The 72,089-nt window shown below is 36.0% G+C and overlaps 1 long non-coding RNA gene and 1 other non-coding gene across 2 annotated transcripts; both read right to left on the bottom strand.

The window, feature by feature from the left end:
- Positions 1 to 38,738: 38,738 nt before the first annotated feature.
- Positions 38,739 to 63,749, bottom strand: LOC112655990 (uncharacterized). The gene is made up of 4 exons (XR_003134009.3): positions 63,670 to 63,749; positions 41,920 to 42,049; positions 41,496 to 41,566; positions 38,739 to 41,398 (listed from the first exon to the last, which is right to left on the bottom strand). It is a non-coding gene; the product is annotated as an uncharacterized LOC112655990 (long non-coding RNA).
- Positions 41,476 to 41,578, bottom strand: LOC112656166 (U6 spliceosomal RNA). The gene has a single exon (XR_003134159.1). It is a non-coding gene; the product is annotated as a U6 spliceosomal RNA (small nuclear RNA).
- Positions 63,750 to 72,089: the final 8,340 nt, after the last annotated feature.

Raw genomic sequence — 72,089 nt, 5'->3', positions numbered from 1 at the left:
TTCTAACAATTTGATGTTTCTAATAAATTGTATGTTACTGTGTTCAATTGTACCCCTTCTACACCGTACTGCTGACAGATCTTTCTAAAAAGCAAATCGCATCATGTTACTCAGCTAATTAAACTCTTTATGCTGGTTCTCATTGTCTAAAACATTGATTTTCAACACTGGCTACACATCAGGCCTGGAACACCTTGGAAAATGGTGCCCAGGCCCTTTCTAAGTCTATTAAATATGAATCTTGAAGTGTAAGTCTGGCGATAGTCATTTTTAAAATTAGGATCCTTGGATGATTCCAAATGCAGTCATTCTTGAGAACAGTAAGCTAAATATTCAAGCCCAATTTCCATAGCATGGCATACATGTAGGATGCTCATAGCACAGACTACCTCTCTAGTATCCTAGTTCTCCTCTCAACTGCACTTTGTTGCCCAAAACACATAGATACTCATGCAGACACATACATATACATGCTCAGCAAATGTGTATTTTTAGAGCAGTTTAAGATTTACAGCAAAACTGAGAGGAAGGTAAAGAGATTTCCCCAATATTCCCTGCATTCACCCATACATAGCCTCCCCTACTAGAATTATCAACATCCCCCAGTAGAATGGTACATTTGTTATAATTGATGAACCTAAAATGACACATCATTACTACCCAAGGTTCATACTTTCCATTATAGTTCACTCCTGGTGTTGTAGATTCTATGGTTTGGAATAAATATATAATCATATCTATTAATCATTATTTTATCATACAGAGTACTTCCACTGTCCTAAAAAATCTGCTTTCTTCCTTATTCATCCCCCCACTCCCTGCCAACCCTTGGCAACCACTCATCTTTTAATGGTCTCTATAGTTTTGCCTTTTCCAGAACATTCTATAGTTGGAATCATACACTATATACAGCCTTTCAGATTAGTTTCTTTCACTCTCAGCTGCTTTAAAACTCCTTGAAGTTTCATAAATGAACCTCAGATGAGAGTTAAAAGCTAGGTGAATGTGGTCAACCTAAGTTCTGGATTATCCTGCCACTCAGGAAACTTCAAAAGGATTCTAGTTTGTTCAGATACCTTGATTCTATGGAGAAGGGCTGCACCTCACCTACTTCTCCCTCCTGCTGCTTAATGAACCACAGGGATCTCATGGAACAGGCATGCACTGACCACACCATCCACACCCACACTAGGTAACTGGACCCATGGAGGAAATGGCTCCTCTACAGCCCAGGGAAGGACCATATTGTGTTCCCTTGCTTTCCATGAGGACCAGGAAGGAAGCAAAGAGCAGCTTTCATTTCTGGCATCTACTATGCCACTAGACTTCTGGTCATCTGCTGTGCTCCACAGATCAAGTAGGATGAAATCCTCTAAGACTCATATCCTACTTTGTTCTAGAGCTAGCATAGTGTTCTGTTAATAATAACCTAAAGTTAATTGATAAATAAATGATAACAGTTATTATAGCTACCATATATTGAGTGCTTCCTGTATACTGGGAACTGAATTACATGCTTTTTATATGCTATCTTTGTATTTTAATTCTTACAAACAAAACAAAACAAAACAACTATGGTTGAGTAGTATTATCTCTATTATACTGATGAGAAAACTGATAATGAACATCATCATTATCATTACAACTAATATTTATTGAGTTTTCCTTTGGCCAGTCACTATACTGTCATAGCTATAATACCTCATTTAATTTTTATTACTACCACATGAATTATAAATTACTGCAAATGAGGAAACTAGGACAGGCAGAGAGAAGTAAACTTGCCCAAAGTCACTTAGCTACTAAGTGTCAGTATCTGGATTTTAACATAAACACTTTGACTTCAGAGCAATGATCTTAATTATAAAAACACTGTTATTAAAACTCTGGCCCCTCTGGGATGTCTGGGTGGCTCAGTGGTTAAGTGCATTTGCCTTTGGTTCAGGGCATGATCCTGGAGTACTGGGATCGAGTCCCACGTCAGGCTTCCTGCATGGAGGCTGCTTCTCCCTGTGTCTCTGCCTCTCTCTCTGTGTGCATCTCTCATGAATAAATAAATAAAATCTTAAAAAAAACAAAACACACTGACCTCTGACTTCAACTGTCTTATTAATCTCCAATATTTAATGACATGCAATGATTACATGACTTATAAAAACTATTCTTCTTCTAATATTGTAAGCCATATTTGTTAGTCTTTCTTGTAACACACAATCTAGAGTGCAGATATTTAACAAACAGATACATGGAAAAAGAAGTATATCTAGAATATACTAAATTGAAAAAAAATAAACTTTACTATGACTTAAGAAATAAATTTCATTAATTAAAAGCATTTGCAAAGGTACATTATATTAGTCCTCTCGAGAATGTTATTCATTTGCACACTGGTGCAAGGCCATTGACCTATATTTAGAGGATATTTTAAGAAACTATCTCTATGAATCTTTGTGCTTCACTTGCACAAGGCTGCTGATGAGATAGTTGTTTATGTTTCACAATGTCTTCTTAATTGGAACCACTGGGGAAATGTCTCTCTCATCTCATTTTCATTAAAAATTGTGCTTCCCCTGAGAAAATGATTAACTTTAATTTTATGAACCTTGTGAATCATGTAACATTTTGATTACCCCTTCATACTGGCTGCTAAAAGTCACAGAGACAAATTTATAACATACCTAAAGCAAATATTTAGGGATTCATAGCCCTCATTTGGTATACTAACTTTAGCAAAAAATACATTTTGCACTCCTACATTTATTTCATCCTCAATGGTAAAATATCTTTGCAAGCCAAGACTATGTTAATATCATCATTAGTGTCTATACCAGTACAGAAATTTGTCCCATTCTTGTTTGTCTTGATTAAAAAATAATAAAACCTCAGAAAAAAAATATAATTTATTTTTGGAGATTAAGCACATGGAGGACCAAAATGTGATGGTTCTTGGAATTTGCAGAAAACAGGAAAAGAAAATGCAATTTTGTCTGGAAGGACTAAATGTGTAAGGACCACACAACTATATTCAAATAGCAAAAGATGTGATGATCTTCACTAGATGTTAGTGACTAAGGCACAGACTCTGAAGCCAGACTTCGTGGGTTCATTCCTGTCTCTTCTTATTAAAAGAAATGAGTGAGCTACTTAATGTAACCATGTCTCAGTTTCCTCATCTGTATAAGAGAGGGAATAGTTATTACTGTATAGGAATTGTCTCAATGATTAAATGAATTTATTTATATAGACTTCACTGGGCCTGTCATATTGTAAGCACTGTTAGATATTATGGTTTGCTGCATTTTCCACAAGTGCTGATATTATCAAGAATGATATTAAGAGTAGGGATGAAAGAAATAAACAGGGGTGTCTGGGTTGCTGAGGTGGTCAAGCCTCTAACTTTTGATTTTGGCTCGGGTCATGATCTCAGAGTCATGAGATGGAGCCCCAGGATAAGCTCTGCACTCAGCTCAAACAGGGAGTCTGCTTCTCCCCCTCTGCTCCTCCCTCTGCTTGCACTCTCTTCTCTTTCGCTCTTTCTCAAATAAATAAATAAATCTTAAGAAAAAGGAAAGAAATAAGCAAAATTTAATGTCTTCAGCAAAGAAAAAACTGGGAGGTCAGCTTATGATCACTCAGGGAAGAGTACTAGGAAAAGTCCTTCAAGACAAAGGATGCTTTGAAAGACACAGGAGGAAAAAAACAAACAAAAACAAACCAGAATGGAGGCTTCAATAGGATCAAGCAGGACAATACTCCCACTTCTAGATTCTGGGGTAATAGGTGTGATAAAAGCCAGGTCTCCATCTGAGAGGCCTACAGGGGAACAGCAACTATCCCAGAAGGTAGTTTTCAATGAAATAGGTGATGGGAAAAGCTAAATAAATTTAAGGATTAAAGGTATTTGCTATTGCCTATCAAAAGTTACAGTTTCAAACGAGTTTTCTTGTACTCTTTCCATTCTCTGCACTAACAATTGTTATAGGTGTGTTTCTTAACTATTTTAATCTTCCTAAATATCTTTTCCATTTTCATCATTACAAGCCTTTTCTGGATAATGACTAGATGCCCTATTGCCACTTCTGTGTTAGATGGTTCATATACGCGCTTCCTTTTTATTCCTGAAGTGAAAACCACTGCTTATTGTGTAGTGTCAATGTGAAGGAAATCATTTATTCCATAGTCTTTACTGGAATACCATGGAAGGAATCATTGACATTATCTGTTAAATTTCATCCATCTGAAGAGAAGAGCATTATGCTGAAAATGCATGATCTAGAATGCCAGAACATCATCAATACCAATTATTTTGGAAATCATTGCAGAGTAGAAGACAAATTAAGATATTTTATTACTGGTTGGTAGGCATTTAACATCTATGTACCTTTTTCCCCTTCATATAATAGGAAGGTGAGAATAAAACATGCATCCACATGGGATGGTGTTTGAGGTTGAACAACAATCAGAGATGTTGGAAAAATCCAAGATATCTGGAGACAATCATTATTAAATATTTTCCACTTAACTGAAATTATTATTAAATGTGTCCCCAAAAGTTATAATAAGGAGATTCCAGAATTCAAATTTTGGATATGAGCACAGAGCTCCACCTGAGAATACTTCAGAGAAACAGCATTCTCATGGAAGTCAGGTTTGAGTTAAGGTACAAAGGTCACAGAAAAGTCAAACAAATTTAAGGATTATAGAGTTTGCTGGTTATTCCACAGTAATTTCAAAGTACGATGGAAAGATTTCACAGATCTCAGATTAGAGGATACACAGAAAAGTAAGGTAGTAAAATAGGTGCTCTGGGAGTTTTGGGTTTCTGGAAGTTAGATATGAACAGCTACAAGGCATGATGGGATTGGTCTTGAAAATTGTTTAAAGGGTGGCTCAGTCAGTTAAACATCTGCCCCACATCAGGCTCCCTGCTCAGTGGGGAGTCTGCTTCTCCCTCTCCCTTTACCCTTCTCCTTACTTGAGTGAGCACACTCTCTTTCTAAAATAAATAAGTAAAATATTTTTAAGAAGAGAAGATTGTTTAAAGAAAAGTAGTCTATCAATTTTAGCTAAAATCAGTGATTGCCTGGCTGCATGACATTAGTCTTTTGAAGAGCTACTACTCTCTTCAAGAACCGTGAATGATTGATGGATATGGAAGAACAATCTAACAGAACACGTGGTAAGGGAAAGACATCTTTGACACTACTTTCCCAGGCAGCCATAGAAGGCATGTCAATGCCAGAGAAAGATGCTAGGCGATAATTCTTTAGAAGACTGTTTTCACACCTGTTAATTTTGTTTAAATTAAAGAGGGTATATGTTAAATGGGTTTATCCTGTAATGGGCCATAGGAATATGGAATAAGTGGATATATTGCTGAAGATTTGCCCAACGATGGAACATATGCCTTGCTCTTAGTAAGTTTGCTGTCAGTTGGAAAGAAAGCAAGAGGTCATGAAAAGACTTAAGTAAGTCAGGTAACAAAGGGTAATATCCTAGGAATATTACAGGCCATGGGTCTGAGGTGTGATGGAGTTTGCCCATTAGAGAGGTTGAGAGGTCAAAGTAGCTAGAACACAATATTATGAAGTGGAACACAGAGCAGCTAGAGGTATAAGCAGACTATTTTAGGAGTGGTTTTGAGCCACTGAAACCCTTGAAGCAAGGGGTTGAACTACTGTTTGCTTTGCAGGGGGCTAGAGGTGTAGGTTGAACAGTTATAAGGCTGCAGCAACAGTACTGAGCAGAGGAGCTTGCAATAATTGTGGAATCGAGCTGCCACCTGAGATTCTCCTGTCCACAGAATCCAAATTTCTCTAGAAAGTCTATATACCCCCCTTAGTTTCATTTAATTCCTCAGGACTTATGTTCTGATTATTATTTTTTTAACTTGATTTTCTACTGGTGTTAGATGCTTGGCCTGTCACAGTTCACTTCCAATTGCTGAACCTCTCTCCACCTCAAACTTTACCAGCCATAGAGTGCAGTTCATTTCCATGCTTTCTTCAATACAACAGTCATACATGACATTTTTGACTCAGTAACTTCTACAGAGGCTTTTTTTGGTGATGGGAAGAAACCAAAATTGAAATTAGACATCGTTGAGCCTAAAAGTATTTGACGACCTACTCTAGCAGCCAGAAATTCATCCTGTGTGGCATTTCCTGTTGCAAATTGCCCACATTCTCAATCCTTCAACATCTCCTATATCATTCAGCTCCTTAGACTACTTCTACACCCCCAAATTTAGATGAATTCACATGCAGAACACTTTAGCTGTCACTCTGTCACTATTATATTATCTCATGGAAGTATTTTACTTTAAACAGAAAAGCACCTTGCACCAGAGGAAAAATTATGACAATATTTTGTGTAGAAGGGACTACAATCATTTGTGGTTTTAAACAACATGTTTTTATGCCTTAAAAACCCACTGACTGAGAAAAGAAAACACCAGAGGAGGTTTCTAACAGAGATCAGGAGTTGTATTCAAATGGAATCAATCAAATTGAGTTTATCCCTACCTGCTAACATCTGGGCAATCTGCCAATGTAATAAAAATTCAATAAACTTATATAAATTATTACCAGAGCATGCAGGCCTCTTTTTCTAAAAGTGTGCTTAAAGATTGCTTATGGTATTAAGTATGTGAAAAATTAATTAATAACTACAACTGTTACTTTTGTAACACTTTACTGCTGCTGATTTTTATTCTTCAGTCTATAGCACTCTAGGAGAAATGAGTATAGACAGGGAAAAATAAAACTAGACTTTAAAAGTTTTTGTTTTAAGATCTACAGCTGAGATGATCAAGGAGCTTAGCCCAAAAGAAATGAATTTGTTTCTCTGTCACTGTCCATAAATCTAGGCTTTTCTTTTATTTCATTCTGAAATTTCAAGAGTAAAGAAGTTTACCTAAGATAACAGATACACAGTTTTATGTATCTTAAAGCGGATTTCCAGGTAGAAGTAATAACAGGTATATTTTTTGAATAACAGGTACCCATTGTTAAACAAACTGGATTCATCAATAAATTCACCTACATTTGTTTAATTCGCTATCTCATAGAGAAACATTTGATTTCCAACGCCAAATATGATTTTGAGTTCTTGAATGAGCCATTGATTGTGGAATAAATCCTTGGGGTAGCTTTGTTGGAGAAATCATTTAGGGATAGGACAGTCTGTTTTTTCAAGTCCTGGATTTGGTCAAGCAGTGCTGGTTTTAGGAATTACTTTGTATCATACTGAGTAGGTACATAGATATATATATGGTAAAATAATGTGTAATCCATTTCTTATGGGATTCACCTAAAATTAAATTATTTCTGTTCAGTCACTATTGAATTTATCTCATAAATATAAATGAAATCATTGATTTAACTGGTTATTTATTGTACATGGCATTAGAGTCAGTCCACAAGGGGGCTCCCTTGCTTTAATTTTTAGATTTCCTTGATAATAGATTATGATACTTTGGAAGATTTTTTTTTTACCTTTGCAGAAGAATTTAATAAGCCAATTTTAAATGCACCAGAAACTCTGAAATGTATTAATGGGTCACATTAACCTGAAAGAAAGAAATGCAGCCTCCACACTGTCTGGAGCATCTGATCTTTCTTAGTAAAAACTTTTTAAAATAAATGTCATGTTGTTAGTCAACTATGACAAAATTGTGCTTCTCTAAGTTGTGCAAAGCCAACTGTATCAATGATATACAAATTCTGTGAGACAACATAATTGCAATGGTTAGTTCTGTGAGACCCCCGTGATTTCCATATGAAAAATTCTATGTCAAATGGATAGATAGCACATGTCATTTTTGTAATTTTTGTCATTTTTTTAAAGATTTTATTTATTTATTCATGAGAGACACAGAGACAGAGAGGCAGAGACACAGGCAGAGGGAGAATCAGGCTCCATGCAGGGAGCCCGACATGGGACTAGATCCCAGGACTCCAGGATCAGGTCCTGGGTCAAAGGTGGCGCTAAACTGCTGAGCCTGTAATGTGAATCTTAAAAAAAAAAAAAAAAAAAAAATTATTTCTTCCATAAAATAGGATTTAGTGATCTTTGAAAATATCTATTTGACTATTCATTTGTTAGGTTCTTTTTCATGAATACCTCTGTTTGTTCAATTCAAGAGACTCCTTGTGTGTGGACTTCACCGCAAACACTGTTTTAAAAACTGGATGGGACACCTGGGTGGCTCATTAGTTGAGCATCTGCCTTCCGCTCAGGTTGTGATCCCAGATTTGGGGCTCGAGTCCACATCAGGCTGCCTGAGAAGAACTTGCATCTCCTTCTGTGTCTCTGTCTTTCATGAATAATAAATAATCTTAAAAAAAATTGGATGGATTTTATAAATGAAGAGGAACTGATATTGCCAAACAGCTTACAGTTTCCTAGTAGGAGTGAAATCGTATGTATGCATTTGTATGGCAACATGATGGAGGTGCTGAATGTGGAGAGGTTTGTATCTTGATAAGACAAAAAGGAAGATTATAGATTTATGTTAGGTTTACAAATACATGAAATATTGCATAATTCTACACTAAGGAAATATTTGTTACTTATTTGTCTAATACAAGTCACTGCGGAATATATATTTTTGTGTATCCTTTTATATAATCTTCATACTAAACCATACTATGGCCTACATTTCCATCTGTTGAGCTCTATTTCCCTGCAGGCAACAATGGAGGACTAAACAATCCAGTGACGCCCAATTTGGCCTCTAGGTGGCAAACAAGTCTTTTTTGTTACCAAGCAGATGTCACCATCCAGTTCCATCCTGTCTTTTCTAAGAAAGAGTAAAATTCCTCAGGAAATGTTTAGAGGCTTTCAAGTTTCACATAATTCTGTGAGTAGCAACATAACTTAGATATTAATTCAAAAAAGAAGTAAATCACGTGACTGGAAGTTTTATGTTACCAAGAACAACAGATTCTGTTGTCATAATACTAGAGCAGACATATCCAATAACAAAAACGACAAAAGGAATGAACATGGCTATGTTCCAGAAAATTTACAAAAAAAAAAAAAAAAAGTGCCTAGCCCATGGTCTAGGTTCTTTGGACCCTCCTACACATCTTCTTTCTTGTTCTTTGGATGCTCAAGAGTTTAGAAAGTTACACTTTGTGGTTCATGACAAACCAGATACTCTGTGAGTGTAGAACCATGCCTTAAAATTTAAAGTGGGATATTTTTTGTTTGTATATTAACAGAGGTGATAAATTTGTTACTAGGGCCAAATTTTGTCTCTTCTGAAAGCAGTAGTCCTTTGTGAGCACCTCTAACTAACTGTATTGGACCAGCCTCTCCAATCCCTCACTTCATCAAGTTTATAATAGCTTTGGAAATGAATGATAGTTACCTATCACACAGCAGTTTAAAGCAGAGGTCTTTACTATCTGATGGTTTTCAGTTAAAAGTTTTCTTGCCCTATAACATTTCCATTACAATAATCACTTGAAAACATATGCAACAAAAAAATCTGCCTCTAAACTCTTCTTAATTTATATAGCACAGAAAGAAATAATATGAGGCAGGGAGTACACAATTCCTAAAGAAAACTAAGTTTAGTAGCCAGAATTGTGCAAATCCGCTACTTTCATTCTCTACTCTTCTATCCCTATATCCTCCCCCACAGATCTTCACTGTGGTAAGTGTCAATGAAGAAAAGGTATAATAACCAACCTAAGGGATAGAGATATCCTTGAAAAGAGAACAAAGGTGCACCTAAAACATGTATTTCTAATTAATCTTTGGCACACGATGATGGGTAAATTTAATGTGTCAACTTGACTGGGTCATGGTGTATCCAAATATTTGCTCAAACATAATTCTGTAGGCATCTGTTAGGGTGTTTTGGGATGAGATTAACATTTAAATCAGTAGACTGAGTAAAAAGGATTGTTCTCCTCAACGTGGATAGGCTTTATCCAATCAGTTTAAGGTCTAATGAAACAAAAAAGCAGACCCTCCATTGAGTAAGAGAGACTTCTTCCTGCCTCCACCTTGGAGGTGGTCTTTCTTCTTGCCTTTGGATTAGAACTGAAACATAATTCTTCCTGGATCTTGAGCTTACTGAAACTTTAGATTGGAACAACACCATTCTCTCTCTTGGTTCTTAAACCTTCAAACTCAAATTAGAATTAAGCCACCAGCTCTCTTGGGTCTCCAGCTTGGTGACTCAACCTGCAGATCTTGTGACTTGTTAGCCTCCATAATCACTTGAGCCAATTACTTATAATAAATCTCTACATAGGGCAGCCCTGGTGGCTCAGTGGTTTGGCGCCACCTTTAGCCCAGGGCATGATCCTGGAGACCCAGGATCGAGTCCCATGTCAGGCTCCCTGCATGGAGCCTGCCTTTCCCTCTGCCTGTGTCTCTGCCTCTCTCTCTGTGTCTCTCATGAATGAATAAATAAAATCTTAAAAAAAATTAAAATAAATCTCTACATAAATATTTAACATATATACTAAATAATATACACATACCCCATTGGTTCTCTGGAGAACCCTAATATATACACACATACGTATGGTTTCATTAGTACCCAGCTCCCTGCTTTCACAGTCCAGATACTCTCCCATACTCTCTGTGCTTCATCTGTGAACACTGACTGCAGACAGAACCTCTGCTTTGACTGAGAATTCAATGAACCCTTCACTTTTTTTTGGCTGCCCATTGCAGCTGGAATTTTGATATTCTTATTTCTACAATGAATGTTTCTACTATTAAAGTCGAGTATAGGAAGGGAGCCTACTTCTTCCACAGCTGAGTATCGAGCAGAGGAAGATGATATGCTTAACATCCCAAATTGGAACATCATTGTGCTTTCCCAGTACACTTTGGTGAAGCTGAATTACGAATATATCTTCTTTATTTTTTTAGGTTTTTGTAGAAAACAAACTTATGAAAATATTTTTTTAATATAAAGACATTCAGGGATCCCTGGGTGGTGCAGCAGTTTGGCACCTGCCTTTGGCCCAGGGCGCAATCCTGGAGACCTGGGATCGAATCCCACGTCAGGCTCCCTGCATGGAGCCTGCTTCTCCCTCTGCCTGTGTCTCTGCCTCTCTGTCTCTCTCTGTGTGACTATCATGAATAAATAAATAAAATCTTAAAAAAAAAAAGACATTCGGGATCCCTGGGTGGCGCAGCGGTTTGGCGCCTGCCTTTGGCCCAGGGCGTGATCCTGGAGACCCGGGATCGAATCCCATATCAGGCTCCCGATGCATGGAGCCTGCTTCTCCCTCTGCCTGTGTCTCTGCCTCTCTCTCTCTCTCTCTCTCTCTATCATAAGTAAATAAATAAAAATTAAAAAAAAGAAAAAAAAAAAAAAAAGACATTCAATCTACCACATAAATCTCAAATAACTCTTGAAACATTATTCATGCAATTTAGAAACCAAGAAATACCATTGTTCTTTGTGGTTTGTTGCCTAATTTCTTAAGGTTTGGATTGATTTTTCATAAGTCTCTGGCTTGTGGATATACACTGATTTGTTTATATAATGGATAAAAGGCATACATTAAAATGCACTGACATTAGTGATGAGGTTGAAGAAACCAAGGCATTTGGTTTACATAAAGTTCTATTGAAATGTCTGGAACCAAAGCAGCAGTCTGTATTTCAAGGCTCTTTAGAAAACAAGACATAAATCTCTACTTGATAAGGGGAACAAATCAATAGAAAACAAAACACATTTATATGTTCCTGATAGCACTACAAATGGGGAATAGAACACTTAGGTTAATCTATTGTTCAAGAAGAACCATTCAACTCTGTTGTGCACAGTGAATATAATTCAGGAATTGTGATACTTTTTGAAGTAAGGGCTTCTATTTTTTAAGTACCTCTAACCCCTTTTGTATGAGTTGAAAATTTGATAAGTTTTCTTATTTTTAACACTGTTAGATTTCCCTGCAAAGTGCAGAAACAAACAGAAAAAGAACATGGTGTCTCTTACAACTGAAGAAAATCTACTTTGACATTCATAGCTACTAGACAAAGTCATTGTTTTTTTGTTTTGTTTTGTTTTTTGAAGAGCTAGAAAATATGGAGTAAGAATGAGTAAAGAAAATAATTGTGACCAATATATTGAATATTAAATCAAATTAACATGAAAAGAGAATTTGCCCCAGAGAAGCAAATTTCCATCAGATCTTGAACTTGATTTATATCTGTTAGTAATGAAAATAATGAAGAATTATCTTTGTGTTATATTCTCTTAACCTTGTCTAATGAAAAGGTTTTCTTTCTTTTTTAAATAGTTCTACAGAAAAATCCTAGTGATTCACTACTTGAAACAGAATCTAGCATTATGAAAAATGAATTCCTCACTGTAATTTTTTTGTTCTATGCTCTCAGTAGACATAAGTGTGTGCTTCAGAAAGTGATCGTGCATAAAAGCAGGGAGAGGTATGGAACCTGGATTCCTTCTAAGACCAAGTAGAGCTCAGCCTTGCAAAGCCCAAGCTTCATCACCCCATTTTATTTTATTTTATTATTTTATTATTTTATTTTTTAAAGATTATTTATTTATTTATTCATGACACACACATACACACAGAGAGAGAGAGAGAGAGAGAGAGAGAGAGAGAGGCAGAGACACAAGCAGAGGGAGAAGCAAGCTCCATGCAGGGAGCCCGATGTGGGACTTGATCCCAGGACTCCAGGATCATGCCCTGGGCCAAAGGCAGGCTATAAACTGCTGAGCCACCCAGGCATCCCTCATCACCCCATTTTAAAATGGATTTTGAACATCCCACCTAGAGATGGATCTTGGACACTCCATGTGTTCTTTCACACATTAAAATTAAAAAGTACATTTATTTCTGATCATACAGCACACATTTATTGCTTTTGCTCTGATATTGGTAGACAGCACATTAAAGAGTATTTAGAGTATTCAGAAATGCTGAATGGTGTGGCCATGGGTCACACAGATATTCAGAAGTTTCCCCTGTCCAGTCTGAAGTAGCGAGTATGATTAAATGATTAAACTATAAAGTAAGATTTCCAATCCAATGCCAAAAGAAAGGAATGAATGAACAAACGGACAAAGAAAGAAAAAGGAAGAAACATTTTTACTTAAATTTTGCTAAACTTAAAACGTTTTGATTTCTACCTTGGTCTTGTACTCCTTTACTTTCATCTGCTTATATTAATATTCAAACTGGTTCCAATCAAATGAGTTTGTTGGTGTGCCAATTCTAATTTGTTTGAGCAAGTATAAACATCCCTTTGATAATGAAGTGTAGGTGTGTGGTACTGGTACAAGAGATGAATTCATGAGAAAATCACTTCTTATAAGACAAAACTTAAAAAGATAATCAAAACAGTAGGTCCACAAGCCCCTGCCCTTGATCAAACTCTTAAAATGCTCTCTCCAGAAATTTGAATGGTGACTGAAAGGTTATCTACATGACTAGACTGAATGCACTTAGAGGGATATCTGAATTATCTCCAATACACTTTATTTATTTTTTTTAAAGACTTTACTTATTTATTCATGAGAGACAGAGAGAGAGAGGCAGAGACACAGAGAGAGAGAGAAGCAGGCTATTCACAGGGAACCCGATGCAGAACTTGATCCCAGGACTGGGATTATGCCCTGAGCTGAAGGCAGATGCTCAACCATTGAGCCACCCAGGCATCCCTCCAACATACTAACTTTATAATATTATTCTAAGAACATAACTTATGTAATAGCTTTTTTCCCAAGAGGGTGAAAAATGTTTTGTTTTGTTTTTTTAAATTTATTTATTAATGAGAGATAGAGAGAGAGAGACAGAGAGACAGAGAGAGAGAGACAGAGACACAGGCAGAGGGAGAAGCAGGCTCCATGCAGGGAGCCTGATGTGGGACTCGATCTGGGGTCTCCAGCATCAGGCCCTGGGCTGAAGGCAGCACTAAACCGCTGAGCCAACGGGGCTGCCCCCAAATTTTTTTTTCCCATTTTTAACCTATCTTTATAATTAATTGCTTATAATATTTAATTTAGTTAATTAAAATTATATGATTCCCTATTTAATAGGTTAAATATAGAAGAGTAGGAGAACACATAGGCCCAAGATCCACCACTTGGTGGTAAGAAATATACATTCATGAGTCCTCTGATATACATTAACTGCTATACTAGCATATATAGATCCACGCCCAGGGTTCACAAACACTATATGAAAATGCAGGTTTCCTCGTCCCCAGCAACGTTCTTTCCCACAGCATATGGTATATATCTACATAATTATTCACAGAGTCAATGAAGAGTTGACAGTCATTTAATAACCTCAAAACAAAAACAAAGTTGATGGATAGATAATGTGTCACAGAGGCTCTGGGGCATTCCCCCCCCCCCCCCCCCCCCCGACCATCTAATGTTAGAAAGTGTCCATTTTGCAATACTTTTTAAGCAATCTTTGATCATAAGACTTTTTTTTTTCCTTTGATTTTTACCTCCCAACCCTCCCTCCCCCCCTACCATGGACCTTCCTTTGTTTTTTGAGATGTGCCCCTTCTCCATTTTTTCAGTCCCACAATCCTTCAGGATTGGGATATCCAGGTGACTCAGTGGTTGAGTGTGTCTGCCTTCCACTCAAGGCGTGATCCTGGAGTACTGGGATCAAGTCCCACATCATGCTTCCTGCATGGAGCCAGCTTCTCCTTCTGTCTATGTCTCTGCCTCTCTCTTTCTGTGTCTCTCATGAATAAAAAAATCTTTTAAAAAGAAATCCTTCAGGATTAACATCTGTCTTTCTGACCATTCTAGGATTCTGGATGCTTTCACAATCTGACAATAGTCATGTTTTTGCTATTAAATTTATCATGTAGTATTAAAATTAATCTTGTATTGAATTAATCTCCCAAAACTGGCCATGTATTTTTTAAGGGAAATTACCACTTAGATATTTGTGGACTTCCTTTGAATCACATAGTGTTTCAGTGGAAGATCAAAGGATGTGTGAATGAATTTATAGTTATTTAAAAACCTAAACCTGTTGTCTGTACCAATTCCATTTGCTTACTCCATTTCTCAGAGCAAGTATAAATGATCAAGTGTTGTTTTATTTTTAGATTAAATTCATGAATGCTACTCTATAATGTTGGCATCAATGGATGCCAGAATATTCAAGAAAATAATTTTTTGCCCATTCTGATGCCCATTATACTTTTAATTAATGATTTTAATAAAACTGAAATAAGCGACTGGTAAATAATGAGTTGAGAAATGTTTAACTTCATATTTCTTGATACTTTAAATTATTGATCTTATTTGCTATGGTGCTGGCATTTGACCAAATATCCTGCCAAGTTAGTAATTAAAATACAAATTGGTTTTATGAATCAAAGTGCTTCCTTTCTAGAAAAATAAATCCTCGGAGACACTGGCAATTGGTATCATACACATTTCTAATGTCAAACAATAAAAGATTAGTTGCAATTGTAGACAGAAAACCCTTAGTCAGGTTCTGGTTTATATTGACAGAATCGCTCAGACAGAATTTCCCAGTCTAAATACTATCACCCATTGTAATAAAATTTGCCAGAAAATCTGCATGATGAAGCACTTAGCTGATAATAATCCCCTTTAAAGTGCAGATAATCCAGTCTCACAGGTGTCTGGGTTTATTTGTAAATCTATAATTTCAAACTCAGAAAAAGAAACATCTCTCATGATGTTTATGACCCCTTTCTATCCTTGACAGGCTTATTTCAAACATGGACCATTCTTGGGACATGAACTACATTACAATCCTTCGAAGTACTGAGCATCATGTTTAGGATGATGTTGCCTCAAAACTTTAACTTTGCAAACTCAGTACATATGTTCCTCTTAGAATTGGGGGTTTTCTTCACCCCTACCTGCTAGACAGTGGAAATAGGCATGAGTGCCTCAGAGGGAGAAAGCAGATCCTAGATGGGGAGTACTAGGGAGGTATACTTTTCAAAGAGGTTTAGAGTAGTTTTGTTAATGAGAGCCTGGGAATGTGAGAAAAAGGAGCAAGCTGTATTATAAGAACTGATGTGGTATGACACCTTATGGATTTTCTTGTTTTCTTTTTTCCCCTTATGTTTCTCTTCACCCCGAGAACAGAATGAGAAGAGGAAGTTACAGCAGTAGTGGAGGTCTTTCCCTCATTTTCAAGCATATCCTTAGTGAGGTTGATTTGATTATGACTCTTGTGAGATTAGCTCCACTTCTTGGGATCTAGATATTTTCCTTAACATATCATTTAGATCTTCTTTTTTCCCAGTGGATTTTCTGAAAACCAAAGAGACATTCCAACTACTCTTCTATTTAAATAATAAGAGATTCAGACCCCTTCTTCTAGCCATATTCTCCTCCGTATTACAGCATAAAAAGAAAGTGCAGAAGCAGAGCTGTAAATGCGAGATGGTGTGCAGGGCTGGGGTCCCTGGTCAGTTGTTCTCCATCTCTCTTCTGTTATTTGATCCTTTTTTTCATTTAGGTAGGACTAGAGGGCTTTAATAAAACTAACCACTGCATATAGTTTGGTAATTTAGTGCATGTACATTTAAAAAAATACTTCTAAAATTGTTCAATATAAGAGAAAGTGATGGGGTTCAATATTCAGCTGACTTCAGAAAGCAAGAAAGGGGGTTCTCAGATGGGCTATTGTCATGGCCTAATAATTACTTAGCATCCCAAGTAGACATAGGTGGTAAGATACCAAGAATAAAATATTAATCCAAGAATGTTAATTAAGATAACCCATTTCTGTTAGGTATCATCTGCTCATATTTTGGTCCAAGACCCCTTTGGATGGAAAACCACCCACTTTTTCCCAAGTTACACAGACTAAAGCACTCCGATAAAAAGCTCCATGGCTAAGCCACTCCAAGCATATAAAATGGCATATATCATTCTTTGTATTTAGAGATGTGTGTGTATATATGGGTACAAACACACATGCACACATAACCCTTTAAGTAGGTTTTGTGCTATGAAAGGAAGAGAGAGAAAAAAAGAGGGGGAGAGAAGACAATGAAGGGAAGCAGGGAATAGCAGACCATATCACAAGGAGATCACAGGAGGGTGCTGAAGGAATCTAAATAGGACTAGGAGGGAGACAAACACTTGTAGGAGGAAGATTGCTCTTCTTTATCCCTCTGCCAGTTTAAACCTATCTTTCTAGCTACACGAATGTTGTCATTTTAATACTGGAGCTTGGTTAAAAAAAAAGAGAGAGACAGACATGGACTAGGTCTGGGGTGTATCAAGGATTAGTGATTTGAACTGTAGGGTTGGTGGACAGCAGGGAAGAAAGTACTACCCTATGTATCCAGAGTGCCAGGACAGTTCATGTAGCCCCAGGCTGCAGATTCCATTCTTAGGTAACATATATACAGAAGAACAGGGAAGATGACTTATATTACTGAATCAGAAAGAGTTTTCAACAGGGCAAAACAGTCTTATTTTTTTTCTAGTTCCTGAAGCTGTATTTGTCATTCAAAAATCTTCATTAATGGGCAACCTGGGTGGCTCAGTGGTTTAGCACCCCTTCGGCCCAGGGAGTGATCCTGGAGTCCCAAGATCGAGTTCCACATTGAGCTCCCTGTATGGAGTCTTCTTCTCCCTCTGCCTATGTCTCTGCCTCTCTCTGTCTCTATGTCTCTCATGAATAAATAAATAAAATATTTTAAAAAATCTTCATTATTTATAATAACAAAAAATCTGTTGTCCTTCAGGAATCCTGTCAAAGCCATGATCATATTTTCTCAAAAGACACTTTTTTAACTCACATAAGGTCATACCGAAACTGCCAGGGTCTCAAGCCAGCAGAACCAGCATATGTGAGGAAGGATCAAACTTTACTGTTTCTTCCAGAAAGGAGGTTTGGTAGGAGGTAGGGATGTAAGGTGGAAGGGTAAAAATTATTGCCTAGTATGTGATTATGACACCCTCACTTCATTCAAAATTTTAGTAAAATTTATACTCATGAAATGTTATAGGCAAATCATTTTGTTGTAGGGAGAAGGATGTGAAAGAGTTGATCTTCATGTTTAGCTTGTTGCAGGAGACATTGTGTCAGCATATTTTGAACAGGAATACACAGAAAGACAAGGAGAGAAGAAATTGTATACAGTTTGAAAAATTCCAGAAGCTATGTGAAAGAGGTAATCTGAACTAGTATATGAAATGACATTGGTCATTAAATTTGATCTATCTGCAGTGGGCTCTGAGCTAACATGGGGCCTACAGAATGTTCGGAGTCACTTTTCTTTGGGGGGGGGTCCAAATATATGTGTGTATAGATATATACTTATATGCAGTTGAGATCTTACTATATATAAATATCTTTTCATTTTCTGAGACTATAATTTGTTCTAAAAAACCCTTAAAAATGTATAAATAAATACAATTTTATAATATTTCATAAAAAGAATAGTCCATATTTTACTTTAAATTTCCCTGTCTAGAATTTTTTCAAATTACTTTGGAATTACATTTAATGCTATAATAAACAATCATGTACTTAGATAGTTTTAAATATGATTGCCTCTGTTGGAGAAATTCCTGGAAGTTTTACAATATATAACACTTACAAAGCTGTTGACACTTATTGACAAATTGCTTTCCAGAAATGTATAACTTTCTACTCTCCCCAGAAATTGGAAAATCTCCTTCTTATCACCTTTCATTGGAATGGAGCACTACCAAATTCTGATATTTGCTAATTTGAAAGCTGAAAACATTATTTTTTTTTATTTAAACCTGACTACTAAAAAATTAATACTATGAATTTGTTAATTTTTTGGAGGGCCTTAGTTATCTAACAGATTTGTATAATCTTTGTATAAGAATAGTAATGGATATTAAAGGTTTCAGACATATTACCTGGAGAAATATTAATACATGTACTTTTGAAAAGGTTTCTTTGAAATCTGAATGAATTAACTTTACACCTCTTGGAAAGGTTCCTTGTGCTTAGAAAGTGCTGCATATATTAGCTTTTCACTATTAGTACTTTCAAAATCATCAATTATAAAAGATAATTTATAAAAGATAATTTATCTTCACCCATTCTTATGGGTGAAGATATCTTCAACTATGGAGAAAAATGGTGATAGACATTTTTACTATTGGATAATTTACTCTAATTATAAAATATGTTTTCAAGAAATGAGTATAACCACTCTGGCTCAAGTGAGTGGGGGACTCAAAGTGTCATCAACTCAGCTTTTCCTTGTCTTCAGAGTGATCCATCTTCAAGATATTTCTTCAGAACTTCCAGTGTCATTGAACATCAAATATCGTTTTATCAAATCCCTTCTTTAAAAATAAGATTCAATCATCCCTGAGAAACAAATTAACAGTCCTTGATCATATAAGTTAAAAGAGGCATATCTCTTATATTTTTTCTTTGCAGTTGATACAGAATAAAAGAAAAATCAATGTAGTATATTCCCCAAGAGTATGAAGTAACACAGCCCCTATTTCAAAGCATTTTGAAAAAAAAAAAAAAAAGAAAAAAGAAAATCAGGATTATTTGCCTGGTTATTGTTTTGTGATACCGGTGGTGAAACCTATGTTAATCTTCTAGAAACAGCTACATTTCAGCCATCCAAAAATTTTGACTAGAGTCACACATTTAATTCAAATTACATAAATATAATCATAATACTAATTCAGCAGTGATTCGTATTTAAAACACAAATCTTTCACAGAAGCATAAATTATATGAACTTACACAGCATGCACACACACACACAAAAGATATTTAAATATCAGAAGAAATCTCAAAGTCACATCAATGAAAATACTTTTCCTAAGGGACTACCGAGCAAGTATTTTATACTTTATTATTTCATAGCTTAACGTCATGATTTTCATTACCTACTTGAAGAATTAGTTGAGAAATTACAGTACTTTTACTTGTTCTTCTTTTACCAAACCCAGTGTGTCAGTAACATTTATTTCCACGTTTGCTACATAAAAAGGATAGTTTAGGTGGGAGCATTTGTTTTAGTGTTGCATGCAATATGCAAGAAATTAAATGCTAATGCTCACAAGTTTAATATGCTTTCTTTTTGCTTCTCTTAAGGTTGTTTTGTGAGATTATTGCACAGGTTATGCTTTTTGAGCTCTAGGAAACCCAAGGAGCCCTTTATTCTTTCCTTTGGATTTGGGAGTTTACTACTTGCACATAACAATGCACAGTCCATCTTTATGCAAATAGCTTAAGAGGCAATGTGCCTGAAGGGCTGTTTTATGGCATTATTTGGTTTTATATCTTTGCAATCAACACCATACAGCTAACATGGTCATGTAAATTCATGAGTGATTTTTCTATTGAAACGCAAACAAGGTCACCTGCTTTTGAAGATCAGAGCGAGATAAAAGTGACACCATTTCTATAACGATACTAAAACAGTGTGTACAGCCTCTTTTTTTAAACTATTGATTCCATCTTTGAAAGTATAGCATTGATTTTTTCCTCCCAATTTGGATTCCTAATGCTAATTCTAATGAAAGAATTTTGGACGAGCTCTGCTATGACTATTCCTGTTTATATTCTTTTACAGAATGCTCCCTAAAACATGAAAAAAAGTTTCAAAATTTGTTTTGCTTTTCATGACTACAGTGAGCTCTTTCGGGTATGTTTTTTGTTTTTATGTATCCTTAGGATGCATTCTACAATATATAATACAGAACAGGCTGTACTATTTTTAAAAATCAACTGGTAAATATGTTTAATGTGATTTCTTTTGTTGAGAAGGGAAGGTGACTGCCTTTATCACCTTTTACCCTTTATACATAGTTTCAATTTTATTAAAAATAAAAGTATTCAAAATGAAGTTCACATTCACTTAAAGAAGTTTTTTTCTTTTTGTTTTGGAGGAAAATGTGTTTGTGCTAAAGTATGTCTTAGTTTAAAGTATGGCTAAATCCTCTTTTTTTTTAATACCATACAGTTTATTTTTTTAATGACAAAGGGGAAAAAATAGGATCTTAATATGTAGGCTATCTAAACAAGACAAAACCAAAATCAGGTACCTGCCCGTGCAGTTAATGGTTTAAGAAAACCCAAACCAAAGGTTCTAACACATCTTTCCTTGAACAACCTATAAAATGGAGAACGAGGGTCATTATTTTTACCTGCCCTGAAATACAGATTGATAACTTTCATAAATATTTGTCACCCTGTCCACTCATCTTCTATAATTTTATCTACTCCTAAGAACTCAATGTTAATTCAAATGGCATTTTTTTTAAAGTATAGTTGACATACAATGTTACATTAATTTTAGGTGTACAACTTACTGATTTGATAAGTTTATGTAGGTGGTGCTAAACCGCTGAGCCACCTGGGCTGCCTGTTGATAAGTTTATGTATTATACTATTTTCACTATAAATATAGCTACATCTGTCACATTAGATAGCTTTAAATATCAGTGACTGTTATTTTTTATACCAACATTTGTATAGAACCACAGAATGACTAGCCAAAGCAATCTTGAAAAAGAAGAACAAAGCTGAGGTATCATAATACTAGATTTCAAGATAGACTACAAAACTGCAGTAATCAAAATAATATGGTACTGGCACAAAAACAGACACATAGATCAATGGAACAGAATAGAGATCTCAGAAATAAATCCACAATTATATAGTTAGTCTATAACAAAAGAAGCAAGAGTTTTCAATGAGGAAGAGATAATCTTTTCAATAAGCAGTGCTGGGGAAACTAGACAGCTACATACAAAAGAATAAAACAGGATGACTTTCTAACATCATACACAGAAACTCAAAATACATAAAACAAGGGGTGGGGGAAGCGAAAATCAACTATTGGGACTACATCAACATAAAGAAACTTTCACACAGTCAAGGAAACTGTTGGGGCCAGGCGGGAAGGGAAACTCCTCAAGATGGCAGATACCCCAAAATGGCTGAGGTTCCTGTCACCACCTCCACTTGGGACGCCAATGGACCAATGACCTGCTGACAGCTTGACGCAGACCCTTACACCTCTCCTTTGGACTTCCCCAACCGAACCCAATGCCCTTCATACCCCAGAGGAGGAAGTCACCTTTGACTGGTCGAATTGCAATCCTTCCTTTGCATAGTGAGGGTCACTCTGACTGGTTGGATTGCAATCCTTTCTTTGCATATGAGCCAACCAATAGGAAACTGTTCTGCCTTACAACGTTGTGTAAACCCCCTACCACCTTGTCTTGGCGCGACTTCCCGGACTCACTCTCTCCCCGCCGTGAGTCGTGGAACCTTGCCCGAGGGAGCCTGCAATAAAATCTGTTCTTGGACCCTCGCTTGCCTTGGTGGTCTCATTTCCATTTAGTTACTAAAAAACCTAACAGAAACCAACACAAAACAAAAAGACAACCTATTGGATGGAAGCAGATATTTGCAAATGATATATCAAATAAGGAGATAATATCTAATATATATAAAAAACTTATAGAACTCAACACCAAAGAAACAATCTGATGTGAAAATCGGCAGAGGACCTGAATAAACATTTTTCCAAAAAAGACACAGATGAACAGACACATGAAAGATGTTCAACATCACTCATCATCAGGGAAATGCAAATCAAAACTATAATGAAGTAACACCTTCTACCTATCAGAATGGCTAAAATCAAAAACACAAGAAACAATAAGTATGGAGAGGATATGGAGAAAGAGGAACCTTGTGCACTCTGGGTCAGAATGCAAACTGGTGTAACCACTGTGGAAAACACTGAGGATATTCCTCAAAAAAATTAAAAATAGAAACACCATATAATCTGATAATTCTGCTATTGGGTATTTACCCAGAGAAAACAAAAATGCTAATCTGCATCCTTATGCTTATTGTAACATTACTTTCAATAGCCAAGACATGAAATCAACCTAAGTGTCCATCAATAGATAAATAGATAAGGAAATAGATGAGGAAAATGTGGTGTGTGTGTGTATATATATATATATATTTATATATATATATATATATAATGTTACATAGCCAAAGAAAGGGATGAGATTGTGCCATTTGAGACAATACGGATGGACCTAGAAGGTATTATATAAGTGAAATAAACCAGACTGAAAAAGGCAAATGATACCATGTGATGCCACTCATAAATGGAATCCAAAAAATAAATACACAGAAAACAGAATCTGACCTATAAATACAGAGATGTGATGGTTGCCATAGGAGTTGGGAGTGGGGTTTGGGAAAAATGGGTAAAGGGAAGAGGAAGAACTCTAGTTATGGATGGAGTAAGTCACAGGAATGAAGGCTCCAACCTCATTTTGAAAGAGGCTCCCTGTGTGGATAGCTATTTAACAGAGAACATAAACTAGCTTACTGAGAGGTTAATCCCAAGACTTTCCCCTTCCAGCCTGGACTTTTTACACACTAGATTTCTTTTCTGTTACCCCACTTTGTATTACTGCTAATAGGACCTATTAGTAAGCAATTATAAATTATTCGGTTCTTTCTAAAACCACCTTACGTCTCAGTCCTAGGACTTTCCCCATGTTACTGATGGAAACGCAAGAAGAGAGTAAATAAGTTTGTAGTGGCCAAAGCACCCCCAACCTAGAATGAGGCAGAGCTGAAATTCAAAGCCAGGTGGGGCCTTCATCTACTGCATTATACGCCGGTATCTAATTTGAGAACACCAGCCCCTGAAATCTTCTTCACAAAATAAAAATGGAGTAGGAAGAAGAGATGAGGCACACTGAAATTTCTTAGTGTTTTTTTTTCTTTTTTCTTTTCTTTTTTTTTTTTTTTTTTTTTTACCAATTCTGAATAAGTTCAGAAATTCTTATAATACTGACAGAGGCACTGCAGCAGAGCTAGAAGGGCACTGGCATGAGTCTTAGAAATACTGGAATGGAACTTCTTTACCTCTTAATAATTGTCAGAAAAAGTCGGGGTGAGGCACTTCATTGTCTGAGCCTCGGTTGATAGAATGAGGATAAAGACACACACTTTAACCTGGCAACATCACAGGGAGATCACGAGGCAATAAATAGATGAATGCAGAGCACAGTATACAAATAAGAGATTACAGGTGAGAAAAAAATTTATCCTAAAATTTTTTTGAAAAGTTTAATTTTAGAAAAGCACAGATAAGGAAAGATAGGTGTAGTCAGCACCAATAATTAACTGTCAGTAGCCTCCCACCCCCACCGCTTTTTTTCCCCCTCTCTTTAAGTTCATTTCCTACTTTCCCTCTCAGAGGCAACCATCAGGATAAATTTGGTGAGTTTTCCATGAGACCATGTCTGCATACTTTTGCCAAAAATTTGTGTACCCTCGTTTCATTGGTTTATGTTTTCACAAATTTACATAAATGCTGTCAATTTATAAGAAAAAATTTTCACACCACAATATATTTGACCTCTTCCCTGTGCATTTCTATATCTGATGCAAGTGTATGAACATATCACAAATATTTATCCATTCTCCTACTGGTGGATACTTTGTATCCAAAGTTGGCTATGCTTTAATAAGCAGTTTTGCACGCAGCTCCTATTATGCCTATGGAATAATTTCTCTATGTGTATTTTAGACCAGAGGCATGTCAAGATTTAAGGCACAGTGCCCTGATGTGATAAGCACACCTAGTTTTTAAAGGTGTTTCGTATTTATTCTCTTGTTTCCTGCACTGAATAATTTGCAAGCATCATATCTCTAACGTGCATAATGAAACAAATGTTTTGGATTATAGTTCCTTGGTTTAATGGTGTCTTGAAACATCTTCTCTAGATATTAAAAAAGAATTAAAATTTTTTAAAGATTTTATTTATTTATTCATGAAAGACACAGTGAGAGAGAGAGAGGCAGAGACACAGGCAGGGGGAGAAGCAGGCTCCACGCAGGGAGCTCGATGTGGAACCCGATCCTGGGACTCCAGGATCATGCCCTAGGCTGAAGGCAGGCGCTCAACCACTGAGCACCCAGGTGTCCCAAAAAAGAAAGTATTTAAAATCATCTGTCATCTGGCCACTAGAATTCATTTTCAAAAATGCAAATGTGATCATCAAATGCTTCAGTTTAATGCTTTTCAATTCAATTGATAACAAATCACTACCGAATACATACAGAATTCTTACCAAGCTCTGAAGAACCCTCAATGATCTCAAACCCAATTTTGCCCTTTAGTCTCTTGATTCGTTCCCCAGACCTATGCTTTGTCTACACTGAATCTCTGATGGTTGCTGATCTGTAACTTATAGTCTAATACCTTCACACTTTGGTGATGCTGCTTCCTCTGCCATCCCTGAAAAAGCAATCCTTTCACACTTGGAGAACATGGTCAGTACCTGTTTGCTGAAACTCTTTGTGACTACTTGCTCTTTTACTTTGCATTCTTTCTGGTCTCAAACTTAATACCAGTTTGTTTCAGGATCAGAACAGGAGAGAAAAAAGACCAAAAAAAGCTTACTATTTTCCCATCACGGATTTCCCTTATATGTGAAGGACTCAAAGTAGGCATTGTAAACACACACAAGCCAACAGAAGTTGCATGAGAAAATCTTGCACTTTTTCTCCTAGCTACTAGGCCACTATATGCATGGGCTATGTTCTGTTGCGAGAGACAAAGATGAGTGGGAAGGGACTAGAAGGGAGCTATGCCTCTTTCTCGTAACCACCACTTGTATTATACTTGCCAAGAAGCCTCACCTCCTGGGTGAGGTGCTAAGCCACATACGTGCCAAGCCACATTCCTCCTGGGGCAGCTGCCACTTCGGGGGTTCACATTAAATAATCCTTAAAAGCAGGGGCTGTGAATTTAGTGTATCAAAATTTACTATGTTTCAGAGAGTAGTGTTGCAATAATATAAAAACCAGTGTTTTAACCCCCAGCTGTCTCCAACTCTGAAAGAAGTGTTTGGGTTGAATTGGGTCTTCCCCAAATTCATATACTGAAGCCCTAAACCATAGTACCTCAGAATATGGCTGTATTTGGAAATAAGGCCTTTAAAGATGTGATTAAGTTAAAATGAGGCCTTTAGGGTGGGCCCCAATCCAGTTTGGTTGATGTCCTTAGAAGAAGAAATTGGATGCACAAGAGACATACCAGGGCTGTATGAGCACGAAGGGAAGACCAGGTGAGAACACAGGGAAAAGGTGACCACCTGCAAGCCAAGGAGAGAGGCCTAAGACACCAAGCCCACACAAACCTTCATCTTAGACTTCTAGCCTCCAGAACGGTGAGAAAAAACATTTCTGTCTTGAGGCAGCCCAGTCCTGGTAGTTGGTTATGGCAGCCCTAGAAAACTAACACAAGTGAATTGGAATGTCATCCTGCAACTCTGACAATGTAGTACACATACTCACTAGCAAGTCTGTTTCAGGGGCTCCTGGGTGCCTCAATCGGTTACGCATCTGCCTTCAGCTCAGGTCATGATCTGGGGTTTCTGGGACCAAGCTCTGCATTGGGCTCCTTACTCAGCAGGAAGTCTGCTTCTCCCTCTCCCTCTGCTGCTTCCCCTGCTTGTGCTTTTTCACTGTCTCTCTCTCTCTCTAATAAATAAATAAATAAATCTTTAAATATTTTATATATATATATATATACACACACATAAAATCTTTATATATAATTATATATATAATATAAAGATTTATATATAAATTATATATTATAAATTATATAAAATCTTTATATATAAAATTATATATGTATATATAAAATCTTTTAAAAAAAGGAAGTCTGTTTCATCAGATGGTGAACCTCAGTGATTTGTCCTTGATCGGTCAATATAAAGTTTATCCCAATGTCGCCTGTCACTTACCACTCTTTTGCAATTTTAGTTTTTCATATATCTGTTCATTATCTGGGACCCTACTAACACCCACTCTCCTTGTAGACAATAAGTTCGCTAGAACGTAAGTGATTGGAGGGCAGAAATATGTGTTTTACATACTGGCAAATGACCAGTATCTAGAATAGTGCCTGACCCAGAGTGGCTGTTAAAGAATTCTTTGTTGTCTGAAAGAAAGACTCACTTTAAGATTAAGTCACATTCATATTTCTATACAGAGAAAAAGCAAGGTGGGACATAAACACATACTTTGCAGACAGTTTTGGTTGAGTAAATGTGAGATTTCACAGGTCTTCTCCAGAAAGCCTAGTCATTGCAGAATCTTCACTCTTTTCAAATTCAGTGTTTCCCTTTTGTTAAAGAATAAGTTTGTATTTTCTTTTAAATTTAACGAACCATTGTGCAATGCTCTAGGCATGGTTCTCAAAGTTTTATAAACCCTGTCATTTAGTTCTCATAAGAATCCTTTGTGGATATTTAGAAGCCAATTGTAATTCCCTAAAAAGTAGGAGAAGGTGGGACAGAGAGGCCTGTCTTAAGCTTTAGCCTGCTCAGCAATAATTCCAGCATGGATTTGGAAATCAATAGAACTATTAAAACCCAGATTAGCAGCAGACCATAGGAGAAGTGGGAGCCATCACCGCTGACCTGATTTACAAATGGGGAATGTATAACCCCTATTTATTTATATATATAATGTATATATTTAAAAATTATTCCATCAGTGGCATTTTTAATGGTAATTTGCACTGGGTTTAACTATATGACCACTTTATTCTTATTTTGTATTTATTTATATATTTTTGAATTTTTGGTCACTTTTTAAAAAATACATCAGTGTATTTCAAAATCTGTGAAGGGTTTGAGCATTTACCCAGTTTATAAGCTAACCACTTAGTCTGTACCATTTTATATATGCTGGCAGAAGACAGGAGACTCCTGTGTCAGAGACAATAGACTTTGTTACTCATGGCCCTGAAAGGAGCATGACTTTCATGTTTTCATCAGTCCCCCTTCCCTTATAAGTCCATACGGGCAATGAAAGAGACCAGGCAGATGCTGTATACACAATGGGTTTGTACCACAGCTGAGGAACTCAAGAGGTTAAGCAATCCTCAGTCTCCTAGAGGCAGACTCTAGCAAACCTGTCCAGCTCTTGATTTGGAGGGAGACATCCTTATTATCTTGGACAGCAAACAAATCTGCCTTTTGTCTTAAAAGGAGATATTTTCTCTATCTTCCAAGGCTGTTCCTATAAATACTTGAAAAGATAGTCCAGAAAGAAAAGCTGCCATGAGAAATGCAGAAATATATACAACCCATGAAGCACTCTCCCCCAATTTCTTGACATTTTTTCATTATTCTCTTCATACATTCATGAGACACTGAGAGGCTGCTATCTTGCACCTGGAATCCTCATTCTCCCTTTTAAAAAAGAATGTTCTCTGTGCTTTAAAAAAAATCATATTATTTGTACAGTTTCTTCTGAATCTCACTGTGAATTCCAGTTTGATTTTCTATGCTAAATGATTCATTTAACAAATATTTACCAAGCACTTTCTTTGTGCCAGACACTGTACTAGCAACTAAACATAAAACAGTGACTAAGATAGACAAAATGTCTCTTCTCCTGAAAGGTCAAGTAATGAAATAATTTTAGAGGACAGCTAGTGATTTGGCAATTGGTGACATTAGATGAGTGGTATCAGCAAAATACCCTCCGAGGAGGGGATTTGGAAGCAGACACGTGACAGATGGAAAGAGGTTGGCAGAGATTAGCAATGAAGAACATTCCAAGAAGAAGAAGCACTAGTACAAAGAACCTGGAGTGGAGGAGATGGGCTCCTTGGTAAACAGAAAGAAGGCATTTGTGCAATGGGTACATTTTGTCTAAAATCTAAAAGTGTCAAGGTGGAGTGGTTTGGTCTAGGGTGGTAGCTATGAAAATGTAGATAATTAGGTTATATTGGAAGTTTCAAACCTAGAGCCAATGAAATGATTTTATGTCTCTGCTGGTTTATATGCTCAGGTTTAATTTTATATTCAAGTTTATTCTATATTAAATTTTAATTCTGATGCTTGTTAATGCCAGAATCTCTACAAACATAAATCAGATTTTTAGTTATTTCATGTAATGTAATTGGTCATATTATCTCAAATACATCTTAAGGAAATAAATCAGGGGTTTTGGAAGAGTCTTGCTACGAAAAAAATATTGTCTGATAGAAAAAATAATTATCAAATGATAATTAACAGTCTAACAGTAGTAATAGGATTGAACACAACCTAGCATTTCTTCTCAGTAGCACTTTTTTGGTTTCACAACAAATGACTACTATATACATTAAGGACAAAGCAAGAAGTCTTATTTAGGTCACCAAAGCCATAAAATTTTAAATATTTCTTTAATCTTGGACAATCAGGCTCTCAACGGAGGAAACAAATTTTGCTTTGTAAAATTCCTGTGATATGCTCAGGCTAAAATGTGAGAACAAGATTAACAAATGAGGAAACAAAGAAATGATGCAAAAATATATTCATCCCAAACATGGAATTGATAAGGAAACCTTAGATTCTTATTAAATATGATTCTTAAGGTTTTTTTTAATTTATTCTGTAACAATTTGCTATGTTTTTTCTCCATCTTGAATTAAAAACATAGACATATGTTCAGAGAAAAAGAAAGCTAAAACATTTGAACTGAAAACAATTTGTTTCATTATCTAATTTGGTTCAGTCTCTAAAAGTGTGACTTTTACCAGAAGAAAAGTAATTGCATCAACTTTAAGGATTAATCATTCTAATAAATCAGTATGGTCATAAGTGGCTAAAATATGTAATACAAAGGTTTTGAAGTCATCATTTGATATGCTACCCAACAGATTTTATCTTGACATAAGTTGTTTTAGATTTAATTGTAATTTTAAAAATGTAGGTATAATTTAGTTTTTTTTACTCACCAATTTTTTTAAATTAGTATATTCTTTTAATATGTGGTATATGGATCTAAATGTAGAATAAGCAGACATTTATAAATATTAATATTGAAAAGCTTTCAGTTGTTTGATGCAGATACTTAAAAGGCAAGAGTTGATTTGGTCATTTGAGGCCACCAGCTACTGTCAATAAAAAATATATTGTTAATTTAATGTTTAAAAAAATAAGAAAGCATTTTGTCAGTAGCTTGAGACCTTCCTGAGCAGAACCGGGGAGAAAATGGTGGTATGATTTATCAAGCAGCATTTCAACTGTGTCTCATATAATTATCCATATGAACATGTGAAAGAAATCTATTTCCATACTTTACACTTTATTGATATTGCAGGGTTAGACCAAATCTTGTACTCTTTGAACATTAGAGAAAAGACATTCTGTACATTTTGGTTTGCTTTAAGAAATTAAATCTTTCTGTGCATTGATTTTGTATCCTGCCACATTGCTGAATTGCTATATGAGTTCTAGCACTTTTGGGGTACTGCAACTTCTTGCAAGATGTATCTATAAAGACAAGGGAAATAAAAGCAAAAATGAACTATTGGGACTTCATCAAGATAAAATGCCTCGAACATCAAAGGAAAGAGTCAACAAAATAAAAAGGCAACCTACAGAACGGGAGAAGAGATTTGCAAATGACATAACAGATAAAGGGTTAGTATCCAAGATCTACAAAGTATTTAGCAAACTCAACACCCAAAAAACAAGCAATCCCATCAATAAATGGGCAAAAGACATGAACAGACATTTCTCCAAAGAAGATGTACACATGGCCAACAGACACATGAAAAAATGCTCTACATCACTTGGCATCAGGGAAATACAAATCAAAACCATAATGAAATACCATCTTATACCAGTTAGAATGGCTAAAACTAACAAGACAAGAAACAACAAATATTGGTGAGGATGTGGAGAAAGGGGAACCCTCTTGCACTGTTGGTGGGAATGTGAACTGGTACAGCCACTCTGGAAAACAGTATGGAGGTTCCTCAAAAAGTTAAAAATAGAGTTACCCTACAATCCAGCAATTGTGCTGCTGGGTATTTACCCCAAAGGTACAGATGTAGTGAAACTATGAGACACCTGCAGCCCAATATTTATAGCAGCAATGTCCACCATAGCCAAATTGTGGAAAGAGCCAAGATGTTCTTTGACAGATGAATGGACAAATAAGATGTGGTATGTGGTATATCTATATATCTATATCTATATCTATATAAACACACAATGGAATATTATTCAGCCATCATAAAGGATGAATACTTAACATTTACATCGACATGACTAGAACTGGAGGGTATTATGCTGAGTGAAATAAGTCAACTGGAGAAGGACAATTATCATATGGTTTCACTTATATGTAGAGTATAAGCAATAGTGCAAGGGACCGTAAGGGAAGGAGGGGAAATTGAATGAGAAACAATCAGGAGAACAAACCATGAGAAACTCTTAACTCTGGGAAACAAACTGAGGGTTGCTGGGTGGGGGGATGAGGTAACTGAGTGCTGGGCATAAAGAAGGGCACGTGATGTGAGGAGCACTGGGTATTATACACAACTGATGAATTACTGAAAACTACATCTGAAACTAATAATGTACCATATGTTGGCAATTTGAATTTAAATTAAGAAAAAAAGAAAGTAAATTTTTCATGGTAAGAACTTCTCTATCTAAATTTACTAATTGATTGCGAAGATTGTTACAGTGGTGCCATTTTTACATATCTTAAAGTGGCTGAGAAACCTGATAAGCCAATTGTCCATTCCACACTGTATAGGTACAATTCTTTTGCATTGTACATTCTTGATGCATTAGGGTTTACCCTTTATTTGGTTCTTTGCCTTATGGGCTTTTTCTTTACAGTATCTTCTATATCACCTGTGCATCTGTTAGGTAGCTATTCTCTCTCTCAAACCCTTTCTCTTTTACATTTTTTTAAAGATTTTATTTATTTATTCATGACAGACACAAAGAGAGAGAGAGAGAGAGAGAGAGAGAGAGAGAGGCAAAGACCCAGGCAGAGGGAGAAAGAAGCAGGCTCCATGTAGGGAGCCCGATGTGGAACTTGATTCCGGCACTCCAGGATTACACCTTGAGCAGCAGGCAGATGTTTAACTGCTAAGCCACCCGGGCGTCCCCTATTTTACATTGTTTTAAGGTGTTTATTATATACTCAAGGTTTTTCTTTAGCATTCACCTTGCAGAGCATTATCCAAAGTGGTGTATGACATACAATTACTATTAGCCTCCATGTAAGCTTTGTCCCACAGACTTATATTGGATTAATCATATTTTTTTTGCAAATTAGCAGATTTTAGTAGCTTGTTTTCTATAGTTCTCCCTATTTAGCATTAAGTATGACTCATGAGTGACATTACTGAAACTGAACCTGCTTATAAAGACTTACTGCAATGTGTTCTGAGGAACATACTATGAATACTACAGAAACTTCCCTGTTTCCATCTTTAACCCTGTCCTTCTTTTTAAAAAATATTTTTAAAGTTTATGCAGCTTTATATATATTTTTAAAGATTTTATTTATTTATTCATGAAGGACACACAGAGAGAGGTAGAGACATAGGCAGAGGGAGAAGCAGGCTCCCTGTGGGGAGCCTGATGCAGGACTCCATTCCAGGACCCCGGGATTAAAACGTGAGCCAAAGGCAGGCACTCAAGCACTGAGCCACCCAGGTACCCCTAACCTTGTCCTTCTTATTGCCCTTCCTTCCCTATTCTATTTTTTATCATAACCTTTCACCACCTACATGTTTTTTCTTGTCAAAGACCACCTCTCTCTTTCACATTTTTCCACCACTGAATCTTTCTTGATTGTTTTGACCTTCAACAGCTTCTAACAAAGCCCATTCTATTCCTTCTTTTATCTAAAATGAACCTTGTTTTGCACCAAATTCAACTGAATTGCATTTTCTTGGCTTAGTGTACAGAATTTCAAATTGCTAATTGTTTTATATATCTTTCTAAAAAACAATTTTGGGAAACAGATGGCTACAACTGCCCAGGATCTGCAGCCAAAACCACTAGTCAACTACCAACAATCTTTGGCACCTATACTAATTTCTTGTTATTAGATCCCTGGGAACAGGTTGATAGAGTTAGAATAATTCCTCTCTTACAGTCTTGACTGTGTTTTCTAAAATAAAACATAGCCACAATGTCCATAGTAATGATTACAATTTTAACACCATAATGACCATTTCCCCTGGGAGAGCTGTCAACCTGAATCTTTGATAAGAACATGGAGATTTTTACCATTATTTTCCTAATCATAGATAATTACTGTAGCAAATAAATGTTCGCAGGGAATTGCAACCTAAGTTACATCAGACTTCCTTTGGTTTTCTGTGATATGATTCCAGCAGAATAAATTATTTTCCACAGGAGGTGTGATGTAGCAAAATTTCTACAGGTGTACCCCCTTTCTATTATTATTATCAGATTTTTTTCAGTTGTTTTGTCTATAGTGAGAGTCAAATGAAATAAATTGCCTGTCTTAAGAAATATAATGGCACATTATCTACTATCATTTAAAAAAAATGCCATGGGTCTGCTGAGATTTCTTTTCAGATTAGTTCATTTATATTGATGCAAAATCTGTTGAGTTATCTTGCATTCTTCTTCATGTGGCATATTTAAACACTAGCTGGATATTATTTAGATTAAATGTTTTTCATTTTGGGACATATTCTCCATGTGGATTCTCTTCTGGAGTGAAAATGTGATTGTGATAAAATTTATCAGATATAATCAAACAATGTGGAGCTGAACTTTTTTTTTTTTTTTTTAAAGAGAGTGCATGAGTTGCAGGGACAGGGGACAGGAGAGAGAGAGAGAGAGAGAGAGAGAGAGAGAATCTCAAGCAGACTCCATACCCAGTGAGGAGCCTGAAGCAGGGCTCATATCTCATGATCTGAGCTGAAATCAAGAGTTGGACGCTTAATGTACTGAGCCACCCAGGCATCCCAATGGAGCAGCATATTTATACTACATCTCACCAGAATAAAGCACACACATGATTAGAAAGTGATCAAATTCTGAAGTCTCTATGAGTTTTCTTAAGTATTTCATTGTGTTGCCTTAATGGCAGTCAGACTTTAGTTGCTCACTGGCTTCTCTTTGGCATTACTTCCATCACCATATGCTTTAAGAAATTACTGTATTTTAATCCTAAACCACTATCTTATAAGCAATAACCATTTGGCTCAGCTTGAAGAAACTATGTGCCTTACATGAAGGATAGTGAGAACAAACAAGTTCTTCCTACCTTCATCATCAAGTTGGCATTATTCCCTCCACTACAGGTACTTCTCTGTTCTAGAAAGTAGATATAATAGGCACTTCTTTTTTTTTTTTTTTTTCCTCTAAATAGACTCCTGTTTTCTTTGTTAAAAGCACCCATCCTGCATATTTCATGGTTCTGGAAGAACTGTAAGTAAGAGAACTAAGCATCATGCTCAGATCTAGAAAATAAGATTATCCCATTCTCTAACAAAGAATGATTAATCCAAGCAGTGGGCATGTAAATTCTTTTCTGGCATAAACACATGGAAACTGAGAGGAAAGAAAACAAATTTTCCATCTTCAGTCACATTGAAGTATGTTTGCCTAAGATATATTCTGTGACACTTGAAGATTTAACTACAATATTTAAAAATAAAGGCGGGATGCCTGGGTGGCTCAGCGGTTGAGTGCCTGCCTTTGGCTCAGGGCGTGATCCCAGGATCCAGGATTGAGTCCCACATCAGGCTCCTTGCATGAAGCCTGCTTCGTTCTCTGCCTATGTCTCTGCCTCTCTCTGTGTGTGTCTCCTATGAATAAATAAAATCTTTTAAAAATAAAAATAAAGGCAATCTATAAAACTGACTTTGTAAAAATTAAGCATATGAAAGATAATGCATACTGTATCACACTGGCATTGAACTCAGTAGTAAAGTCAAAGCCCTCTGATCTGTGATCTCCCCACTATCTTTCCCAGTTTCAGGAATATCTCCCATTTTCTTTTTCTTTTTTTTTTTTTTAATATTTTACTTATTTGAGAGAGACACAGAGATACATACAAACAGAGAGAGAGAGTGAGAAAGAGAGGGAGAGAGAGAGCGCGAGCTTGAGCACTCTATCAGGAGGGAAGGACAGAGGAAGAAGGAGAAGCAGGCTCACCACTGAGCAGGGAGCCAGATGCGGGGCTCAATCCCAGGACCCTGGGATCCTGACCTGAGCTGAAGGCAGATGCTTAACTGACAACCACCCAGGCGCACTTTAGTTTTTCATTAGGTTATTTTGAGTTACTGGTCTATAAAATTATATGTAGAAATTATTAATAAATAAGATGATCCTAAAGTAAATAATAACAATTATAATAGCTAATACATATTCCACATTTATGGTTTATCTGAGACTCTTCCAAGTGTTTTATATATATTAGCAGTTTTAACCCTCTCAACAACTCTGTATAATATTTAAGGCACAAAGAAGTTGAATAATTTGCCCAAGGCTTTGAGGGCAGAGTGGCAATCTATTTCCCAGTGATCTGATTCCAAAACTTACTTTAAAGCATGTTTATATACTAAAAAGGAGAGATGACATCTGTGTCAGCTCTGAAGGTCACTTTTGGTATTATAAGATCTACACACACACACACACAAAAGATCTACACATTGCTGCATACTTGCTTACTTGCTGTCAATACTGAAGTTGAGATTCCAGTACTTTTCTGGCATTGTTGAATGACAAAAATTGTATATATTTAAGGTGTGCCACTTTCACCATAACCCTGTGGTGTAGAGATGATTAGCAAATGAGAGAGCTAACTCTTGAAAATTACGTAACTTATTCAATTCACAACAAGTGAGAAAAGGGGATGGGATCTAAATAACCAACTGAATCTGAGAGTTGTGCTCTTCATTCTGCTTGACTGAACAGAGACATGTAAATGTTAAGACCTGAGACTGACTTTAGGTCAGGGAACTTTTTCAACAAATAACCTACTTTAGGAGAGAAAAGTAAACTCTCTGTATAGAGTGGTGCTTATAGCACATCTGATGGAATTCTATATTCCACTTGATCTTACAAAATAGAAACAAATATAAAGTGCGAGGCAAATAAGTAGAGGAAGAAATGTTAGGGACATGTTATAGAAAAGTGAGGACAATGGATGTGGGCAAAGGAATAAGAAAGCATATATTTAAGACAGATTAGAATAGCTTGAGCAAGGTAAAGTGAAAAAGAGCAAGACAATGGAGTTGCTCATTGTGGATGGAGGGACTGTGAAAATGTTTGAAAGCTTGTCCGAGGTCAGGCTGTTAAGGGCTATTGGCTTAGATAGGTCAAATGCAGCTAGCAGCGGAGAGTTATCATATGCTTTTATAAAAGGGTGTGGTGTGATTGGTTCATTTTCCACCTATCTATTTTACATCCAAAATAAATAAAATATTCCTCAAGCATGGTGGGAATCAATGAAATAAAGGTGTATCCCAATGTTGTCATGAGGGTAGACAATAGTCAAGCAAACACAGATAAAGTGAAATGGATCCTATACAAATGTACAAGCAAAGTTGCAGAGCATTATGCAGAGTGCTCTTGATAGCCCCCCAGGACATTCAGATATCAAGGTAATTGGGGAGGATGGCTTGAGATGGATTTGAAAGCAAGTAAAACAATATGAGAGCAGAAACAAGCAGATATAAACAGCTATAAGCTATCTCCTTCTGGCTTTAACGTTGTTTTCATGATTATATCCATGTTTGAATATATGTCCCATCAAATCATCCCAAAGAATACCTGCTGACAACTGTGCAGAGCATATAAAGAATAGGTAGAAATTCAGAAGATTCACACATATTATCAGTTATTCTGAGTTTAAAAAATGAAATTAAAAGAGCATGTATTGAATATTATCGTATTGCCACATGTCCGTATATTTTATAGTCTAATTTTCATTGGAACCATGTAACATGCATAATAAGCACATGGTAACTTCTTGATAAATATTTGTGGAGTGAATAGACTTTTGGTACATATTTTTTCTCCAAACAACAATGTGTTTGGAATCATTAATGCACATGCCGTCACAAATGTTTACTATATTTAAATTTATTTCCCTTTATCTCATGTCGTCCCCAGAGTTGATTGCTTTTCAGGTTATAAGTGAAAGGTCACCACGTATAAGTAGAGGAAAATGAAATTGGTGACTTATAAACACATTTATTTAAATGGAATCAGGGCAGCAAAATCTAATTCCATATATAGTATTGTGAATTATTCATGTTTTTTTATAGAAGTGGGCCACAAGCATTTGATGACATTTTATAAATTCTAACATTTTTATTATGCTGAGTCCTATTGTGCTATAGATTTACAGTAACGTTACAGGTGTCCTAAAAAACAAATACTAAGACATTACCCCTTCAGTACACACTGTTTTAATTACAATTGTATTTACAAATAGCCTAATTAGTTGACACATCTTTGAATTACTCAGAAAACCAAATAGCTGAATTATTTTTGGTTATTGGCTTAGTAGGAACAAATAGTGATCGTAAAGACTAAAAAGCTAAGAGAAAATGGAACATAGCTGACTTTGGTTGCTGATTTATAGTCAGACTGAGCCAGAACTATTAGCATCACTAAAAACAGTACTAAGGATCTATAGTCCTCAGAGGTTCTTAATTCCATAATTGACCTTTTTCCCTAATATACAGAGGTGCTAGTTCCCATATATACCTATTAAATTGAAATAAAAAGCAGAATGTGACCAAAGAAAAAGAGTAATTGTAACTTAGTTATTCAAAATAAAACCTCCGTTTGCTTTCATCTGTTTTAAATATTCATCCCTGTGATTCTGTAGCAGTAACGTTTTCTGGTGATTTTCACCCTCCTTCCTCCATCAGTGGTAGGTAATACTTGGACAAAGGGAGATGTAAGAGTGGAGTGTGATGCTCCTTACTGGTAACTGAGAAGCATTTAACTTAAAATGTCCACTCGTCAAAACATCCATGCAATAATAATGACTAAAATATCATATTGGTTATGTTAGTTTAAAAACTGGAGCAATTTAATGTTAGCTAAGAAACTTGAAATTCAAGGTCTTATATTCCAGTAAGGCTTTTTCTATGTGTATAGGTTGAACCAGTGATCAATAAGTATATTTTCCATTTCCTAATGATGATAACTGCACATATTCGTTCAATATGTGAGCATTCTTTTGTGTATAAAAATAGAGGCATTTTTATAAGAGGGTACTTTACCCAAAAAAAGCACAAAACTGGAGATTTTGATTTAATCAAGTCAAATTTCTCTATCACAGACCTAACTTCTTAATCCATAAAAAGAGAGCATAATTGCCATACTCACAGGGTGGCTGTAAATTAATAGATGTGAAACCACTTTAAAAAACATTTTTATAAGATATGCAAATCCAAGGTGTTAAGAGATTGTTGTATAAAAATGAAAGATTGGCCTACAATCCACAGAAATGATAAATTTTAATGTGAGTTTTATGTAAATGATCTTTAGATGTTTAGCAGGCAGAGGTATAATCTTTTTGACCCATTAATGCCTCTCTTCATGCCAGCCTAAAATAAATTTAATAAGGCTTATATAATTCAAAAATGTAACCTTGACCTTGTGTTACCTTTTTTTTTCTTGAACTTTAACGTTATCATGCTACATGCCTTTATAGGATAGAACCAACTGATGTTGTTTTGAAATAACCAGACTAGCAGACACATATTCTAAGAAGTGGAAATACTGGCAGCTCTCATTTCAATAGTTTAATCTACTTGGTAAAGAAAATAGCCTTATGAATCTTGAGCTAAGAAGAAAGGAAGCCATAAACTTCAAGCAGAAATTCTAGTGAATAAAGCTTTATTTTATTAAAAAACAAAAGAAAAAGAATGAGGGTAGACAATAATATTCATTAAGAATTATTTAAAACAATTGTAGCTATAAAGAAAAGTAGTATTTTTACGGTATCATGATCTCTTTTCCAATGAATACTTGAACTGGTGAAGTGATTCAAAAGCAATTGAATATGCTCACAGAATTCAAGTTGCTAATGAATTTTCTTGCAGCTTTAGTTAATAAGCTCAAAATGTCAATATTTACAAATAATTTTACAAAGGTGTAAAATATCTCTATGAAGTCCAAATTCTATTGGTGTTTCAGATAGCATTCAAACTAGATGATTTTGTAATGTTACTTTTGTAGCACTAGCCTAAAGGGCTCTCTCTGAACGCTAGTTCAATTCACACACTAGTTGTCATTTTATGGACATCAGCATGTTCCTTCAAATGAGCAAATCCATTATCAAGGATTCCCCCTCAAGTTTACAGAAAGTTTATGTACTTTTTCAGATCATATGCATGTCAAAAAGTTGATATTTTAGTCACATTCCACGATGAACACCCATACATACATCTTTCTGTTTGCCATTTCAGTGTTCACAAACCCATAAAGTGAGTTTATGGGTGCTTTAGAGAAATGGTGGGCAAATCTTTTTGCAAAAGGCTAGATAGTATTGGCTTTGTGGGCCATATGGTATTAGCTGCTCAACTCAACTCTGCTGCTAGGGCAGAAAAGCAGCCATAGACAATAAGCAAACACATGAGCACGACTATGTTTCAATAAAACTATGTTCATAAAAGTAGGCAATGTGCCAGATTTGGCCACAGGCCATAGTTCTCATAGTACTCACCCCTGTGCTGAGGAACCACTGACACTAGATTAACTCCTAAACTTTTAGAATAGGACATAATTGTAACAGTTAAGACTTCAACCATCTGATATTTGGAAGCCAGGGCTTCCAGAATTAGTATAGCTCACTTTTTAGCTCCTAATGCTATAGGATGTCTCTCAATATTTCATTCTCCATTTAATTATTTTCCACCTAAAATTGTGGTCATCCAGAGGAGAGACTACAATCCTGCTATGGCTGAAATTCATATTTAAGCTCCAACCCCCAATGTGATGATATTTGGAGATGAGGCCTTTGAAGGTCATTGGGGTTTGATGAGGTCATGAGGGTGGGTTCTTCAAGATGGGATTAGTGCCCTTATAAGAGGAGATAGCAGAGAGCCTGCTCTCACTTTCTGTCTACCATGTGAGAACACAGTGAGAAGATGGTCACCTGCAAGTCAGGAAGAGAGCCCTCACTGGAACCTGTCCATCTTAGTGCCATGATCCCACACTTCCCTCCTCCAGAACTGTGAGAAAATAAATTTCTGTTGTTTAAGCCACCCAGTCTGCGGTACTTTGTTTGAAAGCCTGAGCAGACTAAGGCAATTCCCTAATCTTTGTTGCTACTAAGTGTGGCCTTGGATCTTGAGGACAAGTGCTATCACTTTTGGGATGGCAGAATGATGAGCCAGGATAGTTTTCCTAATGGTTTTGTAGAACAGAGATCATGCCATTCCAGGACAAACAAAACAAAACAAAACAAAACAACAAAAAACAAAAAAACAAAACAAAACAAAAAAAACCAAAAACGAAAAAACAAACCAACATAATTTATGTAATAAAAATAAACCTCTACCTTGTTCAATTACCAGATGACTTTCTAGTTATTTTGAGGTTTTTCTTACATATAAGCAAACCTTTTAACTAGTAAAGGGGATGTGGGTGAGTTTACCTCACACTCTTGAGTTTATGGAGTTGTGGTTATTTGATACAATCTCTCCAGGCCATTTCTTGGGTATTTGTTGTCAATATTCACTTGTGGGACTCAACTCCATGGATGCATCCACAGTTGTCATTCATCTCAGGATGGTAATGAAAAGCCTAGCTTGGGACCAATGTGAACAGCATGCTCTGATGATATCTGACAATGTGGTAATATCTGAGAGACTTTGGTAGGGCTATACACCTCTGTAATAAGTTTGTCTGAGAATGTAACCAATCTGCCCTGTTACCATTTTTATTTACCTTCTTTTGCAGTCACTTCTACTCACCTTTTGGGCATGATGCATAGTCTCAGGACAGCACCACACAGAGCAGTCTGGGGTCTCACAAGCTTTCATTTTTATCTAGGAATGAGGGAGCAGGACCATTGAGCAATTCTACTACTTAGGAAGTGCCTTCTCTACTTAAACCATTGCTTTCTTCTATTTGTCTAGATCACTCCATGTCTCTCCCTGGGGGGACCACACTTTGCTTGCTAAAGCTGAAAAGCAAGAGCTCTACATGAGCTATTTTAGAGAATAGATGACTCTGAAGTTGAGAGGACTGTTGCCATTTCTCTTGGATCTACAATTCCCTTAGGCCAGAGAGGTACAATTTTATGAAGTCCTTGGTAGCAACTGAAATAAAAATGAAACAAAACAAAACAAAATAAAAAACCCCAGAAAACCTTGAATGTCAGAATATTAAAAAAAAAAAAATCTCATATCTATTCCTTTATGTAAGTGGTTGCCATTAAGTTTCAGTGAAATTAAGGTCCTCTTCCATGTTGGTTATTGTCAGTTGTTAACTGGGCTGTTTTTGGTTAGAAAAATGTCCATGCGTTAAAGTTAAGAATATCTTCATATACTTGCTCCTTTAAAAGCCCATCAATCTCTTAATTACTTCCTCTCCCTAAAGATAAAATAAAAGGTAAAATTCCAGTTATAAGAGTGCAGTCTTAATATCAATGATGGTAAAATGGGTTTTTAAAAAATATGGAATACTTCACTAATTTGCATGTCATCCTTGTGCAGGGGCCATGATAATCTTCTCTGTTTTATTCCAATTTTAGTGTATGAACTGTTGAAGTGAGAATGAAAGGGGATTTCTTGATTAGCAGCAATAGGAGCAGGGAATCCCAAATGCCAAGAATAGATAGTAGCCAAGCAACTCACACATAAGGGATTCTTCACCACAATACATTACTCTTTTTTAGTCCTACTGAAATATCCAGGAATGGATACAAATTCATTAATTTCCATATAAGATCATCTATCAGGGGCTCTTGTTCTTATGTGGCTAGAATACTATACATCTCCCATTGTCCTAGAATTTACTTTTATATAGTCTACACTTCTTACAATCAGTACAATTGCAGGTACAGTCTAAGCAAGGGCTGGGAAAGACATAAGAGAATTATCCTGAATACTCACAAGAATCCTCTTTAACTAAGAATCATTAACTTCAAACATGTACCCTTAAAAGTCCATTCCTCATTTATTATGGTGGGTTTGTAGAAGCAGTCAGCCTTTAGATCGCAAGGGGTAGCCAGGAGCCAAAATCCTAAAAAAAGTTCAACCTTCCATTGTCATTTCCTAAAAATGCACATGCCATCAGAGATATTATCAAAAATACCCAGAATTTTTATTGGCAATTTCAGGTTTCATTCTTACCATTGTCTCTACTCACTTTCATATTAAATCACATCAATGTGACAAACCCTTAGGAGTATGCCAAATGAGCTAGGCCAGGCTCAAAGGATTGATCTGGGTTTAGGACTAACAAGCAGTCATTGGATTTACCTGAGATTACTTCCACTTAGTTTTACTGCTCAACCAGGAAATAAGCAATATAATATGCATGTGTTAAAGGCAACACCTTCCTATAGTTTTCAGGTTCCTCCCCTTGGCACACCTCAGGTTTGGAAGTCTTGGTACTCTCAGTGGAGAGTAACTCTGATGAGGAAAGCCCAGAGACTGGGGCTTGTTGGATTTTTTCTCCCCAGGGCCAAACTCTAGGGACCAACCATAATATTACAACAGTAACCATTTCTTGCTATGCTACCCATATATACATATTCCATTTCTCCTCTGTTGGAAGACACAAGATGGTTTGGCAAGTCTGGTCATGGCCTATCTCAGACACTACCTGAAATTATATATAAAGGATGAGTATATCATTACATCTTTATTTTTCTGAAGAGAAATGCCTTTCATCTTAGTGATCTGCAAAACAAAACAGAGGTGTCTGGGTGGCTCAGTCAGCAGAGTGTCTGACTTTGGCTCAGAGCATAGTCTCAGAGTCCTCACTCAGTGGGGAGTCTGCTTGTCCCTCTTTCCGTGCCTCACCCCCCTGCTCATGTTCTTTCTCTTAAATCTTTAAATATAACAACAACAAAAATCCCACTGTTACAGAAAATGCCATTCAAATAAGGGAACAAGTGATACTGTAACTACAACATATGACAAAACAAAATACCAAATGTTCTATTTTAGGAAAATAGTCTAATTCTAATTTATGGGGATATAGATTACCCACATTAGTGAATTTCTAATCAGAAAATTAGATTTTACTTATCTGAGTCAAATTCCAGCATTTCTGAGAAATGTCCTATCTGTTGAACACTAAATCTGGTATCACTCACAAAAAGTGAATCAGGTGTTTTTTTTCCCTCATAAATGAGATTTTTATTGTACTTATCATAACTATATGCTGTAGTTTTCGAATCATCACTAATTCTGCAAGGGGAGTTTCCAAATGTACTGAAAACATGGTAGTCATTCATAAAGCAAGTATTATTTACTGAAAGCTAGGGATATTTTTTTTTCCAGGAAATTCAGTGGTAAAAAAGTGTCAGTTTTTATGGGAGGCAGGCTTTAAAAAAAAAAAAAGAAGATTTGAGAGAGAGAGCAAGCACAAGTGGGGGGAGACACAGAGGGAGAAGCAGACTCCTTGCTAAGCAGGGACCCCAAGGTGGGACTCCATCCCAGGACCCTGGGATCATGACCTGAATCAAAATCAGATGCTTGACTGACTGAGCAACCCAGGTACCCCAGGGGGCAGACTCAAGGCAAAGAATGAGAGATAGAAAATGTTCAAAGATAAATAAATGAAAGAGGTTATTTTGGGCTATTAAGAAAATACAGAAGAATAATGTGAGGGAAAGAAGTAAAAGGGGGAAATTTTTACCACAGGCGAGGTAGTCAGAAAATGCCACATTAGGTCAATATAGCTATATGTAAAATAGCAGCTAGCATAGAGTTAAAAGATATTTTCTTTGTCCTCCAGAAACAAACAATATGAAAATAAATATATGAAAATAAAATAGTATAATGAAATTTCATGATTGAAATCTTGAACTGTGGAAATATGGACAAGGAAACAAATTCTACCAGTGAAAGAAGCCAATTTGTCTAATCTGTATGTATTAGCTTTTTGAAATGAATTTGGGAAATAAACAGATAAAATGTGCAATATAATTTTTAGAATGCTGTTGTAATATAATTAGGCTTATTTTTGTCATTATTTCAACTTGTTTATAATTAATTCATCCTACAAATTGCCTGTTGTGAATGTACTTAGCTAAATTTAGTTGCAGATTCATTCATTTCAGAAAGATTAAAGGTCATGAAGAAAATGATACTTATTCAGAAACAGGAAGCAAGATCAGTCTAATGGTATCTTAGATGTGCTTTGGGTTTGGAGAAATGATCAATGTTGAAAGAACTAAGAGGTGGGTACTTGGTTTGGAATGGTTATTGACAGGCTAGAACATAAGCAGCACACAGGTCAAATTCAAATCATAAAGTTGGCTCAATTCTACTTAAAAACATGTCTTGAACACACACAGATGAGGAATTATTTAAAACTTAGAGGTATGACACTACATTTTTATTCTAAAACATTCAGCATAATGTTAATAGCATAATGTTAATAGATCAGGCTCCCCAGGTTGGAATCCAAGTTCTATGACACGCAATTGTTCTGAATCTCAGTTTCTTCATCCTTAAAATATTTTCAGGTAATTTTCAAAGGTTACAGGAGATTAAAAAATGAACAAAGAACAATTATGAAAACTAATACACACTCAATTATTAGCTAGCTTCAATGTAAATAGGCATAATACTAGCTGTTGGGAGAGATACAGTATTCTATGAAATTTAGAAAATGGGAATTGCTCCTGATAAAATGGGTCAGAAAATGATTTTAATGAGTTGAGTTGGGATTGAGCAGTGCCTGTAAATAAGTAGCATCCTAACATGTAGAAGTGGACGGGAAAAGGCAAAATCAAAGAAGAGGGAGGTGGAAAAGCACAGCTCTTTTAGGAGCAGTCAAATAAACTCAATTTTCTGGAGTGATGGTACCTGGCTTGAAAACATATGAGTTGAATTTATTCACTGTTGAATTGATTCATTTATTAAACTAGTTTTTTTTTTTCCAACTCTGTGTGAGCTATGAAGACTTAGAAAGAGAAACAAAAATAACTCGGGATGAAAAGATGCTTCTGATATAGACTGTAGGTTGTCAGCATTGAAGATTTAGTATTATTCATTCTCCAAATGAAAGGGGACTCTAATCCACATGACACTGAGGATGAGAATATTAAGCAGGAACATAATGAGAAAGAGTTGTCTAAGAAGTGTAATTCCACAAAAAGTGCCATCCCAGGAGGGCATGAAGAGAGAGGCTCTTCTAGCCAAAGCGAGTCAAATACATTGTAACCCTCACAGTGTATGTAACATATTAGAATGGATGAAGGAAAGGATGACTAAACACTTAATGAAATTTAATATAAAACTTACTATTGCCAACCAATATGAGTGTTTGTTACACATTTCTAAAAAGGATTTATAAGAGATGAAACATTCCCTGATAAGAATAAATGTAAAAGTGAGCTTACTACAGGCAGATTTACCAAGCTTGCAAGAAAATTATTCCAAGGAAGACAGGTCAGCTAAGCATGCACAGCCTTAGAAAGACTATACTTACAACATTATATTCAGACAACTAGAATATCAGTGAATACATTATCATGAAATATGATCTACGTATTCAAAAAGTATTCCCTCCAAATATATGACACTTACACTGGGGAGGGAGGGCTAATACATCTATTTCACATAAATCAATGCCATCTTTATTCCAACAGCAACTACAACTATGTTCAAATGTTCAAGAGTACAAAAGAATGACTATTTGCATGTTATCTTAGAAGGATTTGATTTGGAATACTGTATTTTTTTTTTTTAAAAAAAGCTTAACTGCAAAGAAATAAAAATCCAGCTTGTATATGAACTGGAATAAAATGGCTGGAAAGATTTTTAAGAATTTGAATGTTTAAACATGATTGTTTCTAACTAGACCATCTTCTAGAGATTTCTTTTAAGCATCAGCATTATTTTAAGAAACACTTGTAAGGCCTCCATTCATCTCCGGAAAGCTGATGTGCTAAATGAACAAGTGAGGCCAATTTAGTTCTACAGGGGCATAAAAAGTACTTCTCTCAAAAAGCTGGTTATTTCTAATAAAATATAAAATATCTGCTAAGGGGAAAGATTAGTGAGACAATAAAAATAAGAGAAGACAAGTTATAAATACAAAATTGCAAAAGAAGAAATAAATGTCAACATATAAAAAATACTGTCCCTCAAGCAACAATGTATTTTCAAATATATTCAAGGAAACAGCACATACACTCATTCTTCCCTTTATAAATGATAGTGAAACAGGGAGAATGGTTTAGGAACTCATAGATTTGACAAGTATTTGGCAGCCATATAAAAAAATGCAGTGTTTGGTTTCTGAGAGGGAACCTTGTTTTAACTTTTGATTCATAGTTTATGGGAATATGGGACATTTTAGCTTAGTTTAATAGTTAGAAAAAAAATAACCTTTTGTCCTCCATTCAGCTCTAGCAAAAATCCAGATCTTACCAGGAAAAATTTTTTAAAAATATATATGTAAAAGCAGGAAATAATTGGCCAAACACAGATATTTAAAGTATTTAAACAAAGTGTCTGCATTTCTTATTCATTGTTCCTTACAAAATTTACCTTAAAGCAAATTTATTCAGAACAGAATAAAACTACTAAAATATTAAAATTACCAGAGACTCAGTTTATAAAATAAAAAGTAGACACAAATTCTTCTATTAAGATGCTACGCAGTGAATCATTTGAAGTAATGATTATTGCTATCTTGACCATGAGACCACAGTTACTAAGAAAACCATCCATCAATCTACATGATACAGTGAGTGCTGAGAAAGGGATGTTTTGGCCCCATGCCGCTATTATTTTTTTAAACAGGAGCACATTCATCAGTAGACATATTTTAAGTGGTTAAAGCAAAACACTATTCTATTGTACAATGTTAGACCTGATATTGATCAAGTCTTTGTGCAGAATACCTTGTATCTCATCCTTGTATTTTTTGAATAAGAGACATTTAATATCTTGCCTCAAATATAGGGCCATACTCTTTTCACCACTCCATTTCAGGTCTTTCTTTAAAACTAACATGATTGGTAAGTATGTATACATATTACATCTCAAATCCAAAAAAAAAAAAAAAACAACACACATTATGGTAAATTAGTTTTTTTAAACCACTAGATAAAATTAAATTGAAGGCAATATGGGAAAGGCAAATGGGAAAGGCAATCCTAAAGCAATTGGGGGTTCTGGCCACGAGTTCGGAGACCTCTGACATTAAATGATGTTTCTGTATGTTCTCCCATCACCAAACTGGGAATGTTTTTCAATCAATTAATCAAAACCTAGAAAACTTTACACTCAGTTTAACAAGAGAAAGGGACTCATGTGCCCATCCATCTTTCTCTTGCTCTTATTCTCATTCTTGTGTCATCTCTTTACTGTATGTTTATCAATACTTAATCATGTATACTAAGCATGTTTATAACATCAAGTGTTACTTAAGATCCCTTCTACATAGGACTACATAATTCTATGATAGACTCTATAAATAAGATCCAAAATTGAGTAAATAATTTTGAATTTACATGTTCTGAATCATTCTTTGCTTATTAGGTTAAATATAAAACTTGTTTCAAGCAAATGATACCTGCATATTTTTTCCTAGTGGTGCTCCAAACTTGCCTCTGCTTAGGAGAATATAAGTAATGACAGTACTCAGGAAACATATGATTTCCTTTTTTAAAAATAAGAATCTAAGCTATTTTATAAAGATAAGGATAATGATATTGCTTACGAGTAGGCTATTATTTATAAAGAGTTGACCTAATGCAACATAGTTGATAGCTCTTATATTTCAAAATTAAGCCCTGCTCTTTAGACAATGTTCAGCAAACTTGACATCTCTCAAAAAACTTTATAATAGGAAGTAGTAGAGGGTTACCTACCATCTGATCCTCAGTTGATACATAAAGCACAAGTAATCAAACTATTCGTTATGGTTGGATCTATTTGCTTTGGAAAACAAATAAGCATAAATCTTGTCTGGATAGAGGCATTCTACTTCTCCAATGAGGGGACTTCGGTAATCATGGGAACACCACATAAAAATTTGCATATTTATCAATAATGTATTCTAGATCTACTAAAGTTTTCTCTTTTCTTCTAGAAAAGCAAAAACAGTTCTGGGAAACTTGAAGTGGTATGTTGATGTAAAAGGTGAAAGATTTATATGATCTGAAAAGAAACCAGAGTATTAAGGTCTCGATATTTGGGGCAGATAGTATATGGAAAGTATGTAAACCAAAATATTTTAATCACACATTGGAAGGTATAGCCTGTAAAAAAAAATCTTAAAGTAGAGCATACAGAATTGTTACGTAATGAGTTTTAAATCATCTATTATTTAGGAAATACTATTTAAAACTTGTTACAGATATTGAGATAATAGAATTACAAAAGCTAGAATTAAACAACAAAGCCAAACTATTACATATATATTGAATTTATAGTATTTGAATTACATTTTTTAAAATATTGAATTTGAGAGAGAGAGAGAGTGCATGTGCAAATGGAGAGGCAGAGAAGAGGGAGAAGCAGAAAATCCCAAGCAGACTCCTTTCTGATTGTGGAGCCTCATGGGAAGGTGATCTCATGACCCATGAGATCATGACCTGACCTGAAATTATTAGTCGGCACTTAACCAACTGAGCCACCCAGGAGCCCCTACACATTTTTTCAAACGTGCATGTATCATCATGTATAAAAGCACCTTATAGTCTTCACAGCTGACATACAACAAACCATATACAGCATCAGTTTAAAAACAAATGGATAATAAAAAGTGAAATTCTTGAAAATTTAAGTGTAATTTCCTATATAACCACTGGGCCAAAATAATTTAATTGAAATCATGCTTTTTAATAATAAGAGATACCTATTAGCTCATAAATGTATGTCAAAAATGGTACTAACAATTTTTAAAGATATTTCTTAAAGCATTTATTATTTCATTTACCACAAAATGCTTTTTGAATTCTGTTTATTTTGAAACTGTTTTTTAAAAAGATTTATTTTAAAGAGCTAGGACATGAGTGAGCACAGGGGAAGGATGGGGTGGTGGTGGTGTTGTGCAGGGCAGGGCACAGGGAGAGAATCTCAAATGGACTCCCACCGAGCATGGAACCTGATGCAGGGCTCAGGCTTATGACTCTGAGATCAGGACCTGAGCTGAAATCAAGTTGGCTGCTCAACTTACTGAGCCATCCAGGCACCCTGAAATAATTATTAAATATTACTGAAGAAAAAAAAAAGGCTTCAATCTAATAATTTTAAGTCCTTCTTTACTAACTGCCCAATTTCCTATTCCATCCTTAAAGGTAAACTTATTTTTTAGTTCTGAATGTCTTTCTAGACATTTTCCTGTATTTTTGAGATTATATGTATTTTCTCATATATTTTCTGTTATTCATAGGGCAATGATTTACAAATATTAACCAACTTCGCTTTCCTATATTATTTTTATAATACTGATTTAATTGGCTTTACACTTAAAGTGCAGCTCTTTTAGACAGCATATACTTGTGTTTTGCTTTTTCATATTGTATTTATTAGGTAGAGCTACCAAAACAAAATACCACAGATTGAGGAATTTAACAGAAATTTGTTTTCTCATGATTCTGGAGGCTAGAATGTCAAGATCAAGGTATTGTCAGGTTTGGTTTCTTCTGAGTGCTTTCTCTTTGGCTTGAGATGCCTGCCTTCTCACTATCTCCTCTCATGACCTACCCCCATGTGTGTACCTGTGTCCAAATTTCCTCTTCTTATAAATACATTGGTCATGATGTATTAGGACCCACCTTTGAGACCTCATTTTAATTATGCCTTTAAAATTTTTATCTCCAAATAAGATAACATTCTGACATACTAATTGTTAACATTTCAATATATGAATTTTGGGGGGACACAATTCAGTTTAGAACACTACCTAATGATCCCTGTCCTTTCTATTGGAATTTTCAATCTACATTTAATTTTTAATATATTTGAATTTAGATCTGCTATTTTTGCTATATTCTATTCATCCCATCTGTTTTTTTGTTTGTTTGTTTTACTTTTGGATTAAGTGTATGTTATTTACTACCTCATTTTAATTACTTTATTGGCATTTTAGCCATACCTCCTTGTATTCTGCATGTGTGATGGCTCAAGGGATTACCATATGTATCCTCCACTCTTCAGAGTCCACTTATAGTTACCATTTGCCATTTCATATAAAATAACTTTGCAATACTTAAGTACCATTTTTCCTATGGTTTTCCTATGATTTTTATATTTATTTTTTGTTTCAAGTTTTTATTCAAATTTTACTTAATAGCTTAATATTGGTTTCAGGAGTAGTTTAACAATTCATCACTTATATATAATACCCAGTGCTCATCACAAGTGCCCTAATATATCTACATATGTTATAAACTACACAAAATTATAACCTTATATTTAAATAGTTTAGATCTTTGGAATTTATTAATAAAATAAAATTATGTATTTTTTTCTGTCACCTCATTCCTTCTTTATTTTTTTATTTCTTTTTAATTTTTTTTAAATTTATTTATGATAGTCACAGAGAGAGAGAGAGAGAGAGAGGCAGAGACATAGGCAGAAGGAGAAGCAGGCTCCATGCACCGGGAGCCCGACGTGGGACTCGATCCCGGGTCTCCAGGATCGTGCCCTGGGCCAAAGGCAGGCGCCAAACCGCTGCGCCACCCAGGGATCCCTCATTCCTTCTTTAGTGATATCATCTTCCTTCAGCCCAAAATGCTTGTTAGAATTTCTTATAGGATAGGGATTTATCTTGTATGGATTCACCTTGTTTCTTAACTTCTAAATATATTATTCTCAAATTTGGGAAATTTTCAGTCCTGCATTTTCCTAATGTTTCATACTCCATTCTCTATTTTTAAGATTCAAAATACATACGTGATAAAATGACTGATATTATCTCATGTTTTATGGTTTTAAATTTTCTCCTATTTAGGTTTATTGACTTTGTCCTTTGATCTTCAAATTTAATTTTTCTGGTCTTTAGTGATATTCATCTCTTCCATCTTCTCTTGGCTTTTAAAGCTATCCATTTTTAAAAATTTCGGGGGGGTGGAGCAAGATGGCAGAAGAGTAGGGTCCCCAAGTCACCCGTCCCCACCAACTTACCTAGATAACTTTCAAATCCTTCTGAAAACCTATGAATTCGGCCTGAGATTTAAAGAGAGTACAGCTGGAATGCTACAGTGAGAAGAGTTCGCGCTTCTATCAAGGTAGGAGGATGGAAAAATAAATAAATAAATAAATAAATAAATAAATAAATAAATAAATAAATAAATAAGCATCCAGTGGGGAGGCCCCGCGAAGAGCCGGTTGAAGGCCAGGTGGCAAGTGCCTCCAGGACAGGAAAGCCCAGTCCCAGAGACGCAGGAACTTTACCAAACTTCCCGGAGGGAAAAGCGCTGGCAGGGAACTCGGGCAGGATCCCAGGAGAGGCAGTGGAGCCCCAAGGTTCCCAGGGTCACTAACAGAGGTGCCCCCGGGGGACAGGGCCCCACACACCGCAGGCCAAGCTCCCTAAAGGGCTGGAGCGCGCCGGTTGGGGCCCTGGGAGCAGCCCAGGCGGCGCCTCCGTGGGGAGGGGGATTCCAACATATGGAGTATTACCAGATCAGGGCGTAGCCAAGACAACTCCAGAGCTCAAAACAGGTACCCAGCAACAGGAAGATCAGGAACAGAAGGAGGACGAGAATGATGAGCAAACGCTCCACAGAGCTCGGGAGTGGGATGACTGGAAGGACACCCATTCTCGTGGTTACGGCAACCGACAGAACATGGGTTAGTCTTCCCACAACAAGATGGGACTACAGGGGCTCACATCTTCCCTGCCAAGGAAAGCTGGGCAGTCTTCCCTGGGCTCCTGCTTCAGCTGTGTACAATGAGGGCAAAGATGCTTAATCTTGCTTTGCGTTCAATAAAGTGTCAAGCAATTAAGTGTGTATTTGTACTCTAGGTGATGAGCCAGCAATCTTGTTTTGGCATTCTCCTCCTCATCATGGCATATTCCAATTTCTTAAGTGGAAAGAAAAAAGTACTGAGAAGTGGCTCTGTATAATCAATGGCTATATGAATTATCTTAAAAATATAATAAAAGTCCCTTCTATTAAAAAAAAAAAAAAAGGCACCGAAAGGGACAGGGACCAGAAAATGTATTTGAACAAATCATAGCTGAGAGTTTCCTTAACTTGGGGAGGGATACAGGCATTAGGATCCAGGAGATAGAGAGATCCCCCCTAAAATCAATAAAACCTGTTCAACACCTCGACATTTAATAGTGAAACTTGCAAATTCCAAAGATAAAGAGAAGATCCTTAAAGCAGCAAGAGACAAGAAATCCCTAACCTTTATGGGGAGAAGTATTAGGTTAACAGCAGACCTCTCCACAGAGACCTGGCAGGCCAGAAAGGGCTGGCAGGATATATTCAGGGTTCTAAATGAGAAGAGCAGCCAAGAATACTCTATCCAGCAAGGCTCTCATTCAGAATAGATGGAGATATAAAGAGCTTCCAAGATAGGCAGAAACTGAAAGAATATGTGACCACCAAACCAGCTGTGCAAGAAATTTTAAGGGGGACTCTGTAAAAGAAAGAGGAAGTCTAATGGAACAATCCACAAAAACAGGGACTGAATAGGTATCATGATGACACTAAACTCATATCTTTCAATAGTAACTCTGAACATGAATGGGCTTAATAACCCCATCAAAAGGTGCAGGGTTTCAGACTGGATAAAAAAGCAAGACCCATCTATTTGGTGTCTACAAGAGACTCATTTTAGACAGAAGGACACCTACAGCTTGAAAATAAAAGGTTGGAGAACCATGTACCATTCAAATGGTCCTCAAAAGAAAGCAGGGGTAGCCATCCTTATATCAGATAAACTAAAATTTACCCCGAAGACTGTAGTGAGAGATGAAGAGGGACACTATATCATACTTAAAGGATCTATCCAACAAGAGGACTTAACAATCATCAATATATATGCTCTAAATGTGGGAGCTGCCAAGTGTATCAATCAATTAATAACCAAAGTTAAGACATACTTAGATAATAATACACTTATACTTGGTGACTTGAATGTAGCACTTTCTACAATCGACAGATTTTCTAAGCACAACATCTCCAAAGAAATAAGAGCTTTAAATGATACACTGGACCAGATGAATTTCACAGATATTTACAGAACTTTACTTCCAAATGCAACTGAATACATATTCTTCTCAAGGGCACATGGAACTTTCTCCAGAATAGACCACATCCTGGGTCACAAATCAGGTCTTAACTGATACCAAAAGATTGGGATCATCCCCTGCTTATTTTCAGACCATAATGCTTTGAAATTAGAACTAAATCACAAGAAGTTTGGAAGGATTTCAAACATGTGGAGGTTAAGGACCATCCTGCAAAAGATGAAAGGGTCAACCAGGAAATTAGAGAAGACTAAAAAGATTCATGGAAACTAATGAGAATTAAGATACAACCATTAAAAATCTTTAGAATACAGCAAAAGCAGTCCTGAGGGGGAAATACATTGCAAGACAAGCATCCATCAAAAACCTGGAAAGAACTCAAATACAAAAGCTAACCTTGCACCTAAAGAAGCTAGAGAAAAAACAGCAAATAGATCCTACACCCAGCAGAATAAGAGAGTTAATAAAGATTTGAGCAGAACTCAATGATAGAGACCAGAAGAACTGTGGAACAGATCAACAAAACCAGGGGTTGGTTCTTTGAAAGAATTAATAAGATAGATAAACCATTAGCCTCCTTATTAAAAAGAAGAGAGAGAAGACTCAAATAATAAAATCATGAATGAGAAAGGAGAGATCACTACCAACACAAAGGAAATACAAACGATTTTAAAAACATATTATGAGCAGTTATATGCCAATAAATTAGGCAATCTAGAAGAAATGGACACATTTCTGGAAAACCACAAACTACCAAAACTGAAACAGAAGAAATAGAAAGCCTGAACAGGCCAAGAACCAGGGAGGAAATTGAAGCAGTCATCAAAAATCTCCCAAGACACAGAAGTCCAGGGCCACATGGCTTCCCAGGGGAATTCTATCAAACGTTTAAAGAAGAAACCGTACATATTCTACTAAAGCTGTTCAGAAAGATAGAAAGAGATGGAATACTTCCAAACTCGTTCTATGAGGCCAGCATCACTTTAATTCCAAAACCAAAGACCCCACCAAAAGGAGAATTATAGACCAATATCCCTGATGAACATGGATGCAAAAATTCACAACAAGATACTAGCCAATAAGATCCAACAATACAGTAAGAAGATTATTCACCATGACCAAATGGGATTTATCCCCGGGACACAGGCTGGTTCAACACTCAGTAAAACAATCAATGTGATTCATCATATCAGCAAGAAAAAAACAAGAACCATATGATTCTCTCAATAGATGCAGAGAAAGCATTTGACAAAATATAGCATCCATTCCTGATCAAAACTCTTCAGAGTGTAGGGATAGAGGGAACATTCCTCAACATCTTAAAGCCATCTATAAAAAGCCCACAGCAAATATCATTCTCAATGGGGGAAACACTGGGAGCCTTTCCCCTAAGATCAGGAACAAGACAGGGATGTCTACTCTCACCACTGCTATTCAACATAGTACTGGAAGTTCTAGCCTCAGCAATCAGGCAACAAAAAGACATTAAAGGCATTCAAATTGGCAAAGAAGTCAAACTCTTCCTCTTCGCCTGATGACATGATACTGTACATAGAAAACCCAAAAGACTCCACCCCAAGATTGCTAGAACTCATACAGCAATTCAGCAGTGTGGCAGGATACAAAATCAATGCCCAGAAGTCAGTGGCATTTCTATACACTAACAATGAGACTGAAGAAAGAGAAATTAAGGAGTCAATCCCATTTATAATTGCACCCAAAAGCATAAGATACCTACGAATAAACCTAACCAAAGAGGTAAAGGATCTATACCCTAAAAACTATAGAACACTTCTGAAAGAAATTGAGGAAGACACAAAGAGATGGAAAAAATATTCCATGCTCATGGATTGGCAGAATTAATATTGTGAAAATGTCAATGTTACCCAGGGCAATTTACACGTTTAATGCAATCCCTATCAAAATACCATGGACTTTCTTCAGAGAGTTAGAGCAAATTATTTTAAGATTTGTGTGGAATCAGAAAAGACCCCAAATAGCCAAGGGAATATTAAAAAGAAAACCATAGCTGGGGGCATCACAATGCCAGATTTCAGGTTGTACTACAAGGCTGTGGTCATCAAGACAGTGTGGTACTGGCACAAAAACAGACACATAGATCAATGGAACAGAATAGAGAATCCAGAAGTGGACCCTCAACTTTATGGTCAACTAATATTCGACAAAGGAGGAAAGACTATCCACTGGAAGAAAGACAGTCTCTTTAATAAATGGTGCTGGGAAAACTGGACAGCCACATGCAGAAGAATGAAACTAGATGACTCACTTGCATCATACACAAAGATAAACTCAAAATGGATGAAAGATCTAAATGTGAGACAAGATTCCATCAAAATATTAGAGGAGAACACAGGCAACACCCTTTTTGAACTCGGCCACAGTAACTTCTTGCAAGATACATCCACTGAAGGCAAGAGAAACAAAAGCAAAAGTGAACTATTGGGACTTCCTCAAGATAAGAAGCTTTTGCACAGCAAACGAAACAGTCAACAAAACTCAAAGTAACCTACAGAATGGGTAGAAGATAATTGCAAATGACCTATCAGATAAAGGGCTAGTTTCCAAGATCTATAAAGAACTTATTAAACTCAACAGCAAAGAAACAAACAATCCAATCATGAAATGGGCAAAAGACATGAACAGAAATCTCACAGAGGAAGACATAGACATGGCCAACAAGCACATGAGAAAATGCTCTGCATCACTTGCTATCAGGGAAATACAAATCAAAACCACAATAAGATACCCCCTCACACCAGTGAGAATGGGGAAAATTAACAAGGCAGGAAACAACAAATATTGTTGAGGATGTGGAGAAAGGGGAACCCTCTTGCACTGTTGTGGGAATGTGAACTGGTGCAGCCACTCTGGAAAACTGTGGAGGTTCCTCAAAATGTTAAAAATAGACCTGCCCTACGACCCAGCAATTGCACTGCTGGGGATTTACCCCAAAGCTACAGATGCAGTGAAACGCGGGGATAGCAGCACCCCGATGTTCATAGCAGCAATGTCCACAATAGCCAAACTGTGGAAGGAGCCTTGGTGTCCATCAAAAGATGAATGGATAAAGAAGATGTGGTTTATGTATACAATGGAATATTACTCAGCCGTTAGAAACAACAAATACCCATTTGCTTTGATGTGGTTGGAACTGGAGGGTATTATGCTGAGTGAAATAAGTCAATCAGAGAAGGACAAACATTATATGGTCTCATTCATTTTGGGAATATAAAAAATAGTGAAAGGGAATAAAGTGGAAAGGAGAGAATATGAGTGGGAAATATCAGGGTGACAGAACAGGAGAGACTCCTAACTCTGGGAAACAAACAAGGGGTAGGGGAAAGGGAAGTTGGTGGGGGGTTGTGGTGACTGGGTGATGGGCACTGAGGGGGGCAGTTGACAGGATGAGCACTGAGTGTTGTGCTATTTGTTGGCAATTTAACTCCAATAAAAAAAATTGTGCATCTTTAAAAATAAAAATAAAATAAATACAAATTTCATATATTTTATTATTTACACATATAGAAGATATACTTTGTTTTCATAGATGCTTTCCATTATTGTATTTTGTTAAAATATATTATGCATCATGAATTAAATAATCTTGACATTTGATATTGAATATAACACTATTACTTAAATAAATGTTCAGATTTAATTAACTGGTGAAGCTGAAAAATAATACTGGATTTTAAGCTGCTTTCCTTTTTGATAAAAAGGGATAGAGTTAAATTAGAATTAAACAAGTAGAAGCAAAAATCTTTACTAGTGTAAGTGTATTAATAAAAAGCTGATGAAAAATTATGTCTGATTCTAATACTCTCTAATAAGCATCATTCAACATAATTTAATCTTATATTTTATTTCTTTTTAGCATACATTAACAAAGTATGAAATTTGGTAAAAACAATCAGTTTTCAATGTTATGTTAATTTCTCATGAACAGGCAGCTTTTTTCCTCTATGCATTTTTTTGACAAGTCAAACATTGTGTGCTCATGTTCTATATTCTTTTTCTAACACCAATAACTCATTACTAAATACCAACAATGATGTTGTTGTAAACAAGTAGTTAGTCTATCCTCCCATTATTTACCATTCACATTTATTGTAAGTAATAAATATTACCACACATATTTGAAAAGCAGATGAAAAATAGGATATTTTTAAAATAAAAATTCTTTTAATAGCAATTTATTATAAATGACAATTACATTTTAAAAATGAGAATGTAGTAATGTGTATCTTAGTATATAGAGTTTTTTTAATGTTTCATACTTTCGATATGAAATGCAGTAAAAATGATTCTACTAAAGGTCAGTGGTACACATTTCAAATACACTAAATTAGTAGCTATAGAGCTAAGAATATTAGCATTAATTAAAATTCATAATATTCTTACATATGAAAAAAAACACTATTTTCTCTTTGCCTTCTTTCTTATCTAATGGTATATTTCACCTAAAATGACAGCATTTTACTATGGAAAGACAACATAATTAATGCTCTAAGCCACTCCTTTTTAGAAATGAGAAAACTGCTTTGAGTGGATTTGTTCCCCCAAAATTCATATGTTGAAAACCTAATGCCCAAGATGATGGTAACTGAAGGGTTAGGTGATTAGGTTATGAGGATTGAATCTAGGAATGGATCAGTGCCTTTAAAAAAGGGACACCAGAGAGCTTCCACAATGAGGACACACTGAAAAACTGATAATTTGCAGCGGGGAAAGGGCTTTCACCAGAACTTGACCATACCGGAATCCTGATTTATGACTTTCAGCCTTCAAAATTGTAAGGAATTTCTGTTGTTTATAAACCATCCAGTCTGTGGTATTTTGTTTAGCAGCCTGAATGCTGCTAACCTAAGACACTAACCTAATGCTATATAACCTGCCTATAGATAGGAAGTTGCAGATATAAAACTGAAATTAGGTTTATGTCAAGTTAGTTCCAGAAAAATTCATCTTTCTAATTTTTATCTAACTTTAAAAAGAAGTTTATTGCATTTTCCTAGACATTCATATTAAACTTTTCCATCCAAATTAACAGTGTTAAACATAGAGAAGCAATAGCCCGTGTTCAAACAGAATCCAGCAAATGGGCAGTAAAAATAAACTTAAATTTCCCTTTAAAATCTAAGATAAAACCTACATGTGTATGTGAACGTGATTTCTTGAAACAGTCAATATTCATATACATTAAGAAATAACAGTTATTTTCTACAGAACATTAAGGTGACAGCTCTTAAAGACCATCTAAGTTTTATGCCAAGTACTCTTAAATACGAGTTTATATTCATAATATCATATTTTTAGGAAGAAGACTTTGTTTCAATGTCTGTCATTAGAGTAAAGTTTGCTTCCCCCTAAACTAAAAGTAGTAAATGTGAAAAGCAAAAAACAAAGATGTACAGATGTTGTAAGCAATTTCTAAGATGGTCCCCAATGATCCCAGCCTTCTGGTATTCTTCCCCTTGTGTAATTGCCTCCAGTTGACTGTGGACTGCACTTATTGACTAACTTAACAAGGAGAACACAGAAGTAATGAGATACCATTGCCAAGATTAGGTCCCCAAAAGACTTGTCTTGTGTTCTCAGTGTTTCCTGTCTCTCATCTATAAGCAGCCATGTTGTGAGGTCACTCAGGCATCCTATGGAGAGGCCTAAGTGGTAAGTAGCTAAGGCCTCCCAGTATCCATGTATGTGAGCTTAGAAGAGTATTGTTCTGCCACAGATTATTCTCCACTTGCCTGAAGTCCAACAGCTTGCCTGAGACTTCATCAGAGACTGAGCCTCAGCATCCAGATAAGCTATGCCCACATTCCTCACACACCGAAACAATGATGTAGTAAGAGTTTGTTGTTTTAAACCTTGAGATCAGGGGTAACTGTTTATATAGTTGTACAGAGCTGCTGTAATACATTTGAACAGAGGTAAAAACTAAAACTCAAGAGTATCATCATTACTTCCTTTCCCATTCCAAAAAATATTGCTTTTGAGAAATCACTTTTAGCTAAAGGTCAAAATCAATCTTGGCTTGCCTTTTAAAGACTATTTTGGTGTTTGCTTCCCAAAAGAGCATTTATATTTCCATAAACTTTAAGGCCATACTAGCTTTCGTGTATGTTTTAAATAACAAAATCACTCTGCAAATTACATTGCTTTCTACTTCTTCTAATCACCTGGGATAATGGAAGAGAAATTGTTTGCCAGTTGAGTTCCCTCGAAGTAACATGCCACAGCTAATCAGTGTTCTCGCTCTGTGGTTACAGAGAGACTGTTAGCAAGGGGTTCTGCTTTATGATGCTGCAGGGTCACTATTATTCACCCCTGGTTTAACACCATGTAGAGGTGGCAATAAGAAATCTAATGAAGAAACCATCAAGCCTGGAGTAGTAATTTCAGGAGAAATCATGCATGGTTGTTTGAATAGGGTTGAGTAAGAATTGACATTTTACGTTATTGACTGTTGTATAGGTGCTTTACCCTCTCATCCTTTGTACATTTATGCCACTGTGATTCCTTCTGTTTTAGTAAGCAACAGAGCATATTATCACCAGAGCCCTATCTTTGTGCCAGACTTCTCTTGCAGCTGTTCCAGTAATAATTTTTTTTACTAAACAACAATCTCTAAAAAAGGCTCTGAGAATCTTTGTTACTCTTAACCTGGCTTTTAAATTTTTTAAAAAATTTTTTCCTACAAAATCAGATTACCTCACTTAGAATACTTGGGAATTTTTTTTCTTCTAAACTTATCTACCTTTTTTTCTCTAATTGAAGTAGAATGTTTTACATATTTTATTAGAGTTGTGATACATACATAAAGTCAAATTTCCTCTTTTATGAAAGGTAAGCTCAGGCTTGTCAACAAAATTGAAGCAACGCTATTATAAGCACATAAAATCTGCACTGGGTAATTTATAACATCTTGTCCTATTAAAACAAAACAACCTATATTCCTGAACTTCAAAGGCAATCTAAGTTAACTTTCTTTAAACAAACTCTAAATATTGAATGTTTTGGCCTAGCTTTTAAAACTTTTTGAAGTTCATAGAAAAAAACAAAACCTACCACATTGATCGATTTATTACATCTTTGCTATCTGATACAAATAGCAATATTTCTATTGCTTTCATGTGTCTTTTAACAAATACTTATAGAAATAGGAATGTATTCTGTTTTATCAAGCTAAAGAGGATATTTCTATTTCAGGGATTTAAAACAGTGAGTCACAGCCATAAATGTTGAAAAGAAGAGCTTAATCACCAACGAAAATTTAACTCTTCCATTTTTTGAAACTGTGATTCATCATTCCTGGTTGAAAATCTATAGCTAAGGTAACTATTGTTTATTTCCCTGAGTACTCCAGTTCAATGCTAACAGTTTTTTTTTTTAATGAGTAATTTTTGAAGCATATTTAACCACAAATCACAAACCAAATTAAAACAAATCAAATTTCTCAAATATCTGAAGCAAAACTATTCTAATTCTTTAGGATATTATATACATATGAAGCACAACTTCTATAATTGTTTTTAAACTTAAGACTCTGTTGCCCCTTGGCAAAGACACGAAGGCACTTCATTTAGCTGATAAGTCTCTAAGAGACCAATTGAAGCTACTCAGTTCAAATGTAGAAAAGAATTCAATCCAGGTGCCTTATTGAGTGATTTCTTAGCTTAATCAAGAGGGCTGCAAAATGAGCCTGGTGATATTTCATGTGAGATATAATTGCTGAAGAAATAGACTCATGGGTGGAGATGAAACATGCACTGTTAGAATACTCTAAGTTCTTTACTCTCCCATTTAAATACGTATTTCTATCTCTATCAACGACTGTAAACTTGTAAACATTCAGGGATTACTCTTAACAGTGATGCTAAATGAAATAATTGTATAATGAATCTGTGTCCAAATTTCAGTAGTCTTCTGACTTACAGAAATAAATATTTTCATTTCCAATAGTCTGAGTTTCTACCTTTTGAAGGGTATCAAGTCCAAAGTCTGTTTTTCTCCTAGGTTTCTCTTCCTAAAATATTTTAACATGTTAATGAATGATGCTTGCATGTTCCACAAAACTGTCCAGGTGATTGCTAGCCTCCTTCAGAACTTCCTGCAGAACCCTATAGGCCTCTGAAATCAACTTCAATGTTCTTTTTGTAGGTGTGTGTTCCCTCCAAGGCATAGGCCATTTCCTCCCTCAACTCACCAGATCACATGGAGTCCAGACTGGGCTCTACACATGACCACAAAAGACACAGAATGTGTGGTTATAAAAGAGAGGTGATGAGAGTATGGTACACTCTGGTCATAAGTAGTTACTTCCTCTATGCTGTTCCTCAATTTACAACATCAGCATTGAATCCAGCACATTCCAGATATGGCAAATAAGTCTTCCTTTACTCATACTGTTTCATTAGTGCAGAAAGGAGATGATAGTGGCTCAAACACATGCATATTTCTATGATGGAAAATTAGAAAGATGTGGGATGTGTTTTTAAGTGAACACTGGATTTATTGATGGATTGGATGTGGAGGGAGTGGCAGATAAGGTGAGCACACAACTCTATGATGGAATGAATGTGGGAAATAAAGAAAAGCTCTATTCCCGATTATGAAAATCTGGAAACCCTCTTTCACCCACAGTCAGTGCACTGCTATTCCACCTTTTTTCCTAAAACTGTACAGGCTTATTAAGGGCTGGAAGGAAATGCACCATTCATTACCCACCTCTTCACAGTTATTCTAGTCCCTTAAAAGCCCAAATGGTTAAACCATAATAATTCTTGTTTAAATGGACTTGTTGTAATTTGTTTCCTTAGATTAATAAAATTGCCTAAGTGGGGAGATTTTAACATATAAAAAATCAATAGTTGGATGCTTGTTTAAATGGACATATAAAAAGCATAATATAGAAGGCATAGTGAATCAGCCATGAAAAACCATCAATATACAGTCTGTTAAGACATTTTGTAAAGTGGCTGGACAGATTTTCATTGAATTTATTATGCTTTTATTTTTCATTGAATTTAGAGGGCAGGAACATAAAAATATCTTTTGGTGCCCTTAGGGATTCCTCCAAAGACAGAGGCAGATAGTCTTCAGCAAAGTTAACACTCTGGGATGGGAGAGACCCTGATGACACACTTTGCTATGTAAGATGTCTCTCAACAAAGATTGTATCCGAGGTCTTTCTGACCATGATTTTTTTTTTTTTTTTTTTTTTTAAGATTTGTTTATTTATTTATTTGAGACCGTGAAAGCCAGAGAGATCATAGAGGGAGAAGGGGAAGCAGACTCCCTGTTAAATGGAGAGCTCCACACAGAGCTCGATCCCAAGACCTCAGGACCCCAGGATCATGACCTGAGCTGAAGGCAGATGCCTAACCAACTCTGACCATGATTTGTAAACCACTACCCCTCAACTCTAGCCTCTCAACCTCCTTTACCTTTCTTCACAGCTCTAATCACTATTTCACCAACTTATATTTTTATTGCCTGCCTCTCCTTCCTCAGATCCAGAATGGAGGGCAGGTTTTGCTATGTGTTTTGCTACCACTGTACCTCCAGCATAGACTAGGAACTTATACACAGAAACCTAGCACTTAAGATCTCTTTGAAAGGTGCACCTGGGTGAATAAATGTTCCATGTGGTCGCTAGCAAAGTCTGTCATTTAGCTTCTATTCCAGCCTTAGGCTTTTAAAGACAAAACAGGAAAATGTCAACCTCATTGTCATTTCTGGCATCCCTGACCTAGTAGGTGATCAATGATTATGTGAGCACACAGGCTACCATCATATCTCTTCAGTAACACAACATCAGGAATAGAGACATGGAATGAATGACAAAATACTTACTTTTAAAAAAGGGAAGAATTATAGATGCAACCTACAGTAAAAACAGGTCATCATGTTTTAAAATTCTGCCAGTTAAAAGGCATACTCTGAGAAAATAGCATAATATTCAGTAATGAATGGGATAGTCATTAACTGTAATAAAGCAATTAAGAACTTTCAAATATTTTAATAATTAGCAAAATAGATGAGCAGTTAATAGTTGATAATCTTATAATAACTTTGTATCGTGACAGATAGCAACTAGACTTATTATAGGGATCATTTTGTAATGTATAAAAATATCAAATCTCTATGATGTATACCTGAGAAAGAATACTGTATATCAATTATACCTCAATAAAAAAGCAACATTACTTAAGCAAATTACTTAAGCAATTTGTTATAAATATAATAGCCCTTTTATGCAAACCTGTGTTCATAAAAGTATAGAGATTATACTAGATGCAAAATTAAAAAGAATAACAGCTACATGTATCTCATAATTGCTTACTTCCAGATAGACCATACTTGTTTCAAGAAAAATCCTGCTGAAAATTCTTAACATATTCGAGAATGAAATAAAGTTAAAACAGTAAAGTTACCTCAAATTTCTCAGAGGAGGAAAATCTCCAGAATCACTTATGACATCTATAATAAATCATCTTTCATCTGGTCTGAAAAAGAACATAAAAGTACAAAAAACAAAGTGTTCAAGCAAATGAGGTACCAACAACATATTTTGTTTCCACAAATCAGAATTCATCATAACAGGCTTTCAAAAATGCATTAAGTGTAAAATATGCTTAACAACAACAAAAGTAAACTTGTTCTAAAACAAGGCAATCCCTTAGAGTGTTGAGTTTATGGAGGCTTAAGCTTTAATCAAATTTACTGAAATAATTATGTTGTAACACCAAATATTTTGACTAATTAAAAACAAGTTGCTTTTGAGAATTACCCAAGGTACAAATGAGAGAAATAACTTTTTTCTTTTTTTAAAAAATATTTTATTTATTCATGAGAGACAGAGAGAGGCAGAGACATAGGTAGAGGGAGAAGCAGGCTCCCTGTAGGGAGCCTGCTGCAGGACTCCATCCTCAGACCTGGAATCATGACCTGAGACAAAGGCAGATGCTCAACCGCTGAGCCATCCAGGCATCATGAAAAACAACTTTCTTTTACAAAATCTAGTTGAGTGCTCGCTTCGGCAGCACATATACTAAAAAATCTAGTTGAAAACATTTTTTTTCTGAACAATTTCTTCTGTAAAATTTGGTTAGTGATATTTAGTGAACCAGTTGCAAATAAGCATGTGTTGGGATGCACAACTATAAAAGGAATAGATAGAAAGAGTGAGATACTAGCTGGTAATGTTAAGAAGTTAATTCCTGTACTATGTGTCATCAAACTTTTATAATTTTACTAAAATTTTAAATATCAAAATCAGACTTAAAATGTTCTAATAGTTTTAAATTCTTTATCACACGTGTTCTTTGATGTATCTATTAAGGAATATATTGATTTTAAGAGGCAAAAATTCATCTTTCAGTAAAATGTCTATTGGGTAAACTACGGTTCTATGATACAGAACACAAAGTACTTTCATGTTTGAGCTCTCAGTTCTTAACACAATGCAGATGCTCTGAATTTTATACTGAACTTTGATAATGTGGCCTCTCACCAGGACAATTCTAGAGGGATTCACGATGAGTAGTAGCACATGGGATTTATTTATTTAACAATGCTTTATGATTCTTTATTGCAGCAAAAGTCATGCAAGCATCACTACAACCATGACTGTCCTTTACAAAGTGTAAGCTTGACCCCTGTTATTGTCACTATAAGAAAGTCTTTGATACTGGGTTGTTTTATATAAATGTATTATGAAATAGCATTTGAAAATGACACAGCGTCTTTGATAAGAGCACAGGTTTCAAAAAGTGCAGATCTTGACTCATTTTCATGCATTTCATGATGCATGGTGAGCATAAATATTTTAAGAGTAGAAAATTTGCATGACAAAAGATGAAATTACCACTTTATCAAGTAAATAAATTTTGCTTAGCTTTCTCTTGGTCACACTTCTTTTTTCTTCCTCCAAGTTTTTATTTAAATTCAAATTAGTTACCACATAGTCTAATATTGGTTTCAGGAAAATTTAGTGATTCATTGCTTACATATAACACGCAGTGCTCATTCACAAGTGCCTCCCTTAAAAAAAAAAATAAAAATAAAAAAATAAAAAAATAAAAAAATAAAAACAAGTGCCTCCCTTAAAGCTCATCACCCATTTAGCCCATCCTCCCACCCACCTCCCCTCCAGCGATGCTCAATTTGTTCCCTACATTTAGGAGTTACTTCTTTTTTAAAGATCTTATTTATTTATTCATGAAAGACACACACACACACACAGACACAGGCAGAGGGAGAAGCAGGCTCCACATGGGGAGCCCGATGTGGAACTCGATCCTGGGACTCCAGCGTCACGCCGTGAGCCAAAGGCAAACAACCACTGAGCAACCCAGGCATCCCCATTTAAGAGTTACTGATGGTTTGCCTCCCTTTTTTTTTTTTTTAAGATTTTATTTATTTATTCATGAGAGACACAGAGAGAGAGAGAGAGACAGAGACAGAGACAGAGACAGAGGCAGAGAGGGAAGCAGGCTCCATGCAGGGAGCCTGATGTGGGACTGGATCCCAGGTGTCCAGGATCACGCCCTGAGCTGAAGGCGGCACTAAACCGCTGAGGCACCCAGGCTGCCCTCCCTTTCTGTTTTTATCTTGTTTTATTTTTCCTTCCATTCCTCTATGTTCATTTGTTTTGTTTCTAAATTCCAGATTAGTTAAATCATATGGTATTTGTCTTCCCTTTACTGACTTGTTTCACTTAACATAATACACTTTAGATCCATCCGCATCATTGCACGTGGCAAGATTTCATTCTTTTTGATAGCTGAGTAGTATTCCATTGTGCATGTACCATTTCTTTAACCATTCATCAGTTGATGGACATTCGGACTCTTCCCAAAATTTGGCTATTGTTGATAGTGTGGCTATAAACATTGGGGTGCATTTGTCCCTTTGAATCAGTATTTTTGTATCCTTTGGATTAATACCCGTAGTGCAATTGCTAGGTCATAGGGTAGCTCTACTTTTAGATTTTGAGCCACTGTTTTCCAGAGTGGCTGCACCTGGTTGCATTCCCACAAACAGTGTAAGAGGGTTTGCCTTTCTCTTTGAATTCTTGCTAACATCTCTCATTTCCTGTGTTGTTAATTTTAGCCTTTTGTTTGACAGGTGTGAGGTGCTATCTCATTGTGGTTTTGATTTGTATTTTCCTAATAATGAGTAATGTTGAGCAGTGTTTCATGCATCTGTTAGCCAGTTGTGTAGTCTTCTTTGGAGAAATGTCTGTTCATGTCTTATGTCCCTTTTTATTTGGATTAGTTGTTCTTTGGGTGTTGAATTTGATAAATTCTTTATAGATTTTGGATACTAACCCTTTATCAGATGTCACTTGCAGATATCATCTCCCATTCTGTAAGCTGCCTTTTAATTTTGTTGTTTCTTTCAGTATGCAGAAGCTTCATTTCTTGATGAAGTTCCAATAGTTCATTTTTGCTTTTGTTTCCATTGCCTCTGGTGATGTGTCTGGTAAAAAGTTTCTGCAGCCCAGTTCAAAGAAGTTGCTGCTTGTGTTCTCCCCTAGGATTTTGATAGTTTTCTGTCTCACATTAGGTCTTTTATCCATTTTGAGGTGATTTTTGAGTATGGTGTAAGAAAGTGGTCCAGTTTCATTCTTATGCATATCATTGTCCAATTTTCCCAACACCATTTATTGAAGAGACTGCTTTTTTCCCCATTGGATATTCATTTCTGTTTTGTTATAGATTAGTTGACCATATACTGTGGGTCTATTTCTGGGTTCTTTATTCTGTTCCACTGATCTGTGTGTCTGTTTCTGAGTCAGGACCATACTGTCTTGATGATTTGGCTTTGTAATACAGTTTGAAATCTGGAATTGTCATGCCTCCAGCTTTGTTTTTTCAACATAACTGGCTATTTTGGATCCTTTCTGGTTCCATACAAATTTTAGAATTGTTTGTTCTAGCTTCACGAAAAATGCTGGTGTTATTTTGATAGAGATTGAATTAAAAGTATCGATAACTTTGGGTAGTATAGACATTTTAACAATATTTGTTCTTCCAATCTATGAGTATGGAATGTTTTTCTGTTTCTTTCTGTCCTCTTCAATTTCTTTCATAAATGTTCTATAGTTTTCAGAGTACAGATCTTTTATCTCTTTGGTTAGGTCTATTCCTAGGTAATTACTGGTTATAGGTCTGTTCAAATTATCTATTTCTTCCTGTTTCAGTTTTGGTTTTATATGTTTCTAGGACTTTATCCACTTCTTCCAGATGGACCAATTTGTTGGCATACAATTGCTCATAATATTCTCTTAAAATTATTTGTATTCCTGCAGTTGATGGTGATCTTTTCCTTTCATTTGTGATTTTATTTGGGTCTTTTCTCTTTTCTTTTTGATAATCTTTTGATAATGACCACATTATCTGCTTTTTCTGCATACCTCTGCCCCTGACAATGAACAGCCTCTCTATGGTGCCTGTCAGGTCTTTTGTTCTTGGAGAGGCAATATACCTTTTTCTGAATGTACTCTAGGAAGGGGAACATCCTCTCCCAGTGCAACCCATGGGATCCCTACACAACACTGTCCACTCTGGGGTCTCTGCCCTCCTCATCCCCAGGATGAGCCCTACTCCTCACTTGCTCATCTCAGGTGAATAGTGTGGACTTCCAAAACCTCAGAATTTGAGCTCTACTACTTGGAAAAACTTGGGATAGCTCTTCTTGACTCCCTAGTCAATGGTTTTGGGGAAGTGTTTTTTCTTTCACAAACCCAATACACTGCTCTCTCTCCTCTTCTCTATCTTCATAGAAAGGGCTACTTCCCCTCCTAAGCACCACGGCTTTTCTCTACCCCAATTCACATTTCCATATCCTATACCAGCCATATTCTTTCCAATTCTGCAGATTATTCTCTAATCCTCAGATCAATTTCCTAGGTGTTCAAAATGATTTGATGTTAATCCAGCTGTGTTCCAGAGAGGAGGCAAGCCCAGGGTCTCCCTACTACCCTGCCATCTTCACTCCCTCCTTACTTCTCTTCAACCTGACTGATGAGAATGGGCTTAGTCATCAGTGTAATGATTTCTTCATTACCATTCTTCTTCATGTACCATTGACTTCCAGCAAAATGAAGAGAGATGATTTTGTTTCAAATTGGAATTCTTGTTTGAAAGCATTTAGTGAGATAATAATGTTTTTGCTAGTTTTTGTTTAATGGAAGATATGGATCATTCAATAGTACTCATAGGTTTTATACAGAACTATATTAGAAAATACTTAGAAATGATGTAAATGTATTTATTTCTATATTTTCTACGGAATATATTAGAAAGCATATACAAGTTATATTTTAAAAATCCATAACAGACTATGTTTTTATAGAATAAAATGTTATATATTGAAACCTAAAAAATACCTCAATCTGTGTGAAATTAAAAAAAAAAAAACTTATAGTATGGCTATATCTATTAACATATTTGTGCCCCAATATTAGATGTTTAGGAAAAACAATATTAGATGTCTAGGAAAAACAGATGTTTAGGAAAAATAAATGAGTCTTAAGTTTTGCCCTTTATTACAAATCAAAATCATGTAGAAAGTTAAATATGCTTTTGAAAATTACTTATGTTTTTGGCAGAGCATGCCTCAGCCCTCATTATCACCTACAAATATGAAAGAAGTTTTCTCTACTACAAAAAAAATGTTAAAAATTTTCTCTGAAAGCTATATCAGATTGGGTTTGGTTGAGAAAACAAAACCACTACAATTATCATGGAACAAGGAGTTTCATGTAGGAGTTAGCATTTCCACCCATGTAGAGGGAGCTGAATGGAGTTCTGAAGATCAGGATGGGAGCAGCCAGCAATCTGATACTACAATCACTAGCGTGCTTAGAGGAAGGCCAGCAGGCTCACCACTCAGGAAAGCCTGCAAATTGCATAGCAGGAAGTGCTCTGGCAACCTGCCCAGCAGTGGGAGGGGGGCGAATATGAGCTCTGGGAATCCTGGCTTCTGTTTCACTTCCAGATCTCTCATAGGTTCCCCTCCTCAGCAAATAGCCATGAGCAGCACAGGAAGTCTGAGAAGTAGAGTTGGCAGCTATTGAAGAAATTGATGGTGTTAAGGTGGCAACCACCAATGTAGTGTCAAAAACACAGTAACAATGTATTTTTAATATATTAACTAACAGTATATCAAAATTGAAGTAAAAATGTTAAATTCCTGGGATGCCTGGGTGGCTAAGTGGTTAAGCATCTGCCTTCAGGTCAGGGCATGATCCTGGAGTCCAGGGATCGAGTTCCACATCGGGCTCCCTGCATGGAGCCTGCTTCCCCCTCTGCCTGTGTCTCTGCCTCTGTGTGTGTGTGTGTCTTTCATGAATAAATAAAATAAAATCTTAAAAAAAAAAGTTAAATTCCCAACACGATCTAAAGTTTGTACAGAAGGGGAGGAGCCTGGAAAGGGGTTGGCTATAGCACAGGGCCCCAAGAAAAGGGACAGAGAGTTTGTGCCAGGTGCTTACAAAAGTTTTAATTGAAAGTGGAAACATATAGCAGGATACCAGAGAAAGTGGGAAAAAATGCCTAAGTTCCTTCAAATGCTGGCCTGCTAGACAAATACAGCACCTTCATTCTTTCAGTTTAAATGTTTTTATTACTCCTTTAAAATAAAAGTGTACTACAATGGATAGTCTTGAAGTAGGAGTTGACTGTATCATTATAAGCAATTAAGACTCTGGGAAGACGTTCCCAGTTAGGAAAAGATAACTAATGTAAAAAAAGTGAATATTTCTTCTACTTGACAATCATGTTTGAAATGAGTTCTAGGGGTTTTTCAAATGTTCTGACTTTCCTCTTCATTATTTTGGTATAAACTATTTCCAGACTAACCATATGTTAGCATTAGTACTCTGCCTTGTTGTAGGTATGTGTGTATGTATGTGTAATACACACACAAAAAAGCATCATGATTTTAAAAAGTAATAGGACAGCAATATCTGTCAACAATGAAATACACACTTGTTTTGTTTAAAGAATAGTAATGGTTGTGGTCCTGCAGAAGGATATCAGCTTTTCAACTTCCACCAACGTAAACTAAAGCCTAATAACCTACTTATGAGGCCAAGATAGTGTAGTGTCTTCAAATTAAGTGGAAGGTCTGTGGAAACTTTTAGCAGTGCATCTCACTGATACTAAAATTGCATTACCCATTACAAAATAATCATACCTGGAGGAGCAATAGAAAGTAGAGTTAATTGAACTGTATTTCTAAGTGGTACACATTTATGGAACATTTATCTTCTCAGAACCCTGGAAAATGGAAGCATCTAAAAACAATTCTGCTAGTCAGAAGGAGAAGTAGGGGAAGAAAACATAAAATAGGATCTGTTCCATATGTAATTAATGCATTTACATAATTGAGTCATCCAGTTCCAAAATTTCATTTCTCCTTGAAATTCAGTCCAGAAAAAAAAAAGGGGGGGGAGGCAGCAGATATAAATAGGTCTTCCACCTGGGTCTATTTCATTTTACTGAAAAGAAAGTATTTGTTTCTATAATTGCTTTACAGGTCCCAGATAATGTTGCATCACTGGTGAGTAATTTGAGTTCGGTTAAAAGTTAGGGTTTTCTTTTAAATGTTAATTACATTTGGGTTTTTATAGTCATTGTCCTTAGGTTGAAAAAAATCTATCAAGTGTCCATTTTGACTTGTGGTTCTCCTTAGCGCTCCAGAAGACTTATGATATGGTCTCTTCAAACAATTAAGTGACAGAAAATGCTGGCACAAAATTTGAAACTGTAAAGCTCATCTTATTTAGCATGGTATATGGTAGAAAGCTCCCAGAATCAAAGTTAGAAAGCAGATGTTCTATTGCACTAACTTCATGTAGGATTGTAAGCATTTAACTACTTTGAGTCTTCTCTTCCTTATTTAATTTTTTGATCGACAAGAGATCCTTTTTAGGGCAACATTTCATAATTCTGTCTTTTTGTGTTATTTGCAGAACCAACACTTTTTGTGTGAGGACTTTCAGAAGACTGTGCTCCTAAGTAGGTAAAGAAGGTAACTCAGATGCCACCATTCATGATGGGGTCCTGAAGAATAAGAAAGAAATTCTCCTAGAGGCATTTAAGGCAGAGATTCCTAAGGATTTACAAAAAGGAATTGGACCATCTCCTCTTGGGAATAGAAGAAGCCATATAGTGCCTACCCATAACAGAAACACAGATGTTTACTAATCAATTAGCTTTTAGTGATTTTCCTCCCCACATTTGGAGACTACTAGGGAGAAAAATCTAGTAGTGATTAAGAACATGAACTCTGGAAGCCTAACTTTCCAGCTTTGCAATCCCCCCCAAGAATCCTACTAACCGAGCAAACATGGGCCAGTTATTCAACCTGTTTCTTCATCTATATTCTGGGTGACAATTTTCCATGATGCTTCCACATGTCTTGTGATAAATCTTGTAGTGATCTACCTTTTCACAGACTTTTGGGTACCAAACAGTCTTGAAAGATAAAAATAGGGTCTCCCTGTGGGTCACATGGCAGCTTTCTTTTCTGATTTGAATCATACAGAGAAAATATTTATAGATCTTTCCAAGTCAGAAAATGGGCAAGTTTGTTAGCAGACTTCTTTATATAGACTGGTTATTGTTTCTTACTTGTGACACAAACACACTGGGTACACAGCATCCACCTGTCCTGCTGGGTATCTCCCACTTTGGGAATTGGAGAGACAAGGGGAATGGATAAGAAGTTCATGGTGCTGCTGACCTCTGTCTCTAAGCTTCATGTTTTCCATCAGCATCTATGAAACTGCATCAGGTTAACCAGTTAGCTAGAAATATGGTACAATCTCCAACTCTTCACT

This window comes from Canis lupus, chromosome 22, assembly GCF_003254725.2.
Source record: "Canis lupus dingo isolate Sandy chromosome 22, ASM325472v2, whole genome shotgun sequence".
Lineage (NCBI taxonomy): Eukaryota > Metazoa > Chordata > Mammalia > Carnivora > Canidae > Canis > Canis lupus.
This window is presented reverse-complemented; position numbering and strand designations above follow the sequence as displayed.